A 72089-nucleotide genomic window follows, 5' to 3' on the forward strand; every position below is an offset into this window, starting at 1 on the left:
GGTCAATGCAGAAAGTCCGGGTGGATACAGTATTTGGTTAACTTGACGTTTTACAGCCTGAATTTAAAATATTAATAAATTGAGCTTGTTTGTTACTGGCCTACACACAATATCCCATAATATCAAAGTAGAATTATATATTTTTTCTGAATTTTTAATAATTAATTATACGTTAAAATCTGAAATGTCTTCAGTCAATAAGTATTCAACCCCTTTGTTATGGCCTAAATAAATTCAGGAGTACAAAATGTACTTAACAAATCACATAATAAATTACATGGACTCTATGTGTGCGAAATAAATGACTAGCTCATCTCCGTACCCCACACATACAATTATCTGTCAGGTCCCTCAGTGGAGCAGTGAATTTCAAACACAGATTCAACCACAAAGACCAGGTCGTTTTCCCAAGGCCTTGTGGAGAACGTCACCGATTGGTAGATGGGTAAAAATAACATAAAACAAGCAGACATTGAAACCCAGTCACTACGAAGATACAGACACCCTTCCTAACTTTGGATGGTGTATCAATACACCCAGTCACTACGAAGATACAGACACCCTTCCTAACTTTGGATGGTGTATCAATACAGTCACCCAGTCACTACAAAGATACAGACACCCTTCCTAACTTTGGATGGTGTATCAATACACCCAGTCACTACGAAGATACAGACACCCTTCCTAACTTTGGATGGTGTATCAATACACCCAGTCACTATGAAGATACAGACACCCTTCCTAACTTTGGATGGTGTATCAATACACCCAGTCACTATGAAGATACAGACACCCTTCCTAACTTTGGATGGTGTATCAATACACCCAGTCACTATGAAGATACAGGCGTCCTTCCTAACTTTGGATGGTGTATCAATACACCCAGTCACTATGAAGATACAGGCGTCCTTCCTAACTCAGTTGCGGGAGAGGAAGGAAACCGCTCAGTGAAGCCAATGGGGACTTTAAAACAGTTACAGAGTTTCATGGCTGTGATAGGAGAGAACTGAGGATGGGATCAACAACATTGTAGTTACTCCACAACACTAAACTAAATGACAGAGTGAAAAGAAGGACACCTGTACAGAATAAAAAATATTCCTAAACATGTTTGCAACAAGACACTAAACTAATACTGCAAAATATGATGTCGCAAAGTCATTCTTTTTTTGTCCTGGACGTTTTATGTTTGTGGAAAATCCGGTCTAGAATGTCTGTCGCATTAAGATTTCCCTTCACTGGAACTAAGGGGCTCAAACCAAATGAAAAACAGCCCCAGACCATTATTCTTCCTCCACCAAACTTTACAGTTGGCGCCATGCATTGGGGCAGGTAGCGTTCTCCTGGCATCTGCCAAACCCAGATTCGTCCATCGGACTGCCAGAAGGTGAAGTGTGATTCATCACTGGAAAGAGAACGTGTTTCCACTGCTCCATGTCAAGCCGACGCTTGGCATTCCGCATGGTGATGTTAGGCTTATGGACTCCTGACCTGTTCACCGGACGTGCTACCTGTCCCAGACCTGCTGTTTTCAACTCTCTAGAGACAGCAGGAGCGGTAGAGATACTCTTAATGATCAGCTATGAAAAGCCAACTGACATTTACTTCTGAGGTGCTGACTTGTTGCACCCTCGACAATTACTGTGATTATTATTATTCGACCATGCTGGTCATTTATGAACATTTGAACATCTTGGTCATGTTCTGTTATAATCTCCACCCGGCACAGCCAGAAGAGGACTGGCCACCCCACATAGCCTGGTTCCTCTCTAGGTTTCTTCCTAGGTTTTGGCCTTTCTAGGGAGTTTTTCCTAGCCACCGTGCTTCTACACCTGCATTGCTTGCTGTTTGGGGTTTTAGGCTGGGTTTCTGTACAGCACTTTGAGATATCAGCTGATGTACAAAGGGCTTTATAAATACATTTGATTTGTGTGCGGCTGCTCGGCCACGGAAACCCATTTCATGAAGCTCCTGGCGAACAGTTATTGTGCTGACGTTGCTTCCAGAGGCAGTTTGTAACTCAGTAGTGGAGTGTTGCAACCGAGGACAGATGCTTTTTATGCGCAATGCACTTCAGCACTCGGCGGTCTCGTTCTGTGAGCTTGTGTGGCCTGCCACTTCACGGTCGAGCCGTTGTTGCTCCTAGACGTTTCAACCTCACATTAACAGCACTTACCTGTTGCCCGTGGGCAGCTCTAGCAGGGCAGGAACTTGAAGAACTGACTTGTTGGACAGGTGGCATCCCATGACTGTGCCACGTTGAAAGTCACTGAGCTCCTCAGTAAGGCTATTTTACTGCCATTGTTTGTCTATGGAGATTGCATGGCTGTGTGCTCGATGTTGTACACCTCTCAGCTGAAATAGCTGAATCCACTGATTTGAAGGTATAACTGTTTATTTTGGCAGTCCTTTCCCTTTATCTGTCTGTGGTTCAGAGGTATTTTAGTTTGATTCAGTTGATTCAGTTGTAAGTTTGATTCCCTTTTGAGTCACATAAGGGTTATAAAAGGGTTTTATTTTATCCAAAGTATGTTTACAGAAAGAGGAACCTGACAGGGATATCCTCTCTCCCCTCCTCAAGTTATTAATGTTACTATTCCCCTCCCCTCTCTCTTCCTCTCTCTCTCCTTCCCTCTCTCTCTCTTCCCCCCACCTCCCTGTCTCTCTCTCTCTCTCTCTCTCTCTCTCTCTCTCTCTCTCTCTCCCTCTCTCTCTCTTTCTCTCTCTCTCTCCCTGTCTCTTTCTCTCTCTCTCCTTCCCTCTCTCTCTCCCTTCCCCCTCTCTCTCTCTTCCCCCCCTCTCTCTCTCTCTCCTCTCTCTCTCTCTCTCTCTCTCTCTCTCTCTCTCTCTCTCTCTCTTCCTCTCTCTCTCCTTCCCTCTCTCTCTCTCTTCCCCCACCTCCCTGTCTCTCTTCCTCTCTTCTCTCTCTCTCTCTCTCTCTCTCTCTCTCCTCTCTCTCTCTCTCTCTCTCTCTCTCTCTCTCTCTCTCTCTCTCTCTCTCTCTCTCTCTCTCTCTCTCTCTCTCCCTTTCTCTCTTCCTTTTCCTCTCTCTCTCTCTGTCTCTCTCTCTCCTTCCCTCTCTCTCTCTTCCCCCTCTCTCCCCCTCCTCTCTCTCTCTCTCTCTCTTCCTCCTCCCCCTCTCTCTCTCTCTCTCTCTCTCTCCCTCTCTCTCTCTCTTCCTCCCCCCTCCCCCTCTCTATCTGTCTTTGTGTGTATCAGTATCTGGAGTTCTGTGATGACATACTGGTGTTGGAGAGTGGAAAGATAAAGGAGTCAGGGACACACAAAGCTCTGATGAAAGCTAAAGGCCGATACGCACAGATGATCAACAACTTCCAGATGGAGCATTCACAGGTAAGATCTCCCGTTATCCATCTGGTTTCAGAGCCAATAGATACAGGTAAGATCTCCTGTTATCCATCTGGTTTCAGAGCCAATAGATCTCCTGTTATCCATCTGGTTTCAGAGCCAATAGAAAGATCTCCTGTTATCCATCTGGTTTAAGATACTCCTGTTATCCATCTGGTTTCAGAGCCAATAGATACAGGTAAGGTTATCCATCTGGTTTCAGAGCCAATAGATACAGGTAAGATCTCCCGTTATCCATCTGGTTTCAGAGCCAATAGATACAGGTAAGATCTCCGTTATCCATCTGGTTTCAGAGCCAATAGATACAGGTAAGATCTCCCGTTATCCATCTGGTTTCAGAGCCAATAGATACAGGTAAGATCTCCCGTTATCCATCTCTACCTCTGGTTTCAGAGCCAATAGATACAGGTAAGATCTCCCGTTATCCATCTCTACCTCTGGTTTTTACAGAGCCATCTCTACCTCTGGTTTCAGAGATAGAAACAGGTAAGATCTCCGTTATCCATCTCTACCTCTGATTTCAGAGCCAATAGATACAGGTAAGATCTCCCGTTATCCATCTCTACCTCTGGTTTTTCGTTTATTAGGATTAGTCCAATGAAGGAGACTATGTCCAGTCTAGATATCAGTCTCGTTTATTAGATTATCCATCTATGTCCAGTCTGTTTTAGTCTAATTGAAGGAGACATGCCCAGTTAGAGTCTCAGTCCACATGAAGGAGACTATGTCCAGTCTAGATATCATGTTTTAGTCTCGTTTATTAGGATTAGTCCACCTGAAGGAGACTATGTCCAGTCTAGATATCATGTTTTAGTCTAATTTATTAGGATCAGTCCACCTGAAGGAGACTATGCCCAGTCTAGATATCATGTTTTAGTCTCGTTTATTAGGATTAGTCCACATGAAGGAGACTATGTCCAGTCTAGATATCATGTTTTAGTCTCGTTTATTAGGATTAGTCCACCTGAAGGAGACTATGTCCAGTCTAGATATCATGTTTTAGTCTCGTTTATTAGGATTAGTCCACCTGAAGGAGACTATGTCCAGTCTAGATATCATGTTTTAGTCTCGTTTATTAGGATTAGTCCACCTGAAGGAGACTATGCCCAGTCTAGATATCATGTTTTAGTCTCGTTTATTAGGATTAGTCCACCTGAAGGAGACTATGTCCAGTCTAGATATCATGTTTTAGTCTCGTTTATTAGGATTAGTCCACCTGAAGGAGACTATGTCCAGTCTAGATATCATGTATCATGTTTTAGTCTCTAGATATCATGTTTTAGTCTCGTTTTTATTTAGTCCACCTGAAGGAGACTATGTCCAGTCTAGATATCATGTTTTAGTCTCGTTTATTAGGATTAGTCCACCTGAAGGAGACTATGTCCAGTCTAGATATCATGTTTTAGTCTCGTTTATTAGGATTAGTCCACCTGAAGGAGACTATGTCCAGTCTAGATATCATGTATCATGTTTTAGTCTAGTTTATTAGGATCCCCATTAGCTGTTGCACATGCTGCCACTTCTCCTCCTGGGTTTTCCACATAAAACATCAAATACACAGTCGTATACTGTATTGTCAAGGCTCTCGAGAGACGTCAATAAATATATTTCTCCCACATTATTAATAACCTCTTAAAGCTAGGGGGCAGAATTTTCACATTTGGATAAATAGCGTGCCCAATTTCAACTTCCTGCTACTCATGCCAAGAATATAAGATATGCATATTATTCATAGATTTGGATAGAAACTCTGACGTTTCTAAAACTGTTTGAATCATGTCTGTGAGTATAACATAACTTATGTAGCAGGCAAAACCCAGAGGACTAACTGTTCAGAATATTTTTTTTGGTCCCCATCTCTCCCCTATAATGTCTTTGCCATTGAAAATTTAATAGAAATATACTTTCAGTTCCTACATCTTCCACGCGATGTCACCAGTGTTTGGAATATGGCTGAGGTTATTTCTTTGTCTTAGCAGGAAGTAGGCCAACTCGGAACGGGGGACCCTTTTGTGTGTTGCACAAGACGTGATGAGTTTTTTTATTTTCGTATTGAATACAATTTAATTGAACGTTTAACAGTGTATTACAAAAGTATTTTGAAATATTTTGGCAAAGTTTATAAAAATATTTTGTAGTGAATTTGCATTTTTCTAAGCTGTTTTTTTTATGGATCAAACGGGCTTTATACGGTGGGGGCAAAAAAGTATTTAGTCAGCCACCAATTTTGCAAGTTCTCCCACTTAAAAAGATGAGAGAGGTCTGTAATTTTCATCATAGATACACTTCAACTATGACAGACAAAAGGAGAAAAAAAATCCAGAAAATCACATTGTAGGATTTTTAATGAATTTATTTGCAAATTATGGTGGAAAATAAGTATTTGGTCAGCTACAAACAAGCAAGATTTCTGGCTCTCACAGACCTGTAATTTCTTCTTTAAGAGGCTCCTCTGTCCTCCACTCGTTACCTGTATTAATGGAACCTGTTTGAACTTGTTATCAGTATAAAAGACACCTGTCCACAACCTCAAACAGTCACACTCCAAACTCCCCTGTGAACGTGCATAGTGAAAGCATGGTCAACTCGTGGCAGTGGTGACTATTTCCTGTGTCATTCGACCCCCCTTCACATTAGAGTCATCAGACAAAGTTCTATTGACTGTTGCCATCTAGTGGAAGGTGTAGGAAGTGAAAACTCATCCATATCTCGCTGTAATTTCAATGGGAGCTTGGTTGAACATTTCTCAGGTTTTTGCCTGCTATATGAGTTCTGTTATACTCACAGACATCATTCAAACAGTTTTAGAAACTTCAGAGTATTTTCCATCCAATACGAATAATATATGCAAATATTAGCAACTATGACTGAGGAGCAGGCCATTGAATATGGGCACCTCTGTGCACCTTTCATCCAAGCTACTCAATACTGCCCTTGCAGCCATAAGAAGTTTTAATGTATATCACTTAATCCTGTATGTTAGGAACAAACTGAGGAGGAGCCAGACCCCGTCGACAGGAAGGAGAAGGACCTGGATGATCACAAGGGAAAAGGACTAGAAAACCCAGGTTTGATAAGCTAGAGATCCATACATATCTTAACATAGACACGGTCTGTTCTCACATCCTGTATGTATGATAAACTAGAGATCCATTCATATCTTAACATAGACAGGTCTGTTCTCACATCCTGTATGTATGATAAACTAGAGATCCATACATATCTCAACATAGACACGGTCTGTTCTCATAATATGTATGTATGTAATACTATTGGAAACAAAAGGTTTTTGTTCTATGTAGCTCTGCGTTAAAAGGTCTGTTGTGTGTCATTACTGGGATTTACGTCACGTCTGTTTTCTCTCCGACAGCTTTTGACATGTCTGATGAGAAACCAGACGAGTCGGAAGGAAGTCGATCGGTATCACATGACGTCAGCGGTAATTTTAGTCCTCGATTCCTTCACATTCTAATCCTCAAACAGTATTATTATGGCTGTACACTGTGTGACATTTTAAATGAACAAATCAATAAATTCTATCAACATGATGTTTGTTGTTGTTTATTATGTTTGTTGTTGTTGTTTATTATGTTTGTTGTTGTTGTTTATTATGGTTGTTGTTGTTTATTATGGTTGTTGTTGTTTATTATGGTTGTTGTTGTTTCTTATGGTTGTTGTTGTTTATTATGGTTGTTGTTGTTTATTATGGTTGTTGTTGTTTATTATGGTTGTTGTTGTTTATTATGGTTGTTGTTTATTATTATGGTTGTTGTTTATTATGTTGTTGTTTATTATGGTTGTTGTTGATGATGTTGTCTGTTGATAGTTGTTGTTGTTGTCTGGTAGAGTCTAAGGACCAGCTGGTGACTCAGGAGGGTTCTCAGGAGGGTTCTGTTGCCTGGAGGACCTACCACCAGTACTGTAAAGCTGCAGGAGGTTAGAGACACACCTTACACACACCACACTCTGAACCTTAACCCTGAGTTAACCCTGACCTACCACCAGTACTGTAAAGCTGCAGGAGGTTAGAGACACACCTTACACACACCACACTCTGAACCTTAACCCTGAGTTAACCCTGACCTACCACCAGTACTGTAAAGCTGCAGGAGGTTAGAGACACACCTTACACACACCACACTCTGAACCTTAACCCTGAGTTAACCCTGACCTACCACCAGTACTGTAAAGCTGCAGGAGGTTAGAGACACACCTTACACACACCACACTCTGAACCTTAACCCTGAGTTAACCCTGACCTACCACCAGTACTGTAAAGCGGCAGGAGGTTAGAGACACACCTTACACACACCACACTCTGAACCTTAACCCAGAGATAACCCTGACCTACCACCAGTACTGTAAAGCTGCAGGAGGTTCTCTCTCCTCTGGTCTCTCCTCTGGTCTCTTGTATGGTCTCTCCTCTCTCCTCTGGTCTCTCCTCTCTCCTCTGGTCTCCCCTCTCTTCTCTGGTCTCTCCTCTCTCCTTTGGTCTCTTGTATGGTCTCTCCTCTCTCCTCTGGTCTCTCCTATGGTGTCTCCTCTGGTCTCTCCTCTCTCTGGTTTCTCCTCTGGTCTCTCCACTGGTCTCTTCTCTCGTCTCCCCTCTCCTCTATCCTCTGGTCTCTCCTCTAGTCTCTCCCCTCTCCTTTGGTCTCTCCTCTCTCCTCTGGTGTCTCCTCTGGTCTCTCCTTTAGTCTCTCCCCTCTCCTTTGGTCTCCCCTCTGGTCTCTCCTCTGATCTCTCCCCTCTCCTTTGGTCTCTCCTCTGGCGTCTCCTCTTGTCTCTTGTGTCTCCTCTGGTGTCTCCTCTGGTCACTCCTCTAGTCTCTCCTCTCTCCTCTGGTCTCTCCTCTCCCCTCTCCTTTGGTCTCTCCTCTGATGTCTCCTCTGGTGTCTCCTCTGGTCTCCCCTCTAGTCTCTCCTCTCTCCTCTGGTCTCTCCTCTATTCTCTCCTCTTGTGTCTCCTCTGGTCTCTCCTCTTGTGTCTCCTCTGGTCTCTCCTCTCTCCTCTGGTCTCTCCTCTGGTCTCCCCTCTCTCCTCTGGTCTCTCCTGTCTCCTCTGGTCTCTCCTCTTGTCTCTCCTCTGGTCTTTCCTTTCTCCTCTGGTCTCTCCTCTCCTCTCTGGTCTCTCATCTTTTCTCTCCTCTGGTCTCTCCTCTCTCATCTGCTCTCCTCTTGATATTTTTTTTCTTGTTGTTTTCTCTCCTTTATTTAACCAGGTAAGCTAGTTAAGAACAAGTTCTCTTTTACAATTGTCTCTGATCTCTCATCTTTTCTCTCCTCTCGTTGTCTCTTGTCTGGTCTCTGGTCTCATCTTTTCTCTCCTCTGGTCTCTCCTCGCTCATCTGGTCTCTCCTCTCTCCTCTGGTCTCTCATATCTTCTCTCCTCTGGTCTCTCCTCTCCCCTCTGGTCTCTCGCCTGGTCTCTGGTCTCTCATCTTTTCTCTCCTCTGGTCTCTCCTCTCTCATCTGGTCTCTCCTCTCTCCTCTGGTCTCTTATCTTTTCTCTCCTCTGGTCTCTCCTCTCTCCTCTGGTCTCTCTTCTCCCCTCTGGTCTCTTGTCTGGTCTCTGATCTTTTCTCTCCTCTGGTCTCACCTCTGGTGTCTCTGGTCTCCAGGGTACATACTGCTGTCTCTCATCATCATCATCTTCATCTGCTTGGTGGGGACCACTGCCTTCAGCAACTGGTGGCTCAGCTACTGGCTGGAGCAGGGATCAGGGGTAAGTCTACTGTAGTGACTTTTCCTTATGTTTTCAAATGTTTGTCAATTGACCCTTCGCTAGGCCCCTACCCCCTTTGGTTACTATAGCAACCTCTGACAACATTTTCTTTGGAAGACTAATTCATCACTCAAACCACTGGAGAAATCCCCCTTACAATGACGATGATGAAGACCAATTCATCACTCAAACCACTGGCGAAATCCCCCTTACAATGACGATGATGAAGACCAATTCATCTTTCAAACCACTGGGAGAAATCCCCCTTACAATGACGATGATGAAGACCAATTCATCACTCAAACCACTGGAGAAAACCCCCTTACAATGACGATGATGAAGACCAATTCATCTTTCAAACCACTGGGAGAAATCCCCCTTACAATGACGATGATGAAGACCAATTCATCACTCAAACCACTGGGAAAATCCCCTTACAATGACGATGATGAAGACCAATTCATCTTTCAAACCACTGGCGAAATCCCCCTTACAATGATGATGATGAAGACCAATTCATCTTTCAAACCACTGGGAGAAATCCCCTTTACAATGACGATGATGAAGACCAATTCATCACTCAAACCACTGGAGAAATCCCCCTTACAATGACGATGATGAAGACCAATTCATCACTCAAACCACTGGGAAAATCCCCTTACAATGACGATGATGAAGACCAGTTCATCACTCAAACCACTGGGAGAAATCCCCCTTACAATGACGATGATTTGATTTTGCTCTCAAATTTGCATCATGATGATAGCAGATGAGAGTTGTATTCATAACATGGCTAACTTAGCTAACTAACATATATTTTGCGAAAACATGTTATATTGAGTGGCCAGCTCGTGCTATCAAAGTTTGGCGGTCAATGAGACTGAGAGCTAGCTAACCAGCGGAGCTAGCAAACAATGTAACGAAAGTATAATTTCGGATTTAAAAAAAGACTAATGTCAACAGGCTTGGCATTTCAGGAATCACAGTAGCAAGTACCACTTGGTGCACTGTTAAATTATGTTGCGGTTTAACATATTTATGTTTTGAAGAGAACTCAGTGTTTTCTGCCATTTCCCTTACTGGCTTTCATGCATTTGAAACGTGAGCTTGTCCGAGATGTTGGACTCGACGACAGTTGCTATCTATTGGAGCGCTGCGATTGGTTTTCCCCAAAGAATTCTCAATTGTATCAACAGTTTGTCCTATTTTAGCAGATCAGATTACATCTGTGGCACAAGTAAAACATGCAACAGAACATTCTGCATATGTTTTTATAGACTAGTTAAAACATTCTTAGTACCTTACACAGTAACTAAGCCATATATTAACTAACGGGCTCTCCAGACAGCGAACGTGTCGAATTCCACCGCAGGGAACATCTCCCTGAACCCTGACCTGAGCTTCTACCAGATGATTTACGGCCTGGTGGTGGTGGCCATGCTGGTCTTCAGCTTCATCAAGGGCTACTCTTTCACCAAAGTCACGTTGCACGCTTCCTCCAAGCTACACGACACCATGTTCAGAAACGTAACTACCACACACAACACCACTGTTATCAATCACACTACCACACAACACCACTGTTATCAATCACACTACCACACAACACCACTGTTATCAATCACACTACCACACAACACCACTGTTATCAATCACACTACCACACAACACCACTGTTATCAATCACACTACCACACAACACCACTGTTATCAATCACACTACCACACAACACCACTGTTATCAATCACACTACCACACAACACCACTGTTATCAATCACACTACCACACAACACCACTGTTATCAATCACACTACCACACAACACCACTCTTGTCAATTGTATTGAAAAGGACGAGGGAGAGGGACAGTGAGGGATGATCACCAAACATTATTGATGAGGAATTCCATAGCATTGAATCTTGGAAGAGGAGAGGGGAGAGGGGACATCCCTGTCTTGTTCCACAACAAATAGCTGGGTTGGTGTTGTACCTTTACTTTGGGATATAAAGAACTGTATACACCCTGGACTCTCTGGGGTTCAGACCCTGGGCAACCCCATGAGTCATGCTACTTTACATATTAGCAGTGGATAGGTCTCTGAAGATATACACTACTATTCAAAGTTTGGGGTCACTTAGAAATTTCCTTTGTTTTTGAAAGAAAAGCCATTGGCCATTTTGAGCCTGTAATCGAACCCACAAAATGCTGATGCTCCAGATACTCAACTAGTCTAAAGAAGGCCAGTTTTATTGCTTCTTTAATCAGAACAGTTTTCAGCTGTGCTAACGTAATTGCGAAAGTGTTTTCTAATGATCAATTAGCCTTTTAAAATGATAAACTTGGATTAGCTAACACAATGTACCATTCGAATACAGGAATAGTGGTTGCTGATAATAGATATTCCATTACAAATCAGCCGTTTCCAGCTACAATAGTCATTTACAACATTAATGTCTACACTGTATTTATGATCAATTTGATGTTATTTTATTGGACAAAAAAATGTCCTTATCTTTAAAAAAGGACATTTCTAAGTGACCCCAAACTTTTGAACGGTAGTGTATGTCATAAAGCTCTTCCAGTAGCGTTGTGTTTCATTAATCCTCTCATCACCCTAACCCTATCCCCTGGGTCCTGTCTGTGTCGTAGATCCTGAACAGCCCCATGAGTTTCTTTGACACCACCCCAACGGGACGTATGGTGAACCGTTTTTCCAAGGACCAGGATGAGGTGGATACCATGCTGCCCTTCAACATGGAGAACTTCCTGCAGTTCTGCCTGATGGTCACCTACACCATCGTCACCATCTCGGCCGTGTTCCCTCCCCTACTCATCGCCATCACGCTGCTTGGAGCCATCTTCACACTCATACTCTAGTGAGTCAACCGGCATCTTCACACTCATACTCTAGTGAGTCAACCGGCATCTTCACACTCATACTCTAGTGAGTCAACCGGCATCTTCACACTCATACTCTAGTGAGTCAACCGGCATCTTCACACTCATACTCTAGTGAGTCAACCGGCATCTTCACACTCATACTCTAGTGAGTCAACCGGCATCTTTACACTCATACTCTAGTGAGTCAACCGGCATCTTCACACTCATACTCTAGTGAGTCAACCGGCATCTTTACACTCATACTCTAGTGAGTCAACCGGCATCTTTACACTCATACTCTAGTGAGTCAACCGGCATCTTCACACTCATACTCTAGTGAGTCAACCGGCATCTTCACACTCATACTCTAGTGAGTCAACCGGCATCTTCACACTCATACTCTAGTGAGTCAACCGGCATCTTCACACTCATACTCTAGTGAGTCAACCGGCATCTTCACACTCATACTCTAGTGAGTACACCGGCATCTTCACACTCATACTCTAGTGAGTCAACCGGCATCTTTACACTCATACTCTAGTGAGTCAACCGGCATCTTCACACTCATACTCTAGTGAGTACACCGGCATCTTTACAGCTTACACACCCAGGGTGACATGCAATCAGTTTGGTCATTTACCCAGGGTGACATACTGTCAGTTTGGTCATTTACCCAGGGTGACATACTGTCAGTTTGGTCATTTACCCAGGGTGACATGCTGTCAGTTTGGTCATTTACCCAGGGTGACATACTGTCAGTTTGGTCATTTACCCAGGGTGACATGCTGTCAGTTTGGTCATTTACCCAGGGTGACATGCTGTCAGTTTGGTCATTTACCCAGGGTGACATATTGTCAGTTTGGTCATACAGTCCTGTGTGGTGTGTTCTGAGTCCTGTGTGTTCTGAGTCCTGTGTGTTCTGAGTCCTGTGTGGTGTGTTCTGAGTCCTGTGTGTTCTGAGTCCTGTGTGGTGTGTTCTGAGTCCTGTGTGGTGTGTTCTGAGTCCTGTGTGGTGTGTTCTGAGTCCTGTGTGTTCTGAGTCCTGTGTGGTGTGTTCTGAGTCCTGTGTGTTCTGAGTCCTGTGTGGTGTGTTCTGAGTCCTGTGTGGTGTGTTCTGAGTCCTGTGTGTTGTGTTCTGAGTCCTGTGTGGTGTGTTCTGAGTCCTGTGTGGTGTGTTCTGAGTCCTGTGTGGTGTGTTCTGAGTCCTGTGTGTTGTGTTCTGAGTCCTGTGTGTTCTGAGTCCTGTGTGATGTGTTCTGAGTCCTGTGTGTTGTGTTCTGAGTCCTGTGTGGTGTGTTCTGAGTCCTGTGTGGTGTGTTCTGAGTCCTGTGTGGTGTGTTCTGAGTCCTGTGTGATGTGTTCTGAGTCCTGTGTGTTCTGAGTCCTGTGTGATGTGTTCTGAGTCCTGTGTGTTCTGAGTCCTGTGTGATGTGTTCTGAGGCCTGTGTGTTCTGAGTCCTGTGTTGTGTGTTCTGAGTCCTGTGTGTTCTGAGTCCTGTGTGATGTGTTCTGAGTCCTGTTTGTTCTGAGGTCTGATGTTTTCTGAGGCCTGTGTGTTCTGAGTCCTGTGTTATGTGTTCTGAGTCCTGTTTGTTCTGAGGCCTGTGTGTTCTGAGTCCTGTGTGGTGTGTTCTGAGTCCTGTGTGGTGTGTTCTGAGTCCTGTGTGGTGTGTTCTGAGTCCTGTGTGGTGTGTTCTGAGTCCTGTGTGTTCTGAGTCCTGTGTGGTGTGTTCTGAGTCCTGTGTGGTGTGTTCTGAGTTTTGTGTTCTGAGTCCTGTGTGTTCTGAGTCCTGTGTGGTGTGTTCTGAGTCCTGTGTGTTCTGAGTCCTGTGTGGTGTGTTCTGAGTCCTGTGTGTTCTGAGTCCTGTGTGGTGTGTTCTGAGTCCTGTGTGTTCTGAGTCATGTGTGGTGTGTTCTGAGTCCTGTGTGATATCTCCACAGTATATTCCAGAGGAGCATCAGAGAGATGAAGAGGATGGAGAACGTGAGTCGTTCCCCCTGGATCTCCCTGACCACCTCCACCATCCAGGGCCTCACTACCATCCACGCCTACAACAAGAGAGAGCAGTACATCCAGCAGTAAGACATGTCTCCTAACCCTGACCCTGACCCTAACCCTGAACCTGACCCTAATCCTGACCCTGACCCTAACCCTGACCCTAACCCTGACCTTGACCCTGACCCTGACCCTACAAAAAGAGAGCAGTATATCCAGCAGTAAGACATGTCTCCTAACCCTGACCCTGACCCTAACCCTGACACTGACCCTAACCCTGACCCTGACCCTAACTATAACCCTGACCCTAACCCTAACTCTGACCCTGACCCTAAAATAAATATACATATTATATCACATATTATCATTCCAACAATCCAGACAGATCCTAGTTAAAACATACATTCCAACAATGCAGACAGATCCTAGTTAAAACAAGTATTTGAACCACTTCCGATTTAGAGGGTTTCCATACTTACAAAGCATGTAGAGGTCTGTAATTTTTATCATAGGTACACTTCAACTGTGAGAGACGGAATCTAAAACAAAAATCCAGAAAATCACATTGTATGATTTTTAAGTAATTAATTTGCATTTTATTGCATGACATAAGTATTTGATACATCAGAAAAGCAGAACTTAATATTTGGAACAGAAACCTTTGTTTGCAATTACAGAGATCATACGTTTCCTGTAGTTCTTGACCAGGTTTGCACACACTGCAGCAGGGATTTTGGCCCACTCCTCCATACAAACCTTCTCCAGATCCTTCAGGGTTCGGGGCTAACGCTGGGCAATACGGACTTTCAGCTCCCTCCAAAGATTTTCTATTGGGTTCAGGTCTGGAGACTGGCTAGGCCACTCCAGGACCTTGAGATGCTTCTTACGGAGCCACTCCTTAGTTGCCCTGGCTGTGTGTTTCGGGTCGTTGTCATGCTGGAAGACCCAGCCACGACGATCTTCAATGCTCTTACTGAGGGCAGGAGGTTGTTGGCCAAGATCTCGCGATACATGGCCCCATCCATCCTCCCCTCAATACGGTACAGTCGTAATGTCCCCTTTGCAGAAAAGCATCCCCAAAGAACGATGTTTCCACCTCCATGCTTCACGGTTGGGATGGTGTTCTTGGGGTTGTACTCATCCTTCTTCTTCCTCCAAACACGGCGAGTGGTTTAGACCAAAAAGCTCTATTTTTGACCCATCAGACCACATGACCTTCTCCCATTCCTCCTCTGGATCATCCAGATAGTCATTGGCAAACTTCAGACGGGCCTGGACATGCGCTGGCTTGAGCAGGGGGACCTTGCGTGCGCTGCAGGATTTTAATCCATGATGGCGTAGTGTGTTACTAATGATTTTCTTTGAGACTGTGGTCCCAGCTCTCTTCAGGTCATTGACCAGGTCCTGATGTGTAGTTCTGGGCTGATCCCTCACCTTCCTCATGATCATTGATGCCCCACGAGGTGAGATCTTGCATGGAGCCCCAGACCGAGGGTGATTGACCGTCATCTTGAACTTCTTCCATTTTCTAATAATTGCACCAACAGTTGTTGCCTTCTCACCAAGCTGCTTGCCTATTGTCCTGTAGCCCATCACAGCCTTGTGCAGGTCTACAATTTTATCCCTGATGTCCTTACACAGCTCTCTGGTCTTGGCCATTGTGGAGAGGTTGGAGTCTGTTTGATTGAGTGTGTGGACAGGTGTCTTTTATACAGGTAACGAGTTCAAACAGGTGCAGTTAATACAGGTAATGAGTGGAGAACAGGAGGGCTTCTTAAAGAAAAACGAACAGGTCTGTGAGAGCCGGAATTCTTACTAGTTGGTAGGTGATCAAATACTTATGTCATGCAATAAAATGCTAATTAATTACTTAAAAATCATTCAATGTGATTTTCTGGATTTTTGTTTTGTATTTCGTCTCTCACAGTTGAAGTGTACCTATGATAAAAATTACAGACCTCTACATGCTTTGTAAGTAGGAAAACCTGCAAAATCGGCAGTGTTTCAAATATTTGTTCTCCCCACTGTACATATTATCATTCCAACAATGCAGACAGATGCTAGTTAAAAACATACATATGATTGCCTCTACCTTGGGAAATAACTTGGTCTGACCATGGTTTCATCTACCTGGGGAAATAACTTGGTCTGACCATGTTGTCCTCTACCTGGGGAAATAACTTGGTCTGACCATGGTTTCATCTACCTGGGGAAATAACTCTAATAAATGAAGATTAAAAATAATGAAAGTCAACACCGTTGTGCATTGTTCTCCAGATTTAAAGAGATGAGCGACAACAACTCCAACCACTTCCTGTTGTTTAACTGTGGGACACGCTGGCTGTCCTTCTGGCTGGACTTTCTGTCTGCCTCAGTCACTCTGCTGGTGGCTCTGTTCGTGGTGCTCAGTTCTCCTGATACCATCAGCCCTGCTATGAAGGGCCTGGCGCTGTCATACACCATACAGGTAGAGTCTAATATACCATACAGGTAGAGTCTAATACACCATACAGGTAGAGTCTAATGTAGAGTCTAATACACCATACAGGTAGAGTCTAATGTAGAGTCTAATACACCATACAGGTAGAGTCTAATACACCATACAGGTAGAGTCTAATGTAGAGTCTAATACTCCATACAGGTAGAGTCTAATACACCATACAGGTAGAGTCTAATACACCATACAGGTAGAGTCTAATACACCATACAGGTAGAGTCTAATACACCATACAGGTAGAGTCTAATGTAGAGTCTAATACTCCATACAGGTAGAGTCTAATGTAGAGTCTAATACTCCATACAGGTAGAGTCTAATGTAGAGTCTAATACACCATACAGGTAGAGTCTAATACACCATACAGGTAGAGTCTAATGTAGAGTCTAATACCCCATACAGGTAGAGTCTAATACACCATACAGGTAGAGTCTAATACCCCATACAGGTAGAGTCTAATACACCATACAGGTAGAGTCTAATACACCATACAGGTAGAGTCTAATACACCATACAGGTAGAGTCTAATGTAGAGTCTAATACACCATACAGGTAGAGTCTAATGTAGAGTCTAATACTCCATACAGGTACAGTCTAATGTAGAGTCTAATACTCCATACAGGTAGAGTCTAATACACCATACAGGTAGAGTCTAATGTAGAGTCTAATACTCCATACAGGTAGAGTCTAATGTAGAGTCTAATACACCATACAGGTAGAGTCTAATACACCATACAGGTAGAGTCTAATACTCCATACAGGTAGAGTCTAATACACCATACAGGTAGAGTCTAATACACCATACAGGTAGAGTCTAATACTCCATACAGGTAGAGTCTAATACACCATACAGGTAGAGTCTAATGTAGAGTCTAATACACCATACAGGTAGAGTCTAATGTAGAGTCTAATACACCATACAGGTAGAGTCTAATACACCATACAGGTAGAGTCTAATGTAGAGTCTAATACACCATACAGGTAGAGTCTAATGTAGAGTCTAATACACCATACAGGTAGAGTCTAATGTAGAGTCTAATACACCATACAGGTAGAGTCTAATACACCATACAGGTAGAGTCTAATACACCATACAGGTAGAGTCTAATACACCATACAGGTAGAGTCTAATACACCATACAGGTAGAGTCTAATGTAGAGTCTAATACACCATACAGGTAGAGTCTAATACACCATACCGGTAGAGTCTAATACACCATACAGGTAGAGTCTAATACACCATACAGGTAGAGTCTAATACACCATACAGGTAGAGTCTAATACACCATACAGGTAGAGTCTAATACCCCATACCGGTAGAGTCTAATACACCATACAGGTAGAGTCTAATACACCATACAGGTAGAGTCTAATACACCATACAGGTAGAGTCTAATACACCCTACAGGTAGAGTCTAATAAACCATACAGGTAGAGTCTAATGTAGAGTCTAATACACCGTACAGGTAGAGTCTAATGTAGAGTCTAATACACCATACAGGTAGAGTCTAATAAACCATACAGGTAGAGTCTAATACACCATACAGGTAGAGTCTAATGTAGAGTCTAATACTCCATACAGGTAGAGTCTAATGTAGAGTCTAATACACCATACAGGTAGAGTCTAATACACCATACAGGTAGAGTCTAATACACCATACAGGCAGAGTCTAATGTAGAGTCTAATACACCATACAGGTAGAGTCTAATACACCATACAGGTAGAGTCTAATACACCATACAGGTAGAGTCTAATACACCATACAGGTAGAGTCTAATGTAGAGTCTAATACTCCATACAGGTAGAGTCTAATGTAGAGTCTAATACACCATACAGGTAGAGTCTAATACACCATACAGGTAGAGTCTAATGTAGAGTCTAATACACCATACAGGTAGAGTCTAATGTAGAGTCTAATACTCCATATAGGTACAGTGTATGTGGTCATTGAACTGTAGTGTGTATCTCTGTTGTTTCATGTTGCTTCCTTTCCTTGTTGCGTTCATTATTGTATCATTATATATATTACACTCCCAGTATTGACTATTTCACTGCCAGTGAAGTACAGGTGGAGCGACAGAGCTTGAGGCCTACCAATGATCAATATGTCTCAATGCTGCCCCCTAGTGGTCTAACAGTAAACCTAAAGGTAAGAGTTGTCAGATTACCAGTTGTGATGGAGTTTGTTGCCTGTGTTTTGTGTTATCTGTTGTCCAGTTGACAGGTATGCTCCAGTACGTGGTAAGGCTGTCTACGGAGCTGGAAGCCAAGTTCCTGTCAGTGGAGAGACTACAGGAGTACATCGAGGTGAGAACGTCAACCCTTTCTAACTCAAATACACAAATAATGTCTTAACGTCTTCATGACCTTTTAATACACTGTTATTCACCTGTCCAGGGTTGTGTCTCTGAGGCGTCCATGTTTCTGTCCAGGGTTGTGTCTCTGAGGCGTCCATGTTTCTGTCCAGGGTTGTGTCTCTGAGGCGTCCATGTTTCTGTCCAGGGTTGTGTCTCTGAGGCGTCCATGTTGTCTGTTATAATCGTGTTTCTGTCCAGGGTTGTGTCTCTGAGGCGTCCATGTTTCTGTCCAGGGTTGTGTCTGAGGCGTCCAGAATGTTGTCTTTTATAATCATGTTTCTGTCCAGGGTTGTGTCTGAGGCGTCCATGTCTCTGTCCAGGGTTGTGTCTCTGAGGCGTCCATGTTTCTGTCCAGGGTTGTGTCTGAGGCGTCCATGTCTCTGTCCAGGGTTGTGTCTGAGGCGTCCATGTTTCTGTCCAGGGTTGTGTCTGAGGCGTCCATGTTTCTGTCCAGGGTTGTGTCTCTGAGGCGCCCAGGAGAGTTAAAGACGCCCTCATCCCAGAGGGTTGGCCTCATAAAGGGGCCATCTCCTTTAAGGACTACACGATGAGGTACAGAGCGAACACCCCCATCGTGCTCGATGGACTACAGCTCAACATCCAGCCCAGGGAGAAGCTGGGCATCGTGGGGAGGACAGGCTCCGGTAAGACCTCAGTCCAACTCATTTGTCAGAGTTGTTTGTGTCTATGCCTGCTGCTGGTTGCTAAGTGTATTTCACAGGTAAGACCTCAGTTTAGACCACCTACTCACTGTCATAATGTTAACATGAAACACCACAGTGAACATTGTCATTGCGATATACAGTGGCATTTGGAAAGTATTCAGACCCCTTGACTTTTTCCACATTTTGTTACATTACAGCCTTATTCTAAAAATGGATTAAATTGTTTTTTTCCTTGACCAATCTACACACAATACTCCATAATTACATCACAATGCCCCTTAATGACATCACAATACCCCTTAATGACATCACAATACTCCATAATTACATCACAATGCCCCTTAATGACATCACACTACCCCTTAATGACATCACAATACCCCTTAATGACATCACAATACCCCTTAATGACATCACAATACCCCTTAATGACATCACAATACTCCATAATTACATCACAATGCCCCTTAATGACATCACAATACCCCTTAATGACATCACAATACTCCATAATTACATCACAATGCCCCTTAATGACATCACACTACCCCTTAATGACATCACAATACCCCTTAATGACATCACAATACTCCATAATTACATCACAATGCCCCTTAATGACATCACACTACCCCTTAATGACATCACAATACCCCTTAATTACATCACAATGCCCCTTAATGACATCACAATACCCCTTAATGACATTTAATGAAATACCCCTTAATGACATTTTGACATACCCCTTAATGTATTAATGACATCACAAACACTTAATGACATCACACTACCCCTTAATGACATCACAATACCCCTTAATGACATCACAATACTCCATAATTACAAAGGAAAAACAGGTTTTTAGAAATTTTTGTAAATGTATTAATAGTAAAACACTGAAATATCACATTTACATAAGTATTCAGACCCTTTACTCAGTACTTTGTTAAAGCACCTTTGGCAGCGATTACAGCATCGAGTCTTCATGGGTATGACGCTACAAGCTTGGCACACCTGTATTTGGGGAGTTTCTCCCATTGTTCTCTGCAGATCCTCTCAAGCTCTGTCAGGTTGGATGGGGAGCGTCACTGCACAGCTATTTTTCAGGTCTCTCCAGAGATGTTAGATCAGGTCCGGGCTCTGGCTGGGCCACTCAAGGACATTCAGAGACATGTCCTGAAGCGACTCCTGCCTTGTCTTGGCGTTGTGCTTAGTGTCGTTGTAGGAACCTTTGCCCCAGTCTGAGGTCCTGAGCACTCTGGGGAGCAGGTTTTCATCAAGGATCTCTCTGTACTTTGCTCCATTCATCTTTCCCTCGATCCCGACTCATCTCCCAGTCCCTGCAGCTGAAAAACATCCCCACAGCATGATGCTGCCACCACCATGCTTCACCGTAGGGATGGTATTGGCCAGGTGATGAGCGATGCCTGGTTTCCTCCAGACGTGACGCTTGGCATTCAGGCCAAAGAGTTCAATCTTAGTTTCATCAGACTAGAGAATCTTGTTTCTCATGGTCAGAGTCCTTTAGGTGCCTTTTGGCAACTCCAAGTGGGCTGTCATTTGCCTTTTACTGAAGAATGGCTTCCGTCTGGCCACTCTACCATAAAGGCCTGATTGGTAGAGTGCTGCAGAGATGGTTGTCCTTCTGGAAGGTTCTCCCTTCTCCACAGTGGAACTCTGGAGCTCTGTCAGAGTGACCATTGGGTTCTTGGTCACCCCTCTGACCAAGGCTCTTCTCCCCCGATTGGTCAGTTTGGCCGGGTGGCCAGCTCTAGGAAGAGTCTTGGTGGTTCCAAACTTCTTCCATTTTAGAATGATGGAGGCCACTGTGTTCTTGAGGACCTTCAATGCTGCAGACATTTTGTTGGTACCCTTCCCCAGATCTGTGCCTCGACAAAATCTCGGAGCTCTACGAACAATTCCTTCGACCTCATGGATTGGTTTTTGCTCTGACATGCACTGTCAACCGTGTGACCTTACATAGCCAGGTTTGTGTATTTCCAAATCATGTCCAATCAATTGAATTTACCACAGGTGGACTCCAATCAAGTTGTAGAAACATATTGCACCTGAGCTCAATTTTGAGTCTCATAGCAAAGGTTCTGAATACTTATGGATTTCTAAAAACCTGTTTTCGCTTTTTCGTTATGGGGTAATGTGTGTAGATTGAAAAAGAATATACAAGAAGTGTGTGTCAATCGTGAGGCAACAGTTAGTTGTCTTTGTTTTATCTTCTGGTGTGACCTCGATGTGACCTGGATGTGCTGTATATAACCTGGATGTGACCTGGATGTACTGTATATAACCTGGATGTGTTGTATATAACCTGTATATAACCTGTATGTACTGTATATAACCTGGACGTGACCTGGATGTGTTGTATATAACCTGGATGTGTTGTATATAACCTGGATGTGACCTGGATGTGCTGTATATAACCTGGATGTGACCTGAATGTGTTGTATATAACCTGGATGTGTTGTATATAACCCGGATGTGTTGTATATAACCTGGATGTGTTGTATATGACCTGGATGTGTTGTATATAACCTGGATGTGACCTGGATGTGTTTTATATAACCTGGATGTGACCTGGATGTGTTTTATATAACCTGGATGTGTTGTATATAACCTGGATGTGTTGTATATAACCTGGATGTGTTGTATATAACCTGTATATAACCTGGATGTGTTGTATATAACCTGGATGTGTTGTATATAACCTGGATGTGTTGTATATAACCTGTATATAACCTGTATGTACTGTATATAACCTGGATGTTTTGTATATAACCTGGATGTGTTGTATATAGCCTGGATGTGTTGTATATAACCTGGATGTGTTGTATATAACCTGTATATAACCTGGATGTGTTGTATATAACCTGGATGTGTTGTATATAACCTGGATGTGTTGTATATAACCTGTATATAACCTGTATGTACTGTATATAACCTGGATGTTTTGTATATAACCTGGATGTGTTGTATATAGCCTGGATGTGTAGTATATAACCTGGATATTATGTCACCCAACAGGGAAGTCTTCTTTAGGAGTGGCCCTGTTCCGCCTGGTGGAACCAGCTGCAGGGACTATCTTCATAGATGGGGTGGACACCAGCGCTATCGGCCTGGAGGACCTCCGCAGTAAACTATCAGTCATCCCCCAGGACCCTGTCCTATTCATCGGTACTGTCAGGTAATACGACTGTCTGTTACGGTCTACACAGTACACTAGTCACCTATAGAAACAGACTGCATAGACCAGGTAATACCACTGTCTACACAGTACACTAGTCACCTATAGAAACAGACTGCATAGACCAGGTAATACCACTGTCTACACAGTACACTAGTCACCTATATTACTGTATTACAGTGTCTCTATCTGACTGGGTTCAGGACTAGTTTCTCCAGGTATGACCTCTCTGTCAGCCTGTATGTGTCTCTATCTGACTGGGTTCAGGACTAGTTTCTCCAGGTATGACCTCTCTGTCAGCCTGTATGTGTCTCTTCCTGACTGGGTTCAGGACTAGTTTCTCCAGGTATGACCTCTCTGTCAGCCTGTATGTGTCTCTATCTGACTGGGTTCAGGACTAGTTTCTCCAGGTATGACCTCTCTGTCAGCCTGTATGTGTCTCTTCCTGACTGGGTTCAGGACTAGTTTCTCCAGGTATGACCTCTCTGTCAACCTGTATTACTGTGTCTCTATCTGACTGGGTTCAGGACTAGTTTCTCCCGGTATGACCTCTCTGTCAACCTGTATGTGTCTCTATCTGACTGGGTTCAGGACTAGTTTCTCCAGGTATGACCTCTCTGTCAGCCTGTATGTGTCTCTTCCTGACTGGGTTCAGGACTAGTTTCTCCAGGTATGACCTCTCTGTCAGCCTGTATGTGTCTCTATCTGACTGGGTTCAGGACTAGTTTCTCCAGGTATGACCTCTCTGTCAACCTGTATTACTGTGTCTCTACAATGTGACTTGTTCCCCTGTTGCAGGTATAATCTGGATCCTTTCAACAACTATAGTGACGAGGACATCTGGTCTGCTCTGGATAAGACCTTCATGAAACACACAGTACGTACAGCCTCTATGTCGGACCATTACATGAGGCCTGGTTTACTGTAGGGAACATTACATGAGGCCTGGTTTACTGTAGGGAACATTACATGAGGCCTGGTTTACTGTAGGGAACATTACATGAGGCCTAGTTTACTGTAGGGAACATTACATGAGGCCTGGTTTACTGTAGGGAACATTACATGAGGCCTGGTTTACTGTAGGGAACATTACATGAGGCCTGGTTTACTGTAGGTTGTCTGACTCTATGGGGATCTGGTTTACTGTCTGTTATCTGACTCTATCTGGACCATTACATGAGGCCTGGTTTACTGTAGGTTGTCTGACTCTATGGGGATCTGGTTTACTGTAGGTTGTCTGACTCTATGTGGACCATTACATGAGGCCTGGTTTACTGTAGGTTGTCTGACTCTATGGGGATCTGGTTTACTGTAGGTTGTCTGACTCTATGGGAACATTAGATGAGGCCTGGTTTACTGTAGGTTGTCTGACTCTATGGGGATCTGGTTTACTGTAGGTTGTCTGACTCTATGGGAACATTAGATGAGGCCTGGTTTACTGTAGGTTGTCTGACTCTATGGGGATCTAGTTTACTGTAGGTTGTCTGAGTCTATGGGAACATTAGATGAGGCCTGGTTTACTGTAGGTTGGCTGACTCTATGGGGATGTGGTTTACTGTAGGTTGTCTGACTCTATGGGGATCTAGTTTACTGTAGGTTGTCTGACTCTATGGGAACATTAGATGAGGCCTGGTTTACTGTAGGTTGTCTGACTCTATGTGGGCCATTACATGAGGCCTGGTTTACAGTAGGTTGGCTGACAGAGATCAAGTGTTGACCCCAGTTGAAAGTCACTGGCGTATAGATGGTGATGATGATAATGGTGATGATGATGTTGGAGATGATGATGATGATGATGATGGTGATGATGGCAATGATGATATATTGGTGATTATGGTGGTGATGATGATGATGGTGATGATGATGATGGTGATAATGATGCTGGTGTTGATGATAATGGTGATGATGGTAATGATGGTAATGATGCTAATGGTGATTATGATGGTGATGATTATGGTGGTGATGGTGTTGGTAGTGATGGCGATTATGATAATGGCGATTATGATAATGGCAATTATGATAATGGTGAGTGTGATAATGGTGATGATGATCATGGTGAGTGTGATAATGGTGATGATGGTAATGATGGTAATGGTGATGATGGTAATGATGTTAATAGTGATTATGACGGTGATGATTATGGTGGTGATGGTGTTGGTAGTGATGGCGATTATGATAATGGCGATTACGATAATGGCGAGTGTGATAATGGTGATGATGACGGTGATAACTTTGATGATAATGCTGATGTTGGTTATGATGGCGATGATGACAATGGTGATGCTGATAATGGGGATGATGTTGGGGATGATGGTGGTGATGATGATGATGATGGTGATGATGATGATGATGATGATGATGATGATGATGACGATGATGACGATGTTGACCATCACGTTCATGATGATACCAACAACACCACGTCCCTCTGTGTGTCTCAGATCTCCAGTCTCCCTGAGAAGCTGCAGTCGGAGGTAGTGGAAAACGGGGAGAACTTCTCTGTAGGAGAGAGACAGCTGATGTGTATGGCCAGAGCACTGCTACGAAACTCCAAGGTCAGCTCACAGAAAGATCTCCTTTTACAGCAACATACACTGTACTGTAGTACAGCTAGCCGTACTGTATCCCAGGAAAATTGATTTTACGGTACAGAAATGACCAGGTATTTACTACCTAATTGACATTCGTAAATTGCAATGTTACATAGTTACCTAGCCTCGATTTCCAAGCTTCTTCCAGACTGGAAGGATGGCGTTGTGAGACTACATAGCTGGTATCCTAGTAACCTAAATGACACGTTAGCCTGGTACACAGCTGGTATCCTAGTAACCTGAATGACACGTTAGCCTGGTCTCTCCTCCTCTTTCAAGACTACACATCTGGTATCCTGAATAACCTAAATGACACGTTAGCCTGGTACACAGCTGGTATCCTAGTAACCTAAATGACACGTTAGCCTGGTACACAGCTGGTATCCTAGTAACCTGAATGACACGTTAGCCTGGTACACAGCTCGTATCCTAGTAACCTGAATGACACGTTAGCCTGGTACACAGCTGGTATCCAGTAACCTGAATGACACGTTAGCCTGGTACACAGCTCGTATCCTAGTAACCTGAATGACACGTTAGCCTGGTACACAGCTGGTATCCTAGTAACCTGAATGACACGTTAGCCTGGTACACAGCTCGTATCCTAGTAACCTGAATGACACGTTAGCCTGGTACACAGCTGGTATCCTAGTAACCTGAATGACACGTTAGCCTGGTACACAGCTGGTATCCTAGTAACCTGAATGACACGTTAGCCTGGTACACAGCTGGTATCCTAGTAACCTGAATGACACGTTAGCCTGGTCTCTCCTCCTCTTTCAAGACTACACATCTGGTATCCTGAATAACCTAAATGACACGTTAGCCTGGTACACAGCTGGTATCCTAGTAACCTAAATGACACGTTAGCCTGGTCTCTCCTCCTCTTTCAAGACTACACAGCTGGTATCCTGGTAACCTGAATGACACGTTAGCCTGGTACACAGCTGGTATCCTAGTAACCTGAATGACACGTTAGCCTGGTCTCTCCTCCTCAGATCATCTTGCTGGACGAGGCGACGGCGTCGATCGACTCAGAGACGGACTCTCTGATCCAGCACACCATCAGAGACGCGTTCCAGGACTGTACCATGCTTACTATCGCTCACCGCATTAACACTGTCCTGGAGTCAGATCGTATACTGGTCATGGACGCCGGAAGGGTAGGCTATACACACACACAGACACACAGACAGACAGACAGACAGACAGACAGACAGACAGACAGACAGACAGACAGACAGACAGACAGACAGACAGACAGACAGACAGACTGACTGACTAAAACCTTAAATCTCTCCTGTTTTACGCTTTTCAGAGATACTTTCATGTATTGGCTTCATATTGGTTTTTAAAAGGTTTCAAAACAGACTAAACATTGGTGAATATTGATAGACTGAGAGGAGATAGACTGATGTATAAATGAACTGAGATATATATGTGTGTGTGTGTGTTCTGTGTGTGTGTGTGTTCTGTGTGTGTGTTCTGTGTGTGTATGTGTATTCTGTGTGTGTGTGTGTGTGTATTCTGTGTATTCTGTGTGTGTGTGTGTGTGTATTCTGTGTGTTCTGTGTGTTCTGTGTGTTCTGTGTGTTCTGTGTGTGTGTGTGTGTGTGTATTCTGTGTGTTCTGTGTGTTCTGTGTGTTCTGTGTGTTCTGTGTGTGTGTGTGTGTGTATTCTGTGTATTCTGTGTGCAGTAACACCATTATCTGTGTCAAAACTGCAGTAACATCATTATGTCTGACAAAACACCATTATGACAGTGACAAAACAGCAGTACCACCATTCTGTGTGTGTGTGTATTCTGTGTGTGTGTGTGTGTGTGTGTTCTGTGTGTTCTGTGTGTGTGTGTGTGTGTGTGTGTGTTCTGTGTGTTCTGTGTCCACCTGACAGGTGGTTGAGTGTGACAGTCCAGAGGTCCTGATGCAGAGACCAGATTCTCAGTTTGCAGCTCTCCTGACGGCAGCCAACACCGTCAACACATGAGCCTGGACACACCCCCATCTGTAGTCTGGACACACCTCCATCTGCAGTCTGGACACACCCCCATCTAGTCTGGACACACCTCCATCTGCAGTCTGGACACACCTCCATCTGTAGTCTGGACACACCTCCATCTGTAGTCTGGTCACACCTCCATCTGCAGTCTGGACACACCTCCATCTGCAGTCTGGACACACCTCCATCTGCAGTCTGGACACACCTCCATCTGGAGTCTGGACACACCTCCATCTGCAGTCTGGACACACCTCCATCTGCAGTCTGGACACACCTCCATCTGCTGGACACACCTCCATCTGAAACTACAAAACAGTCTGGACACACCTCCATCTGCAGTCTGGACACACCTCCATCTGCAGTCTGGTCACACCTCCATCTGCAGTCTGGACACACCTCCATCTGCAGTCTGGACACACCTCCATCTGCAGTCTGGTCACACCTCCATCTGCAGTCTGGACACACCTCCATCTGTAGTCTGGACACACCTCCATCTGCAGTCTGGTCACACCCCCATCTGTAGTCTGGACACACCTCCATCTGCAGTCTGGTCACAACCCCATCTGTAGTCTGGACACACACCCGTCTGTAGACTGGACACACCCCCATGAGTCTGGACACCCCTCCATCTGAAGTCTGGTCACATCTCCATCTGCAGTCTGGACACACCCCCATATGCGGTCTGGACACACCCCCATATGAAGTCTGGACACACCCCCATATGAAGTCTGGACACACCCCCATATGACATTTGGACACGACCCCATCTGAAGTCTCCGCCCACCACCTGTCCTTAATTGTCGGACACCACCCCACCCCTCAACGCTTTCCCTGTTTTCCATGGACACACATGAATGTGCATGTGCCTGCGCGCACGCTTATCCACACAAACATATGCAAACACACACACACACGTGCGCGTGCATACCTAAAGCCTAGGGCATTAGCGTCATGCTAGCATTGACTAAGGAAGCTGTATCAGGCAGTAACACCATTATGAAGTGACTAAACAGCAGTAACACCATTATGAAGTAACAAAACTGCAGTAACACCATTATGAAGTAACAAACCAGCAGTAACACCATTATGAAGTAACAAAACATCAGTAACACCATTATGAAGTAACAAAACAGCAGTAACACCATTATGAAGTAACAAAACAGCAGTAACACCATTATGAAGTAACAAAACAGCAGTAACACCATTATGAAGTAACAAAACAGCAGTAACACCATTATGAAGTAACAAAACATCAGTAACACCATTATGAAACAATTAACAGCAGTAACACCATTATGAAGTAACAAAACAGCAGTAACACCATTATGAAGTGACAAAACAGCAGTAACACCATTATGAAACTACAAAACAGCAGTAACACCATTATGAAGTGACAAAACAGCAGTAACACCATTATGAAGTGACAAAACAGCAGTAACACCATTATGAAACGACAAAACAGCAGTAACACCATTATGAAGTGACAAAACAGCAGTAACACCATTATGACGTGACAAAACAGCAGTAACACCATTATGAAGTGACAAAACAGCAGTAACACCATTATGAAGTGACAAAACAGCAGTAACACCATTATGAAAGTGACAAAACAGCAGTAACACCATTATGAAGACAAAACAGCAGTAACACCATTATGAAGTAACAAAACAGCAGTAACACCATTATGAAGTGACTAAACAGCAGTAACACCATTATGAAAGAACAAAACATCTGTAACGTTTATTTGATTCACAGCACTTTATCTTGTATTTGATTCACAGCACTTTGTCTTGTATTTGATTCACAGCACTTTGTCTTGTATTTGATTCACAGCACTTTGTCTTGTATTTGATTCACAGCACTTTGTCTTGTATTTGATTCACAGCACTTTGTCTTGTATTTGATTCACAGCACTTTGTCTTGTATTTGATTCACAGCACTTTGTCTTGTATTTGATTCACAGCACTTTGTCTTGTATTTGATTCACAGCACTTTGTCTTTTATATGATTCACAGCACTTTGTCTTGTATTTGATTCACAGCACTTTGTCTTGTATTTGATTCACAGCACTTTGTCTTGTATTTGATTCACAGCACTTTGTCTTGTATTTGATTCACAGCACTTTGTCTTGTATTTGATTCACAGCACTTTGTCTTTTATATGATTCCCAGAACGTTGTCTTTTATATGATTCACAGAACGTTGTACTTTATATGATTCCCAGCACTTTGTCTTTTATATGATTCCCAGCACTTTGTCTGATTCGCAGCAGTGAAAACAGGCAGTAAAGAGGATTTATTTTTTGATAATCCTAGGTGAATGTTAGCCTGGGTACCAGGCCTGTTTGTGCTGTCATTCCACTCCTTGCCTCTGATTGTCAAATGCCAATGAGTGGAATAACAGCTAACAGCACATCTGGTAGCCAGGCTAGGTAAAGCGAATGTCACAGTGACATCTCATTCTCATGTATAGAGGCACAGATTCCTGAAGAACTAATGATTACGTTACTATTATACATGGTGAAATGACACGTCACGTGTCTTCATCTCCGATACTTATTTAAAGTGTATTTATTTATTTTTTTGTCTCTGATTTTAGCGTTTATGTTGAAAGTGTGAAAGATAATGTAGGGAACGCGGTATACATGCAACCAAACATAAACCGTCTGTACATATATATATATATATACTGGATGGATGGTTTAAAATACATTGATTAAATTACATGTATTAAATCTCATGGGATGTTTTGTGGACGAGTCTGAGAATATGTAACTCTTCTATCTAATACGCACGATTGTGTTATTTGATTACAATATCCAAAATACCTGTTATAATCATGCTGAATTACCTCAATAAAGCACAACTCAAACTTGGAAAGACTAATATTTTAACTTGGAGCAACGAACGAACTACAATCAAAAGAACACTAGAGGTGACCTGATTCTACAGAGCTGGTGTCATTAGAACACTAGAGGTGACCTGATTCTACAGAGCTGGTGTCATTAGACCACTAGAGGTGACCTGATTCTACAGAGCTGGTGTCAGACCACTAGAGGTGACCTGATTCTACAGAGCTGGTGTCATTAGAACACTAGAGGTGACCTGATTCTGCAGAGCTGGTGTCAGATCACTAGAGGTGACCTGATTCTACAGAGCTGGTGTCAGATCACTAGAGGTGACCTGATTCTACAGAGCTGGTGTCAGAACACTAGAGGTGACCTGATTCTACAGAGCTGGTGTCAGAACACTAGAGGTGACCTGATTCTGCAGAGCTGGTGTCATTAGAACACTAGAGGTGACCTGATTCTGCAGAGCTGGTGTCAGATCACTAGAGGTGACCTGATTCTACAGAACTAGAGGTGACCTGATTCTACAGAGCTGGTGTCAGAACACTAGAGGTGACCTGATTCTACAGAGCTGGTGTTAGAACACAGATCACTAGAGGTGACCTGATTCTACAGAGCTGGTGTCAGAACACTAGAGGTGACCTGATTCTACAGAGCTGGTGTCAGAACACTAGAGGTGACCTGATTCTACAGAGCTGGTGTCAGAACACTAGAGGTGACCTGATTCTACAGAGCTGGTGTCATTACGACACTAGATGTGACCTGATTCTACAGGGCTGGTGTCATTAGATCACTAGAGGGTGACCTGATTCTACAGAGCTGGTGTCAGACCACTAGAGGTGACCTGATTCTACAGAGCTGGTGTCATTAGATCACTAGAGGTGACCTGATTCTACAGAGCTGGTGTCAGACCACTAGAGGTGACCTGATTCTACAGAGCTGGTGTCAGACCACTAGAGGTGACCTGATTCTACAGAGCTGGTGTCAGTAGACCACTAGAGGTGACCTGATTCTACAGAGCTGGTGTCATTAGAACACTAGAGGTGACCTGATTCTGCAGAGCTGGTGTCATTAGAGGTGACCTGATTCTACAGAGCTGGTGTCATTAGAACAGAGAGGTGACCTGATTCTACTAGAGGTGACCTGATTCTACAGAGCTGGTGTCATTAGAACACTAGAGGTGACCTGATTCTACAGAGCTGTGTCAGAACACTAGAGGTGACCTGATTCTACAGAGTCAGAACACTAGAGGTGACCTGATTCTACAGAGCTGGTGTCAGAACACTAGAGGTGACCTGATTCTACAGAGCTGGTGTCAGACACTAGAGGTGACCTGATTCTACAGAGCTGGTGTCAGAACACTAGAGGTGACCTGATTCTACAGAGCTGGTGAGAACACTGTGACCTGATTCTACAGAGCTGGTGTCATTAGAACACTAGAGGTGACCTGATTCTACAGAGCTGGTGTCATTAGAACACTAGAGGTGACCTGATTCTACAGAGCTGGTGTCAGAACACTAGAGGTGACCTGATTCTACAGAGCTGGTGTCAGATCAGACCACTAGAGGTGACCTGTTCTACAGAGCTGGTGTCAGACCACTAGAGGTGACCTGATTCTACAGAGCTGGTGTCATTAGAACACTAGAGGTGACCTGATTCTACAGAGCTGGTGTCATTAGAACACTAGAGGTGACCTGATTCTACAGAGCTGGTGTCATTAGAACACTAGAGGTGACCTGATTCTACAGAGCTGGTGTCAGAACACTAGAGGTGACCTGATTCTACACAGTCAGAACACTGGTGACCTGATTCTACAGAGCTGGTGTCAGAGATTCTACAGACACTAGAGGTGACCAGAGCTTCTACAGAGCTGGTGTCAGAGCTGGTGTAGAACACTAGAGGTGACCTGATTCTACAGAGCTGGTGTCATTAGAACACTAGAGGTGACCTGATTCTGCAGAGCTGGTGTCAGTAGAACACTAGAGGTGACCTGATTCTACAGAGCTGTTGTCATTAGAACACTAGAGGTGACCTGATTCTACAGAGCTGGTGTCACACCACTAGAGTTGACCTGATTCTACAGAGCTGGTGTCACACCACTAGAGGTGACCTGATTCTACAGAGCTGGTGTCAGTAGAACACTAGAGGTGACCTGATTCTACAGAGCTGGTGTCATTAGAACACTAGAGGTGACCTGATTCTACAGAGCTGGTGTCATTAGAACACTAGAGGTGACCTGATTCTACAGAGCTGGTGTCATTAGAACACTAGAGGTGACCTGATTCTACAGAGCTGGTGTCAGTAGAACACTAGAGGTGACCTGATTCTACAGAGCTGGTGTCACACCACTAGAGGTGACCTGATTCTACAGAGCTGGTGTCAGTAGAACACTAGAGGTGACCTGATTCTACAGAGCTGGTGTCATTAGAACACTAGAGGTGACCTGATTCTACAGAGCTGGTGTCAGATCACTAGAGGTGACCTGATTCTACAGAGCTGGTGTCAGATCACTAGAGGTGACCTGATTCTACAGAGCTGGTGTCAGAACACTAGAGGTGACCTGATTCTACAGAGCTGGTGTCATTAGATCACTAGAGGTGACCTGATTCTACAGAGCTGGTGTGATTCTACAGAGAACACTAGAGGTGACCTGATTCTACAGAGCTGGTGTCACTAGAGGTGACCTGATTCTACAGAGCTGGTGTCAGATCTCTACAGAGCTGGTGTCATTAGAACCTAGAGGTGACCTGTTTTAGAGGTGACCTGATTCTACAGAGCTGGTGTCAGTGAACACTAGAGGTGACCTGATTCTACAGAGCTGGTGTGACCTGATTCTACAGAGCTGGTGTCATTCAGAACACTAGAGGTGACCTGATTCTACAGAGCTGGTGTCATTAGATCACTAGAGGTGACCTGATTCTACAGAGCTGGTGTCAGATCACTAGAGGTGACCTGATTCTACAGAGCTGGTGTCATTAGAACACTAGAGGTGACCTGATTCTACAGAGCTGGTGTCATTAGAACACTAGAGGTGACCTGATTCTACAGACCTGGTGTCATTAGAACACTAGAGGTGACCTGATTCAACAGAGCTGGTGTCAGATCACTAGAGGTGACCTGATTCTACAGAGCTGGTGTCAGTAGAACACTAGAGGTGACCTGATTCTACAGAGCTGGTGTCACACCACTAGAGTTGACCTGATTCTACAGAGCTGGTGTCAGTAGAACACTAGAGGTGACTGGATTCTACAGAGCTGGTGTCAGATCACTAGAGAGGACCTGATTCTACAGAGCTGGTGTCATTAGAATACTAGAGGTGACCTGATTCTACAGAGCTGGTGACAGATCACTAGAGGGGACCTGATTCTACAGAGCTGGTGTCATTAGAATACTAGAGGTGACCTGATTCTACAGAGCTGGTGACAGATCACTAGAGGTGACCTGATTCTACAGAGCTGGTGTCAGATCACTAGAGATGACCTGATTCTACAGAGCTGGTGTCATTAGAACACTAGAGGTGACCTGATTCTACAGAGCTGGTGTCAGATCACTAGAGATGACCTGATTCTACAGAGCTGGTGTCAGTATAAACCTCCGTACTGTGAGGGACAAAGTGGCCTGGTGGTTCTGATCGCTGGTCATCAACAGTTTGCAGTAGTGCACCTCTGCACTCTCATGCTATGTTTATGGTAGACCTGTTGTGGCTCAGCTGGTAACATTGTGGTTCTAGCAAAGCCAAGGTTGTGACTTCAATTCTTGCAGGGATTACATACAAACACAATCAATGTATTCTCCCACTGTACTGTAAATCACATCAAATGTATTTATAAAGCCCTTCTTACATCAGCTGATGTCTCAAAGTGCTGTGCAGAAACCCAGCCTAAAACCCTAAACAGCGAGCAAAGCAGGTGTAAATCCCTTTGATATAAGCATCTGATAAGTAATATAGACAGCATGACTAGTTACTGTCCCAAAATGGCAACTCTCTCTATAAGTTGCATCACTTTCTGGGTGACATTTGGGACTATTCCACATGTCATCTACTGTACTGGGAACTTTCACCTAGTTCAGCATCACGTTCTGGGTCACTGAACTCCCTTCAAATCTACTGTAGTGTGTTGCAATAGGATTGCATCATGTTCAGATGCCAAGTGATGAAACAAGCTGTAATGTGTTGATGTCTTGAAGTGTAAAGCACACAGCATGGTGGTTGAAGAAGAGAGAAGAGTTGTACCAGGAACTCTACTGAGTTCAGCATCACGTTCTGGGATCAGCCACACTTGGGAACTCTTCTACCTAGTTCAGCATCACGTTCTGGGATCAGCCACACTTGGGAACTCTTCTACCTAGTTCAGCATCACGTTCTGGGATCAGCAACACTTGGGAACTCTTCTACCTAGTTCAGCATCACTTTCTGGGATCAGCCACACTTGGGAACTCTTCTACCTAGTTCAGCATCACGTTCTGGGATCAGCTACAGGGAACCACATATCACTTGGGAACTCTTCTACCTAGTTCAGCATCACTTTCTGGGATCAGCCACACTTGGGAACTCTTCTAACTAGTTCAGCATCACGTTCTGGGATCAGCTACAGGGAACTCCCACAGGTCATCTATGTAGTGGGAACTCTTCTACCTAGTTCAGCATCACATTCCGGGATCAGCATCACTTGGGAACTCTTCTACCTAGTTCAGCATCACATTCTGGGATCAGCCACAGGGAACTCTTCTACCTAGTTCAGCATCACATTCTGGGATCAGCCACACTTGGGAACTCTTCCACTGAGTTCAGCATCACGTTCTGGGATCAGCCTCACTTGGGAACTCTTCTACCTAGTTCAGCATCACGTTCTGGGATCAGCACAGGGAACTCTTCTACCTAGTTCAGCATCACTTCCGGGATCAGCATCACATTCTGGGAACTCTTCTACCTAGTTCAGCATCAAATTCTGGGATCAGCCACAGGGAACTCTTCTACCGAGTTCAGCATCACGTTCTGGGATCAGCCACACTTGGGAACTCTTCTCCTGAGTTCAGCATCACATTCTGGGATCAGCCACACTTGGGAACTCTTCTCCCTAGTTCAGCATCACGTTCTGGGATCAGCCACACTTGGGAACTCTTCTACCTAGTTCAGCATCACATTCTGGGATCAGCCACACTTGGGAACTCTTCTACCTAGTTCAGCATCACGTTCTGGGATCAGCTACAGGGAACTCCCACAGGTCATCTATGTAGTGATCTGTAAACAGGCTCCTCTATGTCTTTAGTATGAGGCTGTACACAAGAGGTCACTGTCCAGGAAGGCTGAAGAGGCTGAAGGGCAGGAGAACCATTTTCACAGGCTTTGATTTAGATATTGGGACTGTTGCAACTCTCATTTCTCTACGGCCTCACAAATAAACAACAAAAAACTCTTTAGAAAGTTGACATCCCAACATTTACACACATTAGACACTGTTTTAAACAATAATAACCATTTAAACAGCTTCAAAACCAATACTCACAGATCCTGTTGTAAAACACGATGTCTTTTTTACTATTTCCTCCTCATTTCAATTAACAGAGCCAAGACAAACGGTGATTTGTAGCCCCTGAGCTGTTTTACAAACCCCTGTTGGGCTAAAAACTCATTCAACTTTTATAAAAAACTCTCCCTGTCTCCTGGTTGGTTGAACTGTAAATCATTGACCAATGTGAGTCTCTTATTCTGAGCTGTGTATTACAGTTGGCCTGCCGAGAGTCTTTCCCTATATAGTGGTACTACTATAGACCAGAGACCTATTCCCTATATAGTGGTACTACTATAGACCAGAGCCCTATTCCCTATATAGTGGTACTACTATAGACCAGAGCCCTATTCCCTATATAGTGGTACTACTATAGACCAGAGCCCTATTCCCTATATAGTGGTACTACTATAGACCAGAGCCCTATTCCCTATATAGTGGTACTACTATAGACCAGAGCCCTATTCCCTATATAGTGGTACTACTATAGACCAGAGCCCTATTCCCTATATAGTGGTACTACTATAGACCAGAGCCCTATTCCCTATATAGTGGTACTACTATAGACCAGAGCCCTATTCCCTATATAGTGGTACTACTATAGACCAGAGCCCTATTCCCTATATAGTGGTACTACTATAGACCAGAGCCCTATTCCCTATATAGTGGTACTACTATAGACCAGAGCCCTATTCCCTATATAGTGGTACTACTATAGACCAGAGCCCTATTCCCTATATAGTGGTACTACTATAGACCAGAGCCCTATTCCCTATATAGTGGTACTACTATAGACCAGAGCCCTATTCCCTATATAGTGGTACTACTATAGACCAGAGCCCTATTCCCTATATAGTGGTACTACTATAGACCAGAGCCCTATTCCCTATATAGTGGTACTACTATAGACCAGAGCCCTATTCCCTATATAGTGGTACTACTATAGACCAGAGCCCTATTCCCTATATAGTGGTACTACTATAGACCAGAGCCCTATTCCCTATATAGTGGTACTACTATAGACCAGAGCCCTATTCCCTATATAGTGGTACTACTATAGACCAGAGCCCTATTCCCTATATAGTGGTACTACTATAGACCAGAGCCCTATTCCCTATATAGTGGTACTACTATAGACCAGAGCCCTATTCCCTATATAGTGGTACTACTATAGACCAGAGCCCTATTCCCTATATAGTGGTACTACTATAGACCAGAGCCCTATTCCCTATATAGTGGTACTACTATAGACCAGAGCCCTATTCCCTATATAGTGGTACTACTATAGACCAGAGCCCTATTCCCTATATAGTGGTACTACTATAGACCAGAGCCCTATTCCCTATATAGTGGTACTACTATAGACCAGAGCCCTATTCCCTATATAGTGGTACTACTATAGACCAGAGCCCTATTCCCTATATAGTGGTACTACTATAGACCAGAGCCCTATTCCCTATATAGTGGTACTACTATAGACCAGAGCCCTATTCCCTATATAGTGGTACTACTATAGACCAGAGCCCTATTCCCTATATAGTGGTACTACTATAGACCAGAGCCCTATTCCCTATATAGTGGTACTACTATAGACCAGAGCCCTATTCCCTATATAGTGGTACTACTATAGACCAGAGCCCTATTCCCTATATAGTGGTACTACTATAGACCAGAGCCCTATTCCCTATATAGTGGTACTACTATAGACCAGAGCCCTATTCCCTATATAGTGGTACTACTATAGACCAGAGCCCTATTCCCTATATAGTGGTACTACTATAGACCAGAGCCCTATTCCCTATATAGTGGTACTACTATAGACCAGAGCCCTATTCCCTATATAGTGGTACTACTATAGACCAGAGCCCTATTCCCTATATAGTGGTACTACTATAGACCAGAGCCCTATTCCCTATATAGTGGTACTACTATAGACCAGAGCCCTATTCCCTATATAGTGGTACTACTATAGACCAGAGCCCTATTCCCTATATAGTGGTACTACTATAGACCAGAGCCCTATTCCCTATATAGTGGTACTACTATAGACCAGAGCCCTATTCCCTATATAGTGGTACTACTATAGACCAGAGCCCTATTCCCTATATAGTGGTACTACTATAGACCAGAGCCCTATTCCCTATATAGTGGTACTACTATAGACCAGAGCCCTATTCCCTATATAGTGGTACTACTATAGACCAGAGCCCTATTCCCTATATAGTGGTACTACTATAGACCAGAGCCCTATTCCCTATATAGTGGTACTACTATAGACCAGAGCCCTATTCCCTATATAGTGGTACTACTATAGACCAGAGCCCTATTCCCTATATAGTGGTACTACTATAGACCAGAGCCCTATTCCCTATATAGTGGTACTACTATAGACCAGAGCCCTATTCCCTATATAGTGGTACTACTATAGACCAGAGCCCTATTCCCTATATAGTGGTACTACTATAGACCAGAGCCCTATTCCCTATATAGTGGTACTACTATAGACCAGAGCCCTATTCCCTATATAGTGGTACTACTATAGACCAGAGCCCTATTCCCTATATAGTGGTACTACTATAGACCAGAGCCCTATTCCCTATATAGTGGTACTACTATAGACCAGAGCCCTATTCCCTATATAGTGGTACTACTATAGACCAGAGCCCTATTCCCTATATAGTGGTACTACTATAGACCAGAGCCCTATTCCCTATATAGTGGTACTACTATAGACCAGAGCCCTATTCCCTATATAGTGGTACTACTATAGACCAGAGCCCTATTCCCTATATAGTGGTACTACTATAGACCAGAGCCCTATTCCCTATATAGTGGTACTACTATAGACCAGAGCCCTATTCCCTATATAGTGGTACTACTATAGACCAGAGCCCTATTCCCTATATAGTGGTACTACTATAGACCAGAGCCCTATTCCCTATATAGTGGTACTACTATAGACCAGAGCCCTATTCCCTATATAGTGGTACTACTATAGACCAGAGCCCTATTCCCTATATAGTGGTACTACTATAGACCAGAGCCCTATTCCCTATATAGTGGTACTACTATAGACCAGAGCCCTATTCCCTATATAGTGGTACTACTATAGACCAGAGCCCTATTCCCTATATAGTGGTACTACTATAGACCAGAGCCCTATTCCCTATATAGTGGTACTACTATAGACCAGAGCCCTATTCCCTATATAGTGGTACTACTATAGACCAGAGCCCTATTCCCTATATAGTGGTACTACTATAGACCAGAGCCCTATTCCCTATATAGTGGTACTACTATAGACCAGAGCCCTATTCCCTATATAGTGGTACTACTATAGACCAGAGCCCTATTCCCTATATAGTGGTACTACTATAGACCAGAGCCCTATTCCCTATATAGTGGTACTACTATAGACCAGAGCCCTATTCCCTATATAGTGGTACTACTATAGACCAGAGCCCTATTCCCTATATAGTGGTACTACTATAGACCAGAGCCCTATTCCCTATATAGTGGTACTACTATAGACCAGAGCCCTATTCCCTATATAGTGGTACTACTATAGACCAGAGCCCTATTCCCTATATAGTGGTACTACTATAGACCAGAGCCCTATTCCCTATATAGTGGTACTACTATAGACCAGAGCCCTATTCCCTATATAGTGGTACTACTATAGACCAGAGCCCTATTCCCTATATAGTGGTACTACTATAGACCAGAGCCCTATTCCCTATATAGTGGTACTACTATAGACCAGAGCCCTATTCCCTATATAGTGGTACTACTATAGACCAGAGCCCTATTCCCTATATAGTGGTACTACTATAGACCAGAGCCCTATTCCCTATATAGTGGTACTACTATAGACCAGAGCCCTATTCCCTATATAGTGGTACTACTATAGACCAGAGCCCTATTCCCTATATAGTGGTACTACTATAGACCAGAGCCCTATTCCCTATATAGTGGTACTACTATAGACCAGAGCCCTATTCCCTATATAGTGGTACTACTATAGACCAGAGCCCTATTCCCTATATAGTGGTACTACTATAGACCAGAGCCCTATTCCCTATATAGTGGTACTACTATAGACCAGAGCCCTATTCCCTATATAGTGGTACTACTATAGACCAGAGCCCTATTCCCTATATAGTGGTACTACTATAGACCAGAGCCCTATTCCCTATATAGTGGTACTACTATAGACCAGAGCCCTATTCCCTATATAGTGGTACTACTATAGACCAGAGCCCTATTCCCTATATAGTGGTACTACTATAGACCAGAGCCCTATTCCCTATATAGTGGTACTACTATAGACCAGAGCCCTATTCCCTATATAGTGGTACTACTATAGACCAGAGCCCTATTCCCTATATAGTGGTACTACTATAGACCAGAGCCCTATTCCCTATATAGTGGTACTACTATAGACCAGAGCCCTATTCCCTATATAGTGGTACTACTATAGACCAGAGCCCTATTCCCTATATAGTGGTACTACTATAGACCAGAGCCCTATTCCCTATATAGTGGTACTACTATAGACCAGAGCCCTATTCCCTATATAGTGGTACTACTATAGACCAGAGCCCTATTCCCTATATAGTGGTACTACTATAGACCAGAGCCCTATTCCCTATATAGTGGTACTACTATAGACCAGAGCCCTATTCCCTATATAGTGGTACTACTATAGACCAGAGCCCTATTCCCTATATAGTGGTACTACTATAGACCAGAGCCCTATTCCCTATATAGTGGTACTACTATAGACCAGAGCCCTATTCCCTATATAGTGGTACTACTATAGACCAGAGCCCTATTCCCTATATAGTGGTACTACTATAGACCAGAGCCCTATTCCCTATATAGTGGTACTACTATAGACCAGAGCCCTATTCCCTATATAGTGGTACTACTATAGACCAGAGCCCTATTCCCTATATAGTGGTACTACTATAGACCAGAGCCCTATTCCCTATATAGTGGTACTACTATAGACCAGAGCCCTATTCCCTATATAGTGGTACTACTATAGACCAGAGCCCTATTCCCTATATAGTGGTACTACTATAGACCAGAGCCCTATTCCCTATATAGTGGTACTACTATAGACCAGAGCCCTATTCCCTATATAGTGGTACTACTATAGACCAGAGCCCTATTCCCTATATAGTGGTACTACTATAGACCAGAGCCCTATTCCCTATATAGTGGTACTACTATAGACCAGAGCCCTATTCCCTATATAGTGGTACTACTATAGACCAGAGCCCTATTCCCTATATAGTGGTACTACTATAGACCAGAGCCCTATTCCCTATATAGTGGTACTACTATAGACCAGAGCCCTATTCCCTATATAGTGGTACTACTATAGACCAGAGCCCTATTCCCTATATAGTGGTACTACTATAGACCAGAGCCCTATTCCCTATATAGTGGTACTACTATAGACCAGAGCCCTATTCCCTATATAGTGGTACTACTATAGACCAGAGCCCTATTCCCTATATAGTGGTACTACTATAGACCAGAGCCCTATTCCCTATATAGTGGTACTACTATAGACCAGAGCCCTATTCCCTATATAGTGGTACTACTATAGACCAGAGCCCTATTCCCTATATAGTGGTACTACTATAGACCAGAGCCCTATTCCCTATATAGTGGTACTACTATAGACCAGAGCCCTATTCCCTATATAGTGGTACTACTATAGACCAGAGCCCTATTCCCTATATAGTGGTACTACTATAGACCAGAGCCCTATTCCCTATATAGTGGTACTACTATAGACCAGAGCCCTATTCCCTATATAGTGGTACTACTATAGACCAGAGCCCTATTCCCTATATAGTGGTACTACTATAGACCAGAGCCCTATTCCCTATATAGTGGTACTACTATAGACCAGAGCCCTATTCCCTATATAGTGGTACTACTATAGACCAGAGCCCTATTCCCTATATAGTGGTACTACTATAGACCAGAGCCCTATTCCCTATATAGTGGTACTACTATAGACCAGAGCCCTATTCCCTATATAGTGGTACTACTATAGACCAGAGCCCTATTCCCTATATAGTGGTACTACTATAGACCAGAGCCCTATTCCCTATATAGTGGTACTACTATAGACCAGAGCCCTATTCCCTATATAGTGGTACTACTATAGACCAGAGCCCTATTCCCTATATAGTGGTACTACTATAGACCAGAGCCCTATTCCCTATATAGTGGTACTACTATAGACCAGAGCCCTATTCCCTATATAGTGGTACTACTATAGACCAGAGCCCTATTCCCTATATAGTGGTACTACTATAGACCAGAGCCCTATTCCCTATATAGTGGTACTACTATAGACCAGAGCCCTATTCCCTATATAGTGGTACTACTATAGACCAGAGCCCTATTCCCTATATAGTGGTACTACTATAGACCAGAGCCCTATTCCCTATATAGTGGTACTACTATAGACCAGAGCCCTATTCCCTATATAGTGGTACTACTATAGACCAGAGCCCTATTCCCTATATAGTGGTACTACTATAGACCAGAGCCCTATTCCCTATATAGTGGTACTACTATAGACCAGAGCCCTATTCCCTATATAGTGGTACTACTATAGACCAGAGCCCTATTCCCTATATAGTGGTACTACTATAGACCAGAGCCCTATTCCCTATATAGTGGTACTACTATAGACCAGAGCCCTATTCCCTATATAGTGGTACTACTATAGACCAGAGCCCTATTCCCTATATAGTGGTACTACTATAGACCAGAGCCCTATTCCCTATATAGTGGTACTACTATAGACCAGAGCCCTATTCCCTATATAGTGGTACTACTATAGACCAGAGCCCTATTCCCTATATAGTGGTACTACTATAGACCAGAGCCCTATTCCCTATATAGTGGTACTACTATAGACCAGAGCCCTATTCCCTATATAGTGGTACTACTATAGACCAGAGCCCTATTCCCTATATAGTGGTACTACTATAGACCAGAGCCCTATTCCCTATATAGTGGTACTACTATAGACCAGAGCCCTATTCCCTATATAGTGGTACTACTATAGACCAGAGCCCTATTCCCTATATAGTGGTACTACTATAGACCAGAGCCCTATTCCCTATATAGTGGTACTACTATAGACCAGAGCCCTATTCCCTATATAGTGGTACTACTATAGACCAGAGCCCTATTCCCTATATAGTGGTACTACTATAGACCAGAGCCCTATTCCCTATATAGTGGTACTACTATAGACCAGAGCCCTATTCCCCTATATAGTGGTACTACTATAGACCAGAGCCCTATTCCCTATATAGTGGTACTACTATAGACCAGAGCCCTATTCCCTATATAGTGGTACTACTATAGACCAGAGCCCTATTCCCTATATAGTGGTACTACTATAGACCAGAGCCCTATTCCCTATATAGTGGTACTACTATAGACCAGAGCCCTATTCCCTATATAGTGGTACTACTATAGACCAGAGCCCTATTCCCTATATAGTGGTACTACTATAGACCAGAGCCCTATTCCCTATATAGTGGTACTACTATAGACCAGAGCCCTATTCCCTATATAGTGGTACTACTATAGACCAGAGCCCTATTCCCTATATAGTGGTACTACTATAGACCAGAGCCCTATTCCCTATATAGTGGTACTACTATAGACCAGAGCCCTATTCCCTATATAGTGGTACTACTATAGACCAGAGCCCTATTCCCTATATAGTGGTACTACTATAGACCAGAGCCCTATTCCCTATATAGTGGTACTACTATAGACCAGAGCCCTATTCCCTATATAGTGGTACTACTATAGACCAGAGCCCTATTCCCTATATAGTGGTACTACTATAGACCAGAGCCCTATTCCCTATATAGTGGTACTACTATAGACCAGAGCCCTATTCCCTATATAGTGGTACTACTATAGACCAGAGCCCTATTCCCTATATAGTGGTACTACTATAGACCAGAGCCCTATTCCCTATATAGTGGTACTACTATAGACCAGAGCCCTATTCCCTATATAGTGGTACTACTATAGACCAGAGCCCTATTCCCTATATAGTGGTACTACTATAGACCAGAGCCCTATTCCCTATATAGTGGTACTACTATAGACCAGAGCCCTATTCCCTATATAGTGGTACTACTATAGACCAGAGCCCTATTCCCTATATAGTGGTACTACTATAGACCAGAGCCCTATTCCCTATATAGTGGTACTACTATAGACCAGAGCCCTATTCCCTATATAGTGGTACTACTATAGACCAGAGCCCTATTCCCTATATAGTGGTACTACTATAGACCAGAGCCCTATTCCCTATATAGTGGTACTACTATAGACCAGAGCCCTATTCCCTATATAGTGGTACTACTATAGACCAGAGCCCTATTCCCTATATAGTGGTACTACTATAGACCAGAGCCCTATTCCCTATATAGTGGTACTACTATAGACCAGAGCCCTATTCCCTATATAGTGGTACTACTATAGACCAGAGCCCTATTCCCTATATAGTGGTACTACTATAGACCAGAGCCCTATTCCCTATATAGTGGTACTACTATAGACCAGAGCCCTATTCCCTATATAGTGGTACTACTATAGACCAGAGCCCTATTCCCTATATAGTGGTACTACTATAGACCAGAGCCCTATTCCCTATATAGTGGTACTACTATAGACCAGAGCCCTATTCCCTATATAGTGGTACTACTATAGACCAGAGCCCTATTCCCTATATAGTGGTACTACTATAGACCAGAGCCCTATTCCCTATATAGTGGTACTACTATAGACCAGAGCCCTATTCCCTATATAGTGGTACTACTATAGACCAGAGCCCTATTCCCTATATAGTGGTACTACTATAGACCAGAGCCCTATTCCCTATATAGTGGTACTACTATAGACCAGAGCCCTATTCCCTATATAGTGGTACTACTATAGACCAGAGCCCTATTCCCTATATAGTGGTACTACTATAGACCAGAGCCCTATTCCCTATATAGTGGTACTACTATAGACCAGAGCCCTATTCCCTATATAGTGGTACTACTATAGACCAGAGCCCTATTCCCTATATAGTGGTACTACTATAGACCAGAGCCCTATTCCCTATATAGTGGTACTACTATAGACCAGAGCCCTATTCCCTATATAGTGGTACTACTATAGACCAGAGCCCTATTCCCTATATAGTGGTACTACTATAGACCAGAGCCCTATTCCCTATATAGTGGTACTACTATAGACCAGAGCCCTATTCCCTATATAGTGGTACTACTATAGACCAGAGCCCTATTCCCTATATAGTGGTACTACTATAGACCAGAGCCCTATTCCCTATATAGTGGTACTACTATAGACCAGAGCCCTATTCCCTATATAGTGGTACTACTATAGACCAGAGCCCTATTCCCTATATAGTGGTACTACTATAGACCAGAGCCCTATTCCCTATATAGTGGTACTACTATAGACCAGAGCCCTATTCCCTATATAGTGGTACTACTATAGACCAGAGCCCTATTCCCTATATAGTGGTACTACTATAGACCAGAGCCCTATTCCCTATATAGTGGTACTACTATAGACCAGAGCCCTATTCCCTATATAGTGGTACTACTATAGACCAGAGCCCTATTCCCTATATAGTGGTACTACTATAGACCAGAGCCCTATTCCCTATATAGTGGTACTACTATAGACCAGAGCCCTATTCCCTATATAGTGGTACTACTATAGACCAGAGCCCTATTCCCTATATAGTGGTACTACTATAGACCAGAGCCCTATTCCCTATATAGTGGTACTACTATAGACCAGAGCCCTATTCCCTATATAGTGGTACTACTATAGACCAGAGCCCTATTCCCTATATAGTGGTACTACTATAGACCAGAGCCCTATTCCCTATATAGTGGTACTACTATAGACCAGAGCCCTATTCCCTATATAGTGGTACTACTATAGACCAGAGCCCTATTCCCTATATAGTGGTACTACTATAGACCAGAGCCCTATTCCCTATATAGTGGTACTACTATAGACCAGAGCCCTATTCCCTATATAGTGGTACTACTATAGACCAGAGCCCTATTCCCTATATAGTGGTACTACTATAGACCAGAGCCCTATTCCCTATATAGTGGTACTACTATAGACCAGAGCCCTATTCCCTATATAGTGGTACTACTATAGACCAGAGCCCTATTCCCTATATAGTGGTACTACTATAGACCAGAGCCCTATTCCCTATATAGTGGTACTACTATAGACCAGAGCCCTATTCCCTATATAGTGGTACTACTATAGACCAGAGCCCTATTCCCTATATAGTGGTACTACTATAGACCAGAGCCCTATTCCCTATATAGTGGTACTACTATAGACCAGAGCCCTATTCCCTATATAGTGGTACTACTATAGACCAGAGCCCTATTCCCTATATAGTGGTACTACTATAGACCAGAGCCCTATTCCCTATATAGTGGTACTACTATAGACCAGAGCCCTATTCCCTATATAGTGGTACTACTATAGACCAGAGCCCTATTCCCTATATAGTGGTACTACTATAGACCAGAGCCCTATTCCCTATATAGTGGTACTACTATAGACCAGAGCCCTATTCCCTATATAGTGGTACTACTATAGACCAGAGCCCTATTCCCTATATAGTGGTACTACTATAGACCAGAGCCCTATTCCCTATATAGTGGTACTACTATAGACCAGAGCCCTATTCCCTATATAGTGGTACTACTATAGACCAGAGCCCTATTCCCTATATAGTGGTACTACTATAGACCAGAGCCCTATTCCCTATATAGTGGTACTACTATAGACCAGAGCCCTATTCCCTATATAGTGGTACTACTATAGACCAGAGCCCTATTCCCTATATAGTGGTACTACTATAGACCAGAGCCCTATTCCCTATATAGTGGTACTACTATAGACCAGAGCCCTATTCCCTATATAGTGGTACTACTATAGACCAGAGCCCTATTCCCTATATAGTGGTACTACTATAGACCAGAGCCCTATTCCCTATATAGTGGTACTACTATAGACCAGAGCCCTATTCCCTATATAGTGGTACTACTATAGACCAGAGCCCTATTCCCTATATAGTGGTACTACTATAGACCAGAGCCCTATTCCCTATATAGTGGTACTACTATAGACCAGAGCCCTATTCCCTATATAGTGGTACTACTATAGACCAGAGCCCTATTCCCTATATAGTGGTACTACTATAGACCAGAGCCCTATTCCCTATATAGTGGTACTACTATAGACCAGAGCCCTATTCCCTATATAGTGGTACTACTATAGACCAGAGCCCTATTCCCTATATAGTGGTACTACTATAGACCAGAGCCCTATTCCCTATATAGTGGTACTACTATAGACCAGAGCCCTATTCCCTATATAGTGGTACTACTATAGACCAGAGCCCTATTCCCTATATAGTGGTACTACTATAGACCAGAGCCCTATTCCCTATATAGTGGTACTACTATAGACCAGAGCCCTATTCCCTATATAGTGGTACTACTATAGACCAGAGCCCTATTCCCTATATAGTGGTACTACTATAGACCAGAGCCCTATTCCCTATATAGTGGTACTACTATAGACCAGAGCCCTATTCCCTATATAGTGGTACTACTATAGACCAGAGCCCTATTCCCTATATAGTGGTACTACTATAGACCAGAGCCCTATTCCCTATATAGTGGTACTACTATAGACCAGAGCCCTATTCCCTATATAGTGGTACTACTATAGACCAGAGCCCTATTCCCTATATAGTGGTACTACTATAGACCAGAGCCCTATTCCCTATATAGTGGTACTACTATAGACCAGAGCCCTATTCCCTATATAGTGGTACTACTATAGACCAGAGCCCTATTCCCTATATAGTGGTACTACTATAGACCAGAGCCCTATTCCCTATATAGTGGTACTACTATAGACCAGAGCCCTATTCCCTATATAGTGGTACTACTATAGACCAGAGCCCTATTCCCTATATAGTGGTACTACTATAGACCAGAGCCCTATTCCCTATATAGTGGTACTACTATAGACCAGAGCCCTATTCCCTATATAGTGGTACTACTATAGACCAGAGCCCTATTCCCTATATAGTGGTACTACTATAGACCAGAGCCCTATTCCCTATATAGTGGTACTACTATAGACCAGAGCCCTATTCCCTATATAGTGGTACTACTATAGACCAGAGCCCTATTCCCTATATAGTGGTACTACTATAGACCAGAGCCCTATTCCCTATATAGTGGTACTACTATAGACCAGAGCCCTATTCCCTATATAGTGGTACTACTATAGACCAGAGCCCTATTCCCTATATAGTGGTACTACTATAGACCAGAGCCCTATTCCCTATATAGTGGTACTACTATAGACCAGAGCCCTATTCCCTATATAGTGGTACTACTATAGACCAGAGCCCTATTCCCTATATAGTGGTACTACTATAGACCAGAGCCCTATTCCCTATATAGTGGTACTACTATAGACCAGAGCCCTATTCCCTATATAGTGGTACTACTATAGACCAGAGCCCTATTCCCTATATAGTGGTACTACTATAGACCAGAGCCCTATTCCCTATATAGTGGTACTACTATAGACCAGAGCCCTATTCCCTATATAGTGGTACTACTATAGACCAGAGCCCTATTCCCTATATAGTGGTACTACTATAGACCAGAGCCCTATTCCCTATATAGTGGTACTACTATAGACCAGAGCCCTATTCCCTATATAGTGGTACTACTATAGACCAGAGCCCTATTCCCTATATAGTGGTACTACTATAGACCAGAGCCCTATTCCCTATATAGTGGTACTACTATAGACCAGAGCCCTATTCCCTATATAGTGGTACTACTATAGACCAGAGCCCTATTCCCTATATAGTGGTACTACTATAGACCAGAGCCCTATTCCCTATATAGTGGTACTACTATAGACCAGAGCCCTATTCCCTATATAGTGGTACTACTATAGACCAGAGCCCTATTCCCTATATAGTGGTACTACTATAGACCAGAGCCCTATTCCCTATATAGTGGTACTACTATAGACCAGAGCCCTATTCCCTATATAGTGGTACTACTATAGACCAGAGCCCTATTCCCTATATAGTGGTACTACTATAGACCAGAGCCCTATTCCCTATATAGTGGTACTACTATAGACCAGAGCCCTATTCCCTATATAGTGGTACTACTATAGACCAGAGCCCTATTCCCTATATAGTGGTACTACTATAGACCAGAGCCCTATTCCCTATATAGTGGTACTACTATAGACCAGAGCCCTATTCCCTATATAGTGGTACTACTATAGACCAGAGCCCTATTCCCTATATAGTGGTACTACTATAGACCAGAGCCCTATTCCCTATATAGTGGTACTACTATAGACCAGAGCCCTATTCCCTATATAGTGGTACTACTATAGACCAGAGCCCTATTCCCTATATAGTGGTACTACTATAGACCAGAGCCCTATTCCCTATATAGTGGTACTACTATAGACCAGAGCCCTATTCCCTATATAGTGGTACTACTATAGACCAGAGCCCTATTCCCTATATAGTGGTACTACTATAGACCAGAGCCCTATTCCCTATATAGTGGTACTACTATAGACCAGAGCCCTATTCCCTATATAGTGGTACTACTATAGACCAGAGCCCTATTCCCTATATAGTGGTACTACTATAGACCAGAGCCCTATTCCCTATATAGTGGTACTACTATAGACCAGAGCCCTATTCCCTATATAGTGGTACTACTATAGACCAGAGCCCTATTCCCTATATAGTGGTACTACTATAGACCAGAGCCCTATTCCCTATATAGTGGTACTACTATAGACCAGAGCCCTATTCCCTATATAGTGGTACTACTATAGACCAGAGCCCTATTCCCTATATAGTGGTACTACTATAGACCAGAGCCCTATTCCCTATATAGTGGTACTACTATAGACCAGAGCCCTATTCCCTATATAGTGGTACTACTATAGACCAGAGCCCTATTCCCTATATAGTGGTACTACTATAGACCAGAGCCCTATTCCCTATATAGTGGTACTACTATAGACCAGAGCCCTATTCCCTATATAGTGGTACTACTATAGGCCCTATTCTCTATATAGTGGTACTACTATAGACCAGAGCCCTATTCCCTATATAGTGGTACTACTATAGACCAGAGCCCTATTCCCTATATAGTGGTACTACTATAGACCAGAGCCCTATTCCCTATATAATGGTACTACTATAGACCAGAGCCCTATTCCCTATATAGTGGTACTACTATAGACCAGAGCCCTATTCCCTATATAGTGGTACTACTATAGACCAGGGCCCTATTCCCTATATAGTGGTACTACTATAGACCAGAGCCCTATTCCCTATATAGTGGTACTACTATAGACCAGAGCCCTATTCCCTATATAGTGGTACTACTATAGACCAGAGCCCTATTCCCTATATAGTGGTACTACTATAGACCAGGGCCCTATTCCCTATATAGTGGTACTACTATAGACCAGAGCCTTATTCCCTATATAGTGGTACTACTATAGACCAGAGCCCTATTCCCTATATAGTGGTACTACTATAGACCAGAGCCCTATTCCCTATATAGTGGTACTACTATAGACCAGAGCCCTATTCCTATATAATGGTACTACTATAGACCAGAGCCCTATTCCCTATATAGTGGTACTACTATAGACCAGAGCCCTATTCCCTATATAGTGGTACTACTATAGACCAGGGCCCTATTCCCTATATAGTGGTACTACTATAGACCAGAGCCCTATTCCCTATATAGTGGTACTACTATAGACCAGAGCCCTATTCCTATATAGTGGTACTACTATAGACCAGAGCCCTATTCCTATATAGTGGTACTACTATAGACCAGGGCCCTATTCCCTATATAGTGGTACTACTATAGACCAGAGCCCTATTCCCTATATAGTGGTACTACTATAGACCAGAGCCCTATTCCCTATATAGTGGTACTACTATAGACCAGAGCCCTATTCCCTATATAGTGGTACTACTATAGACCAGAGCCCTATTCCCTATATAGTGGTACTACTATAGACCAGAGCCCTATTCCCTATATAGTGGTACTACTATAGACCAGAGCCCTATTCCCTATATAGTGGTACTACTATAGACCAGAGCCCTATTCCCTATATAGTGGTACTACTATAGACCAGAGCCCTATTCCCTATATAGTGGTACTACTATAGACCAGAGCCCTATTCCCTATAGTGGTACTACTATAGATCAGAGCCCTATTCCCTATATAGTGGTACTACTATAGACCAGAGCCCTATTCCCTATATAGTGGTACTACTATAGACCAGAGCCCTATTCCCTATATAGTGGTACTACTATAGACCAGAGCCCTATTCCCTATATAGTGGTACTACTATAGACCAGAGCCCTATTCCCTATATAGTGGTACTACTATAGACCAGAGCCCTATTCCCTATATAGTGGTACTACTATAGACCAGAGCCCTATTCCCTATATAGTGGTACTACTATAGACCAGAGCCCTATTCCCTATATAGTGGTACTACTATAAACCAGAGCCCTATTCCCTATATAGTGGTACTACTATAGACCAGAGCCCTATTCCCTATATAGTGGTACTACTATAGACCAGAACACTATTCCCTATATAGTGGTACTACTATAGACAAGAGCCCTATTCCCTACATAGTGCAGTACTATAGACCAGGGCCCTATTCCCTATATTGTGCATTACTTTAACCAGAGCCCTATTCCATATATAGTGCACTACTTTAACCAAAGCCCTATTCCCTATATAGTGCACTACTTTAACCAGAGCCCTATTCCCAATATAGTGCACTACTTTAACCAAAGCTCTATTCACTATATAGTGCACTACTTTAACAAGAGCCCTATGGTCCTTGGTCAAAAGTAATTCAGTTAGGGAATCAGGTGCCGATTGGGAAGCAGTCACTCAGAGACAGGAGGATAGTGGCCTGTTAGTCCAGTCCACTCCCCAGTCCAATCCCCAGTCCAATCCCCAGTCCAATCCCCAGTCCAATCCCCAGTCCACTCCCCAGTCCCATCCCCAGTCCAATCCCCAGTCCCATCCCCAGTCCCATCCCCAGTCCCAATCACCAGTCCATTCCCCAGTCCAATCCCCAGTCCAATCCCCTGTCTATTGCCCAGTCCCAGCCCCAGTCCCATCCCCAGTCCAATCCCCAGTCCCATCCCCAGTCGAATCCCCAGTCCATTCCCCAGTCCAATCCCCAGTCCAACCCCTGTCCATTCCCCAGTCCAATCCCCAGTCCAATCCCCAGTCCCATCCCCAGTCCAATCCCCAGTCCAATCCCCAGTCCAATCCTCAACGCAAACCTCAGATCAACCCTCAGATCAACCCTCAACGCAAACCTCAGATCAACCCTCAGATCAACCCTCAAATCAAACCTCAGATCAAACCTCAGATCAACCCTCAACTCAAACCTCAGATCAACCCTCAACTCAAACCTCAGATCAACCCTCAGATCAACCCTCAGATCAACCCTCAGATCAACCCTCAGATCAACTCTCAGATCAACCCTCAGATCAAACCTCAGATCAACCCTCAGATCAAACCTCAGATCAACCCTCAGATCAAACCTCAGATCAACCCTCAGATCAAACCTCAGATCAACCCTCAGATCAACCCTCAGATCAAACCTCAGATCAAACCTCAGAAACCTCAGATCAACCCTCAGATCAAACCTCAGATCAACCCTCAGATCAAACCTCAGATCAGATCAAACCTCAGATCAAACCTCAGATCAAACCTCAGATCAAACCTCAGATCAAACCTCAGATCAAACCTCAGATCAAACCTCAGATCAAACCTCAGATCAAACCTCAGATCAAACCTCAGATCAAACCTCAGATCAAACCTCAGATCAAACCTCAGATCAACCCTCAGATCAAACCCTCAGATCAACCCTCAGATCAAACCTCAGATCAACCCTCAGATCAAACCTCAGATCAATCCTCAGATCAACCCTCAGATCAAACCCCAGATCAACCATCATCCCTCAATCCTGAAATGTTTATTTAATTTTTATTTAACCAGGAGAGTCACATTGAGACACAGTCTATTGTACAAGGATGAGGACATGTATTAGTAATCAGATATATGGTCTAACCTAACCGTAACCTTACTGTTTAATCTGATATGCAGTCTATTTTACAAGGATGAGGACATGTATTAGTAATCAGATATATGGTCTAACCTAACCGTAACCTTACTGTTTAATCTGATATACAGTCTATTTTACAAGGATGAGGACATGTATTAGTAATCTGATATACGGTCTAAGCTCACTGCTTAATCAGGATGAGGACATGTATTAGTAATCTGATATACAGTCTAACCTCACTGCTTAATCAGGATGAGGACATGTATTAGTAATCTGATACACAGTCTAACCTCACTGCTTAATCAGGATGAGGACATGTATTAGTAATCTGACATACAGTCTAACCTCACTGTTTAATCAGGATGAGGACATGTATTAGTAATCTGATACACAGTCAAACCTCACTGCGTAATCTGATGATAATCTGATGATATACGGTCTAATCTAACTGTAACCTCACTGCGTAATCTGATATACGGTCTAACCTAACCGTAACCTTACTGCTTAATCTCATATACGGTCTAACCTAACCGTAACCTTACTGCTTAATCTGATAATAATCTGATGATATACGGTCTAATCTAACTGTAACCTCACAGTGAAATCTCGTATATGATCTAACCTAACCGTAACCTTACTGCTTAATCTCATATACGGTCTAACCTAACCGTAACCTTACTGCTTAATCTGATAATAATCTGATGATATACGGTCTAATCTAACTGTAACCTCACAGTGAAATCTCGTATATGATCTAACCTAACCTTAACCTTACTGCTTAATCTCATATACGGTCTAACCTAACCGTAACCTTACTGCTTAATCTGATAATAATCTGATGATATACGGTCTAATCTAACTGTAACCTCACAGTGAAATCTCGTATATGATCTAACCTAACCGTAACCTTACTGCTTAATCTCATATACGGTCTAACCGAACCGTAACTTTACTGCTTAATCTCATATACGGTCTAACCTAACCGTAACCTTACTGCTTAATCTCATATACGGTCTAACCTAACCGTAACCTTACTGCTTAATCTCATATACGGTCTAACCTAACCGTAACTTTACTGCTTAATCTCATATACAGTCTAACCGAACCGTAACCTTACTGCTTAATCTCATACACGGTCTAACCGAACCGTAACCTTACTGCTTAATCTCATATACGGTCTAACCTAACCGTAACCTTACTGCTTAATCTCATATACGGTCTAACCAAACCGTAACCTTACTGCTTAATCTCATATACGGTCTAACCGAACCGTAACCTTACTGCTTAATCTCATATACGGACTAACCTAACCGTAACCTTACTGCTTAATCTCATATACGGTCTAACCTAACCGTAACCTTACTGCTTAATCTCATATACTTTCTAACCGAACCGTAACCTTACTGCTTAATCTCATATACGGTCTAACCTAACCGTAACCTTACTGCTTAATCTCATATACGGTCTAACCTAACCGTAACCTTACTGCTTAATCTCATATACGGTCTAACCGAACCGTAACCTTACTGCTTAATCTCATATACGGTCTAACCGAACCGTAACCTTACTGCTTAATCTCATATACGGTCTAACCTAACCGTAACCTTACTGCTTAATCTCATATACGGTCTAACCGAACCGTAACTTGCCTTCTGCTCAAAGTCCTCTGAAATCGCACAGCCTACTGTAGAATCAGATGAACTGTAGGAGGTCAACAGTCATGGATTTTAGAGCTCTATTCCAGAAGGTTGTGTATTTAGGACTGAGGAGAGTTGAGATCACGGGTCACTATGTGCCAGGTTTTTTTAATAGTTTAAAAGTGAGACCCAAAAACAACTGTACAACTAGAGGACATGTACTGTAAGAGGTAGTAGAGGACATGTACTGTAAGAGGTAGTAGAGGACATGTACTGTCAGAGGTAGTAGAGGACATGTACTGTCAGAGGTAGTAGAGGACATGTACTGTAAGAGGTAGTAGAGGACATGTACTGTCAGAGGTAGTAGAGGACATGTACTGTCAGAGGTAGTAGAGGACATGTACTGTAAGAGGTAGTAGAGGACATGTACTGTAAGAGGTAGTAGAGGACATGTACTGTAAAAGGTCTGTCAGAGGTAGTAGAGGACATGTACTGTAAGAGGTCTGTCAGAGGTAGTAGAGGACATGTACTGTAAGAGGTAGTAGAGGACATGTACTGTAAGAGGTCTGTCAGAGGTAGTAGAGGACATGTACTGTAAGAGGTAGTAGAGGACATGTACTGTAAGAGGTAGTAGAGGACATGTACTGTAAGAGGTAGTAGAGGACATGTACTGTAAGAGGTGGCGAAGTAGAGGACATGTACTGTCAGAGGTAGTAGAGGACATGTACTGTCAGAGGTAGTAGAGCACATGTACTGTAAGAGGTAGTAGAGGACATGTACTGTCAGAGGTAGTAGAGCACATGTACTGTAAGAGGTAGTAGAGGACATGTACTGTAAGAGGTAGTAGAGGACATGTACTGTCAGAGGTAGTAGAGCACATGTACTGTAAGAGGTAGTAGAGGACATGTACTGTAAGAGGTAGTAGAGCACATGTACTGTAAGAGGTAGTAGAGGACATGTACTGTCAGAGGTAGTAGAGCACATGTACTGTAAGAGGTAGTAGAGGACATGTACTGTAAGAGGTAGTAGAGCACATGTACTGTAAGAGGTGGCGAAGTAGAGGACATGTACTGTCAGAGGTAGTAGAGGACATGTACTGTCAGAGGTAGTAGAGGACATGTACTGTAAGAGGTAGTAGAGGACATGTACTGTAAGAGGTAGTAGAGGACATGTACTGTAAGAGGTAGTAGAGGACATGTACTGTAAGAGGTAGTAGAGGACATGTACTGTAAGAGGTAGTAGAGGACATGTACTGTAAGAGGTAGTAGAGGACATGTACTGTAAGAGGTAGTAGAGGACATGTACTGTAAGAGGTAGTAGAGGACATGTTCTGTAAGAGGTAGTAGAGGACATGGGCCCTGGTTAGATATGATAGAAGGACTAAAGGCTGCAGACCACTGTGCCCTGGTTAGATATGATAGAAGGACCACGGGGCCCTGGTTAGATATGATAGAAGGACCACTGGGCCCTGGTTAGATATGATAGAAGGACCACTGGGCCCTGGTTAGATGTGATAGAAGGACCACTGGGCCCTGGTTAGATATGATAGAAGGACCATTGGGCCCTGGTTAGATATAATAGAAGGACCACTGGGCCCTGTTTAGATATGATAGAAGGACCACTGGGCCCTGGTTAGATATGATAGAAGGACCACTGGCCCTGGTTAGATATGATAGAAGGACCACTGGGCCCTGGTTAGTTAAGATAGAAGGACTATAGGCTGGAGAGCTGAGGACTGAACCAGGACGCTCTACCCGATCCTATCCAGCTGGAAGCAATCTGACCCTGCTGGCCATGACGAGACATTGAAATAGGGGCCCTGGCCACTCTTCAGTGAGGTCAACGCCCCCCGCTGCTCCATCCATCCACCCTCCCTCCAACAGTCCTCCCTGCAACAGCCTCCCTCCCTCCCCTCCCTCCCCTCTGTCCCCTTTCAGCTGCCAGACTTCTAACTGGGTGAGAGAGAGAGACTGGAGAGAGAGAGAGAGAGAGAGAGAGAGAGAGGTAGAGGGGAGAGGGAGAGAAATAGAGAGAGAGAAATCTTCACTTCTGTGTCTGGGGCAAAGCGGTTTGGGACACCATACATACAGACAGTGGGTTTGTCCTTGGACTCTGGACCCCAGTTATGGCTGGCTGGAGAGATAGCAGATAGATAGATCTGTGCCCAGTAAAAAGTGCTGATGTTTGGTCTACTCAACACAGCCTCCTGCCCTGCCCCCTCCTCCCCAGCACCTCTACCCTGCTAACCTGCCAAGCATCTGCCGAGTCCCCAAGCCAGAGACTAAGCGTCTGGTGTGCATATCACAAATCAAATCAACGGTTCAAATAAAAATGCTTGCTTTCCTAACAATGCAGTTAGACATATAGAAAAATTGGTTGAAAGATAATAACACAAGGAATAAATACACAATGAGTAACGATAACCAGGCTTAGTCTCCCGCTCCTTTGAAAGGGGCAGCTCTATCCTTTAGCTCAGTGCAGATGTTGCCTGTAATCCAGTGCTTCTGGTTGGGATATGTACGTACGGTCACTGGTGTGGATTATGTTGTCGATGCACTTATTAATGAAGCCGGTGACTGATGTTGGTAAACACCTCAATGTTATCGGCAGAATCTCGGAAAGTATTCCTGTTTGTGTTGGCGAAACAGTCCTTAACCTTACCTGAGGCTGTTGTTAACAAAGAGACACCCCCCCTCCCCCTTAACCTTACCTGAGGCTGTTGTTAACAAAGAGACACCCCCCTCCCCTTAACCTTACCTGAGGCTGTTGTTAACAAAGAGACACCCCCCCCCCTACCCCCTTAACCTTACCTGAGGCTGTTGTTAACAAAGAGACACCCCCCCCCCCCCCCTTAACCTTACCTGAGGCTGTTGTTAACAAAGAGACCCCCCCCTAACCCCCTTAACCTTACCTGAGGCTGTTGTTAACAAAGAGACACCCCCCCCCCTAACCCCCCTTAACCTTACCTGAGGCTGTTGTTAACAAAGAGACACCCCCTCCCCCTTAACCTTACCTGAGGCTGTTGTTAACAAAGAGACACCCCCTCCCCCTTAACCTTACCTGAGGCTGTTGTTAACAAAGAGACACCCCCCCCCTTCCCCCTTAACCTTACCTGAGGCTGTTGTTAACAAAGAGACACCCCCCCCTTAACCCTGAGGCCTTAACCTTACCTGAGGCTGTTGTTAACAAAGAGACACCCCCTCCCCTTAACCTTACCTGAGGCTGTTGTTAACAAAGAGACACCCCCTACCCCCCTTAACCTTACCTGAGGCTGTTGTTAACAAAGAGACCCCCCCCCCTAACCCCCTTAACCTTACCTGAGGCTGTTGTTAACAAAGAGACACCCCCCTCCCCTTAACCTTACCTGAGGCTGTTGTTAACAAAGAGACACCCCCCTCCCCTTAACCTTACCTGAGGCTGTTGTTAACAAAGAGACACCCCCCTCCCCCTTAACCTTACCTGAGGCTGTTGTTAACAAAGAGACACCCCCCTCCCCTTAACCTTACCTGAGGCTGTTGTTAACCTTACCTGAGGCTGTTGTTAACAAAGAGACACCCCCCCCCCACCCCCTTAACCTTACCTGAGGCTGTTGTTAACAAAGAGTTAACAAAGAGACACAAAGAGACCCCCCCCCTTAACCTTACCTGAGGCTGTTGTTAACAAAGAGACACCCCCCCCCTAACCCCCTTAACCTACCTGAGGCTGTTGTTAACAAAGAGACACCCCCCCCCTTAACCCCCTTAACCTTACCTGAGGCTGTTGTTAACAAAGAGACACCCCCCTCCCCCTTAACCTTACCTGAGGCTGTTGTTAACAAAGAGACACCCCCCCCCCCTTAACCTTACCTGAGGCTGTTGTTAACAAAGAGACACCCCCCCTAACCCCCTCCCCCTTAACCTTACTGAGGCTGTTAACAAAGACACCCCCTCCCCTTAACCTTACCTGAGGCTGTTGTTAACAAAGAGACACCCCCTCCCCCTTAACCTTACCTGAGGCTGTTGTTAACAAAGAGACACTTACCCCCCCCCCCCTTAACCTTACCTGAGGCTGTTGTTAACAAAGAGACACCCCCTCCCCCCCTTAACCTTACCTGAGGCTGTTGTTAACAAAGAGACACCCCCCTCCCCTTAACCTTACCTGAGGCTGTTGTTAACCCCCTCCCCCTTAACCTTACCTGAGGCTGTTGTTAACAAAGAGACACCCCCTCCCCCTTAACCTTACCTGAGGCTGTTGTTAACAAAGAGACACCCCCCCCCCTTAACCTTACCTGAGGCTGTTGTTAACAAAAGACCCCCCTCCCCTTAACCTTACCTGAGGCTGTTGTTAACAAAGAGACCCCTTAACCTTACCTGAGGCTGTTGTTAACAAAGAGACACCCCCCCCCCTTAACCTTACCTGAGGCTGTTGTTAACAAAGAGACACCCCCTCCCCTTAACCTTACCTGAGGCTGTTGTTAACAAAGAGACTCCCCCCCCTCCCCCTTAACCTTACCTGAGGCTGTTGTTAACAAAGAGACACCCCCTCCCCCTTAACCTTACCTGAGGCTGTTGTTAACAAAGAGACACCCCCCCCCTCCCCTTAACCTTACCTGAGGCTGTTGTTAACAAAGAGACCCCCCCCTAACCCCTTTAACCTTACCTGAGGCTGTTGTTAACAAAGAGACACCCCCTCCCCTTAACCTTACCTGAGGCTGTTGTTAACAAAGAGACACCCCCCCCCTTAACCTTACCTGAGGCTGTTGTTAACAAAGAGACCCTCCCCCCTCCCCCTTAACCTTACCTGAGGCTGTTGTTAACAAAGAGAACCTTACCTGAGCTGGTCCAGTTCTTTTCTGGTCCCCTTAGAATACCTGTTGTTAACAAAGAGCCCCCTCCCCTTAACCTTCCTGGAGGCTGTTGAAGAAAGAAGGGACACCCCCTCCCCTAACCTTAGAATAGTCTGTTGAAGGGAGCTGGTCCACTTCTGAGGCTGTTGATAGAATAGTCAAAGAGACTGGTATTACCTTTCATTCTGGTCCCGTTGATAGAATAGTCTGGAAGGGAGCTGGTCCCTGGTCCCCCTTAAATACCTGAAGGGGCTGCTGGTCCATTTCTATTCTGGTTTGAAGAATAGTCTGGAAGGGAGCTGGTCCATTTCTATTCTGGTCCCCTTATAGAATACCTGAGGCTGTTTTATTCTGGTCCCGTTGATAAATAGTCTGGAAGGGAGCCCCTCCAGTTCTTTTCTGGTCCCTTAACTGGAAGGGAGCTGGCCCAGTTCTATTCTGGTCCCGTTGATAGAATAGTCTGGAAGGGAGCTGGTCCATTTCTATTACCTGGTCCCGTTGATAGAATAGTCTGGAAGGGAGCTGGTCCAGTTCTATTCAGGTCCCGTTGATAGAATAGTCTGAAGGGGCTGGTAACCAGTTCTTTTCTGGTCCCGTTGATAGAATAGTCTGGAAAGAGCTGGCCCAGTTCTATTCAGGTCCCGTTGATAGGCTAGTCTGGAAGGGAGCCCCTCCCCTTCTTACCTGGGCTGTTGTAGAATAAAGGGAGCTGGTCCAGTTCCCCCCTGGAAGGGAGCTGGTCCAGTTCTATTCAGGTCCCCTTGAAGAATAGTCTGAAGGGAGCTGGTCCAGTTCTTTCAGGTCGCATTGATAAAAGTCAAGCCAGATATATATTATCCCATGTCCTTTGTTTAGCTACGAATCTAAAGAAAAATAGAATATTACAGTTCTTCAGGTCCCGTTGATAGAATAGTCTGGAAGGGAGCTGGTCCATTTCTATTCTGGTCCCGTTGATAGAATAGTCTGGAAGGGAGCTGGTCCAGTTCTTTTCTGGTCCCGTTGATAGAATAGTCTGGAAGGGAGCTGGTCCATTTCTATTCTGGTCCCGTTGATAGAATAGTCTGGAAGGGAGCTGGTCCAGTTCTATTCAGGTCCCGTTGATAGAATAGTCTGGAAGGGAGCTGGTCCAGTTCTTTTCTGGTCCCGTTGATAGAATAGTCTGGAAGGGAGCTGGTCCAGTTCTATTCAGGTCCCGTTGATAGAATAGTCTGGAAGGGAGCTGGTCCAGTTCTATTCAGGTCCCGTTGATAGAATAGTCTGGAAGGGAGCTGGTCCAGTTCTATTCAGGTCCCGTTGATAGAATAGTCTGGAAGGGAGCTGGTCCAGTTCTATTCAGGTCCCGTTGATAGAATAGTCTGGAAGGGAGCTGGTCCAGTTCTATTCAGGTCCCGTTGATAGAATATTCTGGAAGGGAGCTGGTCCAGTTCTTTTCTGGTCCCGTTGATAGAATAGTCTGGAAGGGAGCTCTCTACTAGTACTCTACTAGTTCAATATTATTTAACAATGTCCTTAGAATTATTTATTATTATCACTATAATGTATTTTTTATGAAGGATGGCAGTCATTGGGGACTTCAGTCAGGCTTTCTGGGAAGGTGTTTTCACTTGTTTTGAGGAATAACTCTTAAGTCTTCAACAAGAAGGACCAGGTGTCACAATGGACCAATAGGACCCCGTTCTGTAGCATGTCCAGTGGACCAATAGGACCCCATTCTGTAGCATGTCCAGTGGACCAATAGGACCCCATTCTGTAGCATGTCCGCTGGACCAATAGGACCCTGTTCTGTAGCATGTCCACTGGACCAAAAGGACCCCGTTCTGTAGCATGTCCAGTGGACCAATAGGACCCCGTTCTGTAGCATGTCCAGTGGACCAATAGGACCCTGTTCTGTAGCATGTCCACTGGACCAATAGGACCCTGTTCTGTAGCATGTCCAGTGGACCAATAGGACCGTGTTCTGTAGCATGTCCACTGGACCAATAGGACCCTGTTCTGTAGCATGTCCAGTGGACCAATAGGACCCTGTTCTGTAGCATGTCCAGTGGACCAATAGGACCCTGTTCTGTAGCATGTCCAGTGGACCAATAGGACCCTGTTCTGTAGCATGTCCAGTGGACCAATAGGACCCTGTTCTGTAGCATGTCCAGTGGACCAATAGGACCGTGTTCTGTAGCATGTCCAGTGGACCAATAGGACCGTGTTCTGTAGCATGTCCGCTGGACCAATAGGACCCTGTTCTGTAGCATGTCCACTGGACCAAAAGGACCCCGTTCTGTAGCATGTCCAGTGGACCAATAGGACACTGTTCTGTAGCATGTCCACTGGACCAATAGGACCGTGTTCTGTAGCATGTCCAGTGGACCAATAGGACCCTGTTCTGTAGCATGTCCAGTGAACCAATAGGACCCTGTTCTGTAGCATGTCCAGTGGATACACTCTGACACCGTCACACACACACACACACACACACACACACACACACACACACACACACACACACACACACACACACACACACACACACACACACACACACTGCCAAAGAATCAGCCCAGGCCCAGGGTTCTGTGATAAACCACATTAGTCTCCACTAGTCCTTCAGACAATATTTAACCTGAGCAAACAGACGCTGGGTAAACCCAGAGGTTCTGTCCCAAATGGCACCCTACTCCCGACATAGTGCACGACTTTACACCAGAGCCCTGGTCAGAAGTAGTGCACAGTATAGGGAATAGGGTGCCATTTTGGAAGGCACGCAGAGAGACAGACGGACAGGCTCTATCCAGGGCCATTATTAGACCCCTCTGTCTAGATATTGGACAACAGCTACATATTAACACAGTAGTAGACAGGGACCTCCACAGTAATGACCTGAATGTATAATACAATAGATTGCCAATCAGAGAAACAATGACCGCTTCATTACTACTCTATCTACTCCTACAGGGAGATAGAGCCTGATACAGATTACACCAGGGGTCTCTTCATTACCTCTCTATCCTATCAACGTCCCCTACAGGGAGATAGAGCCTGAAACAGATTACACCAGGGGTCTCTTCATTACCTCTCTATCCTATCAACGTCCCCTACAGGGAGATAGAGCCTGAAACAGATTACACCAGGGGTCTCTTCATTACCTCTCTATCCTATCAACGTCCCTACAGGGAGATAGAGCCTGATACAGATTACACCAGGGGTCTCTTCATTACCTCTCTATCCTATCAACGTCCCTACAGGGAGATAGAGCCTGATACAGATTACACCAGGGGTCTCTTCATTACCTCTCTATCCTATCAATGTACCCTACAGGGAGATAGAGCCTGATACAGATTACACCAGGGGTCTCTTCATTACCTCTCTATCCTATCAACGTCCCCTACAGGGAGATAGAGCCTGATAGAGATTACACCAGGGGTCTCTTCATTACCTCTCTATCCTATCAATGTCCCCTACAGAGAGATATAGCCTGATACAGATTACACCAGGGGTCTCTTCATTACCTCTCTATCCTATCAACGTCCCCTACAGGAGATAGAGCCTGATACAGATTACACCAGGGGTCTCTTCATTACCTCTCTATCCTATCAACGTACCCTACAGGGAGATAGAGCCTGATACAGATTACACCAGGGGTCTCTTCATTACCTCTCCATCCTATCAAATTCCCCTACAGAGAGATAGAGCCTGATACACATTACACCAGGGGTCTCTTCATTACCTCTCCATCCTATCAAATTCCCCTACAGAGAGATAGAGCCTGATACACATTACACCAGGGGTCTCTTCATTACCTCTCTATCCTATCAACGTACCCTACAGGGAGATAGAGCCTGATACAGATTACACCAGGGGTCTCTTCATTACCTCTCTATCCTATCAACACCCCCTACAGGGAGATAGAGCCTGATACAGATTACACCAGGGGTCTCTTCATTACTCTTCCATCCTACCAACAATGCGTTGGGCCAGTAAAAGAATGGTTGCCATTTTGAATCCCGCAGCCAACAAGGTGAGAAATCTGTCGATGTGCACTTTAGCAAGGCACCTAACCCTTATTGCTCCAGGGGCACTGGACAACGGTGACCCTGGCTGTGACCCAACTCTCAGGGGGAGTTGGTATATTCAAGAAACTCACACGTGAAATTCACACGTCATAGGACAAATGTAAGCACCAGTCAAAGTATAGTTTTCTGTACCTTCCTGGGTACAGCTCCCAAAGAGTAAACAGTGGTAGGTGGGCTGGTAGATAGTGGTAGCTGGATGGTAGATAGTGGTATCTGGATAGTAGATAGTGGTATCTGGGATGGTAGATAGTGGTATCTGGGATGGTAGATAGTGGTATCTGGGATGGTAGATAGTGGTATCTGGGGTGGTACATAGTGGTATCTGGGGTGGTAGATAGTGGTATCTGGATGGTAGATAGTGGTATCTGGATAGTAGATAGTGGTATCTGGGATGGTAGATAGTGGTATCTGGGATGGTAGATAGTGGTATCTGGGGTGGTACATAGTGGTATCTGGGGTGGTAGATAGTGGTATCTGGATAGTAGATAGTGGTATCTGGATAGTAGATAGTGGTATCTGGGATGGTAGATAGTGGTAGCTGGATGGTAGATAGTGGTATCTGGATAGTAGATAGTGGTATCTGGGATGGTAGAAAGTGGTAGCTGGGATGGTAGATAGTGGTATCTGGATGGTAGATAGTGTTATCTGGATAGTAGATAGTGGTATCTGGGATGGTAGATAGTGGTATCTGGGATGGTAGATAGTGGTATCTGGGGTGGTACATAGTGGTATCTGGGGTGGTAGATAGTGGTATCTGGATGGTAGATAGTGGTATCTGGATAGTATATAGTGGTATCTGGGATGGTAGAGAGTGGTATCTGTGATGGTAGAGAGTGATATCTGGATAGTAGATAGTGGTATCTGGATAGTAGATAGTGGTATCTGTATGGTAGATAGTGGTATCTGGGATGGTAGATAGTGGTAGCTGGGATGATAGATAGTGGTATATGGGATGGTAGATAGTGGTATCTGGGATGGTAGATAGTGGTATCTGGGATGGTAGATAGTGGTATCTGGGATGGTAGAGAGTGGTATCTGGGGTGGTAGAAAGTGGTATCTGGGGTGGTATATAGTGGTATCTGGGCTGGTAGATAGTGGTAGCTGGACTGGTAGATAGTGGTATATGGGATGGTAGATAGTGGTAGCTGGATGGTAGATAGTGGTAGCTGGATGGTACATAGTGGTATCTGGGGTGGTAGATAGTGGTACCTGGATGGTAGATAGTGGTAGCTGGACTGGTAGATAGTGTTATCTGGGATGGTAGATAGTGGTAGCTGGACTGGTAGATAGTGGTAGCTGGGATAGTGGTATCTGGGATGGTAGATAGTGGTATCTGGGATGGTAGATAGTGGTATCTGGGATGGTAGATAGTGGTATCTGGGGTGGTACATAGTGGTATCTGGGGTGGTGGTATCTGGGATGGTAGATAGTGGTATCTGGGATGGTAGATAGTGGTATATGGGATGGTAGATAGTGGTATCTGGGATGGTAGATAGTGGTAGCTGGGATGGTAGATAGTGGTATCTGGGATGGTAGATAGTGGTATCTGGGATGGTAGATAGTGTTAGATAGTGGTAGCTGGACTGGTAGATAGTGGTATCTGGGATGGTAGAGAGTGGTGTCTGGGGTGGTAGAAAGTGGTATCTGGGGTGGTATATAGTGGTATCTGGGCTGGTAGATATTGGTAGCTGGACTGGTAGATAGTGGTATATGGGATGGTAGATAGTGGTAGTTGGATGCTAGATAGTGGTAGCTGGATGGTACATAGTGGTATCTGGGGTGGTAGATAGTGGTACCTGGATGGTAGATAGTGGTAGCTGGACTGGTAGATAGTGTTATCTGGGATGGTAGATAGTGGTAGCTGGACTGGTAGATAGTGGTAGCTGGGATAGTGGTACCTGGATGGTAGATAGTGGTAGCTGGACTGGTAGATAGTGTTATCTAGGATGGTAGATAGTGGTAGCTGGACTGGTAGATAGTGGTAGCTGGGATAGTGGTATCTGGGATGGTAGATAGTGGTAGCTGGACTGGTAGATAGTGTTATCTGGGATGGTAGATAGTGGTAGCTGGACTGGTAGATAGTGGTAGCTGGGATAGTGGTATCTGGGATGGTAGATAGTGGTATCTGGGATGGTAGATAGTGTTATCTGGGGTGGTACATAGTGGTGTCTGGGGTGGTAGCTGGATGGTAGATAGTGGTAGCTGGGATGGTAGATAGTGGTATCTGGGGTGGTACATAGTGGTATCTGGGATGGTAGATAGTGGTATCTGGGATGGTAGATAGTGGTATCTGGGATGGTAGATAGTGGTATCTGGGATGGTAGATAGTGGTAGCTGGATGGTAGATAGTGGTATCTGGGATGGTAGATAGTGGTATCTGGGGTGGTAGCTGGGATGGTAGATAGTGGTAGCTGGGGAGGTAAATAGTGGTAGCTGGGATGGTAGATAGTGGTATCTGGGATGGTAGAGAGTGGTATCTGGGATGGTAGAGAGTGGTATCTGAGCTGGTAGATAGTGGTATCTGGGCTCCATCTCCCTCCATCTCCCTCCATCTCCCCCACCCCCTCCATCTCCCTCCATCTCCATCCATCTCCCTCCATCTCCCTCTATTTATTCTGACTTACACTAATGTTCAGTACCAACAACCGTCCCCTAACCTTGGCCCTACAGGCTGGGGTTCTGTGGGTAGAGGGCAACAGGGTTGATTTGGTTGTTACTGACTCCCACCTGTACAGGGAAGGACTGTTCAGTTGATGCCATCGCCAAGGGTCACAGTCACCATGACAACCAGTACACAATCCAGAAGCATGAATTTACCCAAATCAAATCAAATCAAATCAAATTTATTTATATAGCCCTTCGTACATCAGCTGATATCTCAAAGTGCTGTACAGAAACCCAGCCTAAAACCCCAAACAGCAAGCAATGCAGGTGTAGAAGCACGGTGACTAGGAAAAACTCCCTAGAAAGGCCAAAACCTAGGAAGAAAACTAGAGAGGAACCAGGCTATGTGGGGTGGCCAGTCCTCTTCTGGCTGTGCCGGGTGGAGATTATAACAGAACATGGCCAAGATGTTCAAATGTTCATAAATGACCAGCATGGTCGTATAATAATAAGGCAGAACAGTTGAAACTGGAGCAGCAGCACGGTCAGGTGGACTGGGGACAGCAAGGAGTCATCATGTCAGGTAGTCCTGGGGCATGGTCCTAGGGCTCAGGTCAGTTGAAACTGGAGCAGCAGCACGGCCAGGTGGACTGGGGACAGCAAGGTGTCATCATGTCAGGTAGTCCTGGAGCATGGTCCTAGGGCTCAGGTCCTCCGAGAGAGAGAGAGAGAGAGAAAGAGAGAATTAGAGAACGCACACTTAGATTCACACAGGACACCGAATAGGACACCCCACTGGATTAAAGCCAGAGATAATGCATCAATCTGTCCACACACACCATCTCAACACAGTGCACTGGGATCTCTTGACTAAAAACAAGATATTTCTCCCAATTGATAGTGTGTCAAAGAACAGATAGTGAACAGCTAAAGGCAGTATAACATAACGTCTCTAGTCGTATAAAAGACGTTGACTCGGTATCTTTCCTCATCAGTTGAATGACTGCGCGAGTATTTTCCGCATCCCAAATGGCACCCTTTTCCCCTATATAGTGCACTACTTCTGAAGCAGCCTATCTCTTCCATAAGGGGATACTACTAGAGTTTGCTACTTCTGTCATAATCAGGTCTGTCTCTGCCAGACACACAGGAACAATGGTATCAGAGTGATGCATATCTGATGCCTGGTTGTGCTCTGCTGTGACCTCTCTCTATATATATATATTCTCTCTCTCTCTCTCTCTCTCTCTCTCTCTCTCTCTCTCTCTCTCTCTCTCTGTCTCTGTCTCTGTCTCTCTCTCTCTCTCTCTCTCTCTCTCTCTCTGTCTCTCTCTCTCTCTCTCTCTGTCTCTCTCTCTCTCTCTCTCTCTCTCTCTCTCTCTCTCTCTCTCTCTCTCTCTCTCTTTATATATATATATATATATATATATCTCTCTATTCTCTCCCTCTCTCTCCATGTATATATATCTCTCTCTCTCTCTCTCTCTCTCTCTCTCTCTCTCTCTCTCTCTCTCTCTCTCTCTCTCTCTCTCTCTCTCTCTCCTCTCTCTCTCTCTCTCTCTCTCTCTCTGTCTCTCTCTTCTCTCTCTGTCTCTTTCTATCTCTCTCTCCTCTGTCTCTCTCTCTCTCTCTCTTTCTCTCTCTCTCTCTCTCTGTCTCTCTCTCTCTCTCTCTCTGTCTCTCTCTGCCTGTCTCCCCCTCCTTGTCTTCTTTATCTGCTGTGACCTCTAACCCATACATGTGGAAACCATGTCCATGTGTTTTGGAAGCAGTCTGTGTTTCATCCCTGCACTGGGTCCCTCTGAAGGCCGTTGGTGCTTCTTAAGGAGTCTATCCACATTAACGAGCAGTCAGTCGACCATTAGGGATTAAACTAAACCCCTGTGATGTGGATCAAATCACATCAAAAAAAATACAGTTGTATTTGTCACGTGTGTAGACCTTACAGTGAAATTCTTACTTACAAGCCCTTAACCAACAAAGCTTTAAGAAGTTAAGAAAAAAAAAGATAGAAGTAAAAAATAAAAATAGAAAATAAAAGTAACAACTAATTAAACAGCAGCAGTAAAATAACAGTAGCGAGGCTTTATACAAGGGGACACCGGTTAGTCGAGGTAATTGAGGTAATATGTACATGTAGGTAGAGTTAAAGTGACTGTGCATAGATTATAAACAGAGAGTAGCAGCAGCGTAAAAGAGGAGTCTGGGTAGTCAGAAGCTGTTTAGAAGCCTCTTGGACCTAGACTTGGCGCTCCGGCACCGCTTTCCGTGCGGTAGTAGAAGGGAGCTCTTCCACTCTGTGTATTACATGCACACCATTATGGGTATTATAGCACGTTAGTGGGCATTATGGGTATTATAGCACGTTAGTGGGCATTATGGGTATTATAGCACGTTAGTGGGCATTATGGGTATTATAGCACGTTAGTGGGCATTATGGGTATTATAGCACGTTAGTGGGCATTATGGGTATTATAGCACGTTAGTGGGCCTTATGGGTATTATAGCACGTTAGTGGGCATTATGGGTATTATAGCACGTTAGTGGGCATTATGGGTATTATAGCACGTTAGTGGGCCTTATGGGTATTATAGCACGTTAGTGGGCATTATGGGTATTATAGCACGTTAGTGGGCCTTATGGGTATTATAGCACGTTAGTGGGCATTATGGGTATTATAGCACGTTAGTGGGCATTATGGGTATTATAGCACGTTAGTGGGCATTATGGGTATTATAGCACGTTAGTGGGCATTATGGGTATTATAGCACGTTAGTGGGCATTATGGGTATTATAGCACGTTAGTGGGCATTATGGGTATTATAGCACGTTAGTGGGCATTAGTGGGTATTATAGCACGTTAGTGGGCATTATGGGTATTATAGCACGTTAGTGGGCATTATGGGTATTATAGCACGTTAGTGGGCATTATGGGTATTATAGCACGTTAGTGGGCATTATGGGTATTATAGCACGTTAGTGGGCATTATGGGTATTATAGCACGTTAGTGGGCATTATGGGTATTATAGCACGTTAGTGGGCATTATGGGTATTATAGCACGTTAGTGGGCATTATGGGTATTATAGCACGTTAGTGGGCATTATGGGTATTATAGCACGTTAGTGGGCATTATGGGTATTATAGCACGTTAGTGGGCATTATGGGTATTATAGCACGTTAGTGGGCATTATGGGTATTATAGCACGTTAGTGGGCATTATGGGTATTATAGCACGTTAGTGGGCATTATGGGTATTATAGCACGTTAGTGGGCATTATGGGTATTATAGCACGTTAGTGGGCATTATGGGTATTATAGCACGTTAGTGGGCATTATGGGTATTATAGCACGTTAGTGGGCATTATAGCACGGTGGGCATTATATTATAGCACGTTAGTGGGCATTATGGGTATTATAGCACGTTAGTGGGCATTATGGGTATTATAGCACGTTAGTGGGCATTATGGGTATTATAGCACGTTAGTGGGCATTATGGGTATTATAGCACGTTAGTGGGCATTATGGGTATTATAGCACGTTAGTGGGCATTATGGGTATTATAGCACGTTAGTGGGCATTATGGGTATTATAGCACGTTAGTGGGCATTATGGGCTATAGCACGTTAGTGGGCATTATGGGTATTATAGCACGTTAGTGGGCATTATGGGTATTATAGCACGTTAGTGGGCATTATGGGTATTATAGCACGTTAGTGGGCATTATGGGTATTATAGCACGTTAGTGGGCATTATGGGTATTATAGCACGTTAGTGGGCATTATGGGTATTATAGCACGTTAGTGGGCATTATGGGTATTATAGCACGTTAGTGGGCATTATGGGTATTATAGCACGTTAGTGGGCATTATGGGTATTATAGCACGTTAGTGGGCATTATGGGTATTATAGCACGTTAGTGGGCATTATGGGTATTATAGCACGTTAGTGGGCATTATGGGTATTATAGCACGTTAGTGGGCATTATGGGTATTATAGCACGTTAGTGGGCATTATGGGTATTATAGCACGTTAGTGGGCATTATGGGTATTATAGCACGTTAGTGGGCATTATGGGTATTATAGCACGTTAGTGGGCATTATGGGTATTATAGCACGTTAGTGGGCATTATGGGTATTATAGCACGTTAGTGGGCATTATGGGTATTATAGTGGGCATTACGTATTAGCACGTTAGTGGGCATTGGGCATTATGGGTATTATAGCACGTTAGTGGGCATTATGGGTATTATAGCACGTTAGTGGGCATTATGGGTATTATAGCACGTTAGTGGGCATTATGGGTATTATAGCACGTTAGTGGGCATTATGGGTATTATAGCACGTTAGTGGGCATTATGGGTATTATAGCACGTTAGTGGGCATTATGGGTATTATAGCACGTTAGTGGGCATTATGGGTATTATAGCACGTTAGTGGGCATTATGGGTATTATAGCACGTTAGTGGGCATTATGGGTATTATAGCACGTTAGTGGGCATTATGGGTATTATAGCACGTTAGTGGGCATTATGGGTATTATAGCACGTTAGTGGGCATTATGGGGGTATTATAGCACGTTAGTGGGCATTATGGGTATTATAGCACGTTAGTGGGCCTTATGGGTATTATAGCACGTTAGTGGGCATTATGGGTATTATAGCACGTTAGTGGGCCTTATGGGTATTATAGCACGTTAGTGGGCATTATGGGTATTATAGCACGTTAGTGGGCATTATGGGTATTATAGCACGTTAGTGGGCATTATGGGTATTATAGCACGTTAGTGGGCCTTATGGGTATTATAGCACGTTAGTGGGCATTATGGGTATTATAGCACGTTAGTGGGCATTATGGGTATTATAGCACATTAGTGGGCCTTTTCAGTGTATTTGGCCTGTTAAGAGAATTAGCCATTTCTAGTTGGTCCCACCTTAGAGCATGTTACTATGGATATTGTATTAGGTCCCACCCTTTCCGGGGTCCTCATAGGTCATATTCTTTCAGTTCAGTCATTCATAAAGACCTAAGCTGTGTTCAAATACTCATACTAACTTTTTTATTTATTTCACCTTTATTTAACCAGGTAGGCAAGTTGAGAACAAGTTCTCATTTACAATTGCGACCTGGCCAAGATAAAGCAAAGCAGTTCGACAGATACAACGACACAGAGTTACACATGGAGTAAAACAAACATACAGTCAATAATACAGTATAAACAAGTCTATATACGATGTGAGCAAATGAGGTGAGATAAGGGAGGTAAAGGCAAAAAAGGCCATGGTGGCAAAGTAAATACAATATAGCAAGTAAAACACTGGAATGGTAGATTTGCAGTGGAAGAATGTGCAAAGTAGAAATAAAAATAATGGGGTGCAAAGGAGCAAAATAAATAAATTAATTAAATACAGTAGGGAAAGAGGTAGTTGTTTGGGCTAAATTATAGGTGGGCTATGTACAGGTGCAGTAATCTGTGAGCTGCTCTGACAGTTGGTGCTTAAAGCTAGTGAGGGAGATAAGTGTTTCCAGTTTCAGAGATTTTTGTAGTTCGTTCCAGTCATTGGCAGCAGAGAACTGGAAGGAGAGGCGGCCAAAGAAAGAATTGGTTTTGGGGGTGACTAGAGAGATATACCTGCTGGAGCTTGTGCTACAGGTGGGGGATGCTATGGTGACCAGCGAGCTGAGATAAGGGGGGACTTTACCTAGCAGGGTCTTGTAGATGACATGGAGCCAGTGGGTTTGGCGACGAGTATGAAGTGAGGGCCAGCCAACGAGAGCATACAGGTCGCAATGGTGGGTAGTAATATGGGGCTTTGGTGACAAAACTGATTGCACTGTGATAGACTGCATCCAATTTCTTGAGTAGGGTATTGGAGGCTATTTTGTAAATGACATCACCAAAGTCGAGGATTGGTAGGATGGTCAGTTTTACAAGGGTATGTTTGGCAGCATGAGTGAAGGATGCTTTGTTGCGAAATAGGAAGCCAATTCTAGATTTAACTTTGGATTGGAGATGTT

The 72089-nt window shown here is 44.0% G+C and overlaps 1 protein-coding gene across 1 annotated transcript; it reads left to right on the forward strand.

Moving 5' to 3' along the window:
- Positions 1–3219: 3219 nt before the first annotated feature.
- LOC112241135 (ATP-binding cassette sub-family C member 12-like) lies at positions 3220–27427 on the forward strand (the record flags this gene model as incomplete). Its single annotated transcript, XM_042315040.1, is given in 16 exon segments — positions 3220–3354; positions 6353–6437; positions 6740–6808; positions 7216–7305; positions 8990–9093; positions 10438–10620; positions 11744–11970; positions 13916–14053; positions 16248–16437; positions 18683–18772; positions 19277–19466; positions 22527–22686; positions 23485–23563; positions 25128–25241; positions 26276–26440; positions 27172–27427. Coding segments are annotated over 16 exon segments (2037 nt in total). The 3' UTR covers positions 27265–27427.
- Positions 27428–72089: the final 44662 nt, after the last annotated feature.

The sequence above is a fragment of the Oncorhynchus tshawytscha genome, unplaced genomic scaffold (assembly GCF_018296145.1).
Source record: "Oncorhynchus tshawytscha isolate Ot180627B unplaced genomic scaffold, Otsh_v2.0 Un_contig_3854_pilon_pilon, whole genome shotgun sequence".
NCBI classification, from domain to species: Eukaryota; Metazoa; Chordata; class Actinopteri; order Salmoniformes; family Salmonidae; genus Oncorhynchus; species Oncorhynchus tshawytscha.